The sequence below is a fragment of the Pipra filicauda genome, unplaced genomic scaffold (genome assembly GCF_003945595.2).
Source record: "Pipra filicauda isolate LSUMZ 115617 unplaced genomic scaffold, ASM394559v2 scaffold181_size1560634_pilon, whole genome shotgun sequence".
Taxonomy (NCBI): domain Eukaryota; kingdom Metazoa; phylum Chordata; class Aves; order Passeriformes; family Pipridae; genus Pipra; species Pipra filicauda.
The window spans coordinates 92,181-163,492 of NW_024104289.1; the positions used below are offsets into that span (position 1 = coordinate 92,181).

Consider the following 71,312-nt stretch of genomic DNA (forward strand, 5'->3'; position numbering starts at 1 on the left):
GTGGTGGAATGCAGGACATGAAAAGGGAGGAAATAATAAAACAGAGGGTGCAAACTACATTAAAAGAAACCGCACAAGGAAAGCCTTCCAACACAGGTGACTTATACCAGAAATTGAAAGACAAACTAGGAGAAGATTGGCAACTCACGGGTCATGGAACTAACCTATATATTGATCTAATGGAACATATTACTCAAACCTTAAATTTACCTAAGTGCTGGATTTGTAGTGGACTTTTGATGACAGCCCTTGTTTCATTAGATTGATAGTTTCTGTAGCACAAGGAATGCAAATATCAACAATGCTGATAGATCCAAAGATGGCTCAAAGTGCCAAAGTACTGTTAGTCACCAGAACTCCACCTTCCCGGGATGAAGAAAATGTCAAATTAATATTGTCCAGATCAGAGCAAAAAACTCGAATCAATAATTTTATAGAAAGAGAGGAGGGATTGTGATAAACTGAGAAAATGATTCGAGCTGATTAAGAGAAAACAGTGTAAGGTCAATATGACCTGGAGAGAAAAGAAAAACAAGTCATAAAACTTAATTAGGCCCCTATAAAGAGATAAAACAAGTTACCTCCCTTTTACCTTGTGTAGGATTTATAGTGAGAGAATTTTGTTTAGTTAGCTAGATAATAGCACCTTTCTTAAAATTTATAACTTTGTATAGATAACAAGCGAACATCTGCTGAAAGTCTGATTTAACAATGTGTAATGTTTATACTCATGTACCTAACAATGTGTAATGTTTATACTTATTTATAATGAATATTCATGTAGTAGCTGGAAATAAATGTAGAACAAATGTCTTCTTTGGGTTGACAGGCGTTGGGAGTTGTTGAACCCCTTCCCTGATCACCCAGCGCTGAATTTGCTTTTATCATATAATAAATTCTGATTGGAAATTACCCGATTGGGTTTCTGTTTCTCACACCCTCAAAACATACTTTCCACACCTGGGCTGTCGCTGCCCTTACAAAGAATGAACAGGAGCTGGTAAGACACTAAATGGAGGGAAGTATAGGCGTCAACACTTCTCTTGCCTCTGATTGCTATCAAAAGAATTACCTGGATGTACAGCATTCAGTACTTTTGAATGCATTCCTAAGAGATGTATTGGTCAGAAGCAATAATAAAAGTAGTTTCCTATTCCCCTTCTATGAAAAAATATAAGGAAATGGTGGTGAATTATCAGATGACAGCACCTCCACCCTCCTGAAAATACAGGACTTATTGCTCAGGAATACTAAGTTTCCACCTGCCACCTCATAGAGATTCCTTAAAAGGAAAAGAGAAAAAGGAAAATACTATTTTAATGCCATTCTCAGTGGCTGCTGTTTTGCTTGTTCAGCTCTAGTCAGCTCATCAGTTCATGCTCAGAAGTTGAAACTCAAAGTGATAGTGTGACCTATATCCATGGAGATTTATATACATAAATACAAGCACAAGTTATGTGCTTGTTTTGGACATAAATGATATGAATCTATTCTCCACAGGGAAGAGTTCAAAACCATGAAAAAGCCAAAAGGTTTTCCATAGATTGTCCCCTTTCTACTCTGCCCCAGTGCAGGAATAACAGCATGCTATTTTCTATTTCAGGAAAGGGAAATGCTGGATTTTTTAGCCTAAGCCAAGGGATTTCCTTTAACTAGGAATTTGTAGTGGGGTGACCATGGCTGGATGCCAGGCACCAACCAAAGCTGCTCCATCACTCCCCTCTGCCACTGGGCAGGGGAGAGAAAAATATAACAAAGGGTTCATGGGTTGAAACAAGGGCAGGAAGAGATCCCTCAGTCAGTTCATCACAGGTTGTTCCTGCCGCTGCTTAGGGGAAAAAAGTCCTTCCCCTGCTCCCTGTGGGGCTACTCCCATGGGAGAAAGTTCTCCATGAACTTTTCCAGCGTGAGTCCATCCCTTGCACGGGGTCACTCCTGATGGGCTCAGCCTTGGCCAGCGGCAGATCCGTCCTGGAGCTGTATGGAATTGGCTGTCTTGGACTCGGAGGAAACCTCCAGCAGCTTCTCACAGAAACCACCCCAGAAGCACCCCCGCCATCAAAACCTGGTATCTTCCTTTATCTACCTTTATCTTCCAGGCTTCTTTCTCCTTCACACTCCACTTGTCTCTAACAAGTTACTTTACGCCGCTCATACTCTTTATAAACAATGTACTGTTTGGTGCAGTAGAGACATCTAGTGACTATTTCATGTAATTAAAACGCAAAGGATTGCTGTAGGAGGGAAAAATAAACTTCTTCCAAACCCTTAAAATACCCATCTTTACATGCTCTCCTCAAATCCACTAACAAAATAATTTGCCAGTTCTGGGCTAATTAATACACAGGATGGAAAAAATGATCAAACATCACTGGCTTCTGTGTCTCCAGAGCCTCTTTCCTCCTTTCCCCAGGTGTCTTCAAAAACCTTGGATGCTACAATAAATAAATTTAGCCTAGCTTTGCATTGCTGGCACCGAGGACACCGTTTAGTGTTTAAGTACCAATACAAATCCCTTCCTCATGTTATTTTGCTAAAGAATCTTCCTCAGAGCATCTTGGCTGCAAAGCTGAGCAACAAATGTCTTTTTCAACTGAATTACCACCTACCTGCTAAGGGAAGGGTGGGATGTTGGAATTAGAAGGGGATGGATTTTGCAGCTGGAAGGGGGTTGGAATTAGGTGATCTTTAAGGTCTCTTCCAACCCAAACTGCTCTATGATTCCATGTTCCTTTGAACAGAAATTCTTCAACCCTGAGATATTCTGTCCTTTAGGTGCCGAAATCTAAGCTGTCCATTAACATCTACTTTCCAATTAGTAAAGAGAAATAGCTACCTCCATGGTCCTAGCACGGTCTCCTGAAAGGTCCCTGAATGTCTCCTGAGGGACCAGCTGAAGGAGGCAGCAGGAGCAAGATGTGTCCTCCATTCCTGCAGTGTCCCAGGCTGCTGCTGAAGGACAGGACCTAGCTCCAAGGAAAGAGCTTTGTATGTGACCGCTCCATCAGTTCTCTCAAGTGCATAAAATAATGAAGATCAACCTGATGGTGCTTGTTTGTCTTGCCAGAAACCTCCTCTCTCAAGAGGAAGACTCCTGAATCATGAACATGAACTAGGTCGTTCATGATGGGCAAGAGCTACTAAAAAAGTAAATGTAAAGAATAATAAATGTACATGTAATAATCAAAAAACCTGTTTGGCTTCAGACTGAAAGAGGGGAAATTCAGGTTAGATGTAGGGAAGAAATTCTTCCCTGTGAGGCTGGTGAGGCCCTGGCACAGGTTGCCCAGAGAAGCTGTGGCTGCCCCATCCCTGGAAGTGTCCAAGGCCAGGTTGGATGGGGCTCTGAGCAACCTGGGCTAGTGGAAGGTGTCCCTGCCCATGGCAACGGGTTGGAATGAGATGATCTTTAAGGTCCCTTCCAACCCAAATGATTCTATTACTCTATGATTAATACAGAACTTTTCAGTTACCAGTGTTGTAAAAGCCCATTCTCAACACAGTTCAGTCATTTAAGCTGAAAATGCTGAAGTCATTCTTCTTTCTTTCTTTCATACTTCTTCTATGGCTGGTCCCAAGAGGTCAAAATATTGCATTTCTTGACTTACCATCATGATAATTCCAAAGAACTGTGTTGTCTGTCTTTAATGAGAAAATTTGATGACCAACATAAAGAGGAATAATAGATCAGACTCAGCCCTGGTTTAATTCTGAGTTTAATAATGCCACTGGGATATGAGGACTAGCATGTGGTGTAGAGCTGATTGAAGAGCAGAAATTCCCCTGGGAGAAGAATTCAAAGTTTTGCTATAATTTTAAGTTACCATAAACTCAAAAAAATTAGAAATTTCTATGAGGATGAAAATCCAAAGGAAAAAAAAAAGAAAGTTGGCCTTATAGCAACATTTTCAAACCTGATTTTTAAAATTAATTTTATTCTTCATGAAATAAATTTAAAGAAAATTTAAATGCAGAAAAAAATTTTTTTCCAAACTCTTGCAATTCGTTTTTTCAGCAATAAAAACCTCCCTACATCACTGTTTCCTGGTTTCAGCCCTGAACTACTGAAGTTTAGGAGGAAGTGATCTGATAATCACAAACTGAACAATCTAATCACAAATTGAACAATCTAATCATCACGATCTGAGTTGAAACACATTTTAGTGTCCAGTTGGTTTGAGGAGGATATGAACACACTCAGCATGTTGCCAGCTTGAGTTCCAAACAAAAATTAGATGTGGGCTGAAGGTCCCATTTTATGAGAAAGTTGATCAAAATCACAGCTTTAATAGAACATATGCCATCAGAAGGGAGTAAGAATGAAGAACTGCTTACCAAAAGCTACAAGGTGAGAATTTACATTTGAAAAAAAAGGGTTCTGGTTTCCTTCCGTTTTACAGACATCTAAACACTTGTTTTGACCTCATATGGTATGGTGGAGAGCGGTCAAAAATAGGGGATGGTACTTTTTCAGTGAGTCCATTTTGATTGCAGGTCTGAAAGCAGCTTTTCAAAATGGCAAGTGAGGTGGTTTATGCTGAGGTACTACCCAAGGAAAGAGTACATTTCACTTCAGAAACTTCAGATACAGGTAAAAAAATGCAATAATGTTAATAATATTAATACCATTCATAATTTAATGTTACTTCATTTCCCTCTGCTCGATGCCGCATTTCATTCTTTCTTAGATCATTCAGAAGTCATGTTGAAAGCATTTTGATAACTGTTAATAACCTCCCCTGTTTATTATATATCTCTTTGCTTGGCAAATTCATGTTTATTAATAGAATAAATACTGAATTCTAGCGAAAGTGAAGACTGACCTTTAAAATCTCATTCTGGATTTCAGTAGTATGGCTGAAATGTTCTGTTTCTGAAAAAAGTTAATGTTCAGACATTGAAGATATTTACACGGATTATTGGAAACTCATTGACAGCTGAATGGACTTCTCCCTCCTGCAGTACACTTCTATTTTATATCTTAATTTGATTCCTTTCTTCAACATCAGAAATATTTTTAAATTCTAAAATGATAGTTCTGTTTCTAGTTTTTCTTCTCTTTCTTTCTTCTTTCTTTCTCTCTCTCTCTCTTTTTCTTTCTTTATCTGTCTCTGTCCCCCTTTTTCATTTCTAAAAGTTCTATGGCGAGAAAAATGCAAGTCAAATTTTAATAGAAGTCTCTGTAATTTTGAAAACTGTTAGCCCTCCAATTTGTGTATGACCTACTGATATCTTCAACTGTAAAACTGATTACTCAAAACCTTTATTTTCAAGTAATAAAGTGCAAAATATAGCCATTCATGGATAAAAGCAGGAAATAATTCATGTTTTTAAGACATATATTTTACCAGTATGAGATACTTGGAAATTCAGTATCTAAAAATTTTTTGTGGGCAATTATAAGGCTGAATAAGTAACCAAATTCCATGCAAAATATTTTTCTTATGCTTTAGAGTAGGACAGCATGGTATTTTGAAAAAAATCTTTTCAATTGCAATAGTAAAATATCACCAATTCTTGTCACTTCTCCTAATCTTGCATCCCTTTTGGTGTCCTAATAAATGCTTTATTTTAATATTATCCTAAAACACTGACTTCCACAGGCTGTTTGTAGTATCTTGCATGAAGAAATACTTTAAATTGATCTGGAATATGACATCTATTAACAGCATCGGTGTGTGCTACTGAAATATAGTGAAAAAACCTCACCTATCTTTATAATTAATATTTTTTCACATTCTTATATTTATAAAAATTTCCATTCTTACAACCTCTCTCTTCAATTTCTGTGTGTGTTCCATTGCTTTCATACTTGAGAGCCCGAATGCAGGAAACTAAGCTCTCATCTTCTGCCAAACTCTGTTAAACTGTTCTGACTCCTTGGCAGCTGCACGAGAAAGATTTTTTTAGAAAGTTCTAAAAAAAATGGGTTAGATTCCACATTTTTTGTAAGTCTGAGGTAGATCTCAGCAGCCCTGGCACCCTTAGGACGTTGCTTTTCTTCAGGCCAAAGCTTGGTGTTTGCCATTACAGAGAGTTCAGAGCAGGGATGTTGCCTATCACCCACCTGCCTGAAAACACTCAAGAGACCTTGCGGTCTTAATCCATACATATTTGACATTAAGTCATTGATACAGCAAGGCTAAATTTGCTCCTTTGAGACAAAAATTATAATGTAGACCATAAAAAAAGGGGTGTTCATACTGCCCTACCTGTGAGCATTTTCTTGTTACACACTTCAATGTTTGTGCTGCCTTACCTGATTTTGTGGCTCTAAGTTTGCTTTGCTTTCCCACAACCACTACGCTTGTCCACTAGTTAGCCTGCAACCTGCTTTTCCTCTGCCTTCAGCTTCTGCTTCCTTGACTTTTTACAAGAGGAGGACAGAGTTTTTAAACTGCAGGCCTGGACGTGTCCTACGTTTTGCACTGCTGAAATTTGCATTTGCTCATCTTCCCCGTGGCACTTCAGAGAAAAATCTGTTTGGTTTCTCTCTTAAGATTGAAAAAAAAACCCCAACAACTTATTTCATACACTTTCAGCAAGCAAATTTGATGGAAGAAGCTCCTGGGAAATGAGGCAAAACATGCAAAGCAGGCAACCTCCAAGATGTTGTGTTGCAGTTGATGTAAAAATATAGCTTCTTCCTTCCTTCTGCTGCCACACCTACCAAAAACTGCTGTGAAACATGTCCTGTCGCTCACCTACTCTGATAGTTCATCCTTGGATTTAATATCACCCAATGGAGGATAAACTGTGTCACAGGGCAGTTCCTCATCTCATTACACCTGCAGTTATCTTTCTAGTTGTACCTCTTCCCACAAGCTTTCCTGATTGCACAAAATTGCTGAATTGGGCCAATGGTCCTGTAGACATCCCCTGGGCAGTGAGATACCTTCTGGACACACCTTTAACTATGTGAGTTTGAAAACACTATCTAGGTGATGCAACTCAACTAAATAACAGAAGTCAGGTACCTAAACATCATCTTTGCCTTCCGTGGGCTTTCCATGCAGCACTGGCCACTGAAAGCCAAAGAATGGGTTGTTTTTGCAGGGATAGTGAGAGAGATCTCCGCTGTTCTGCAGTGTAAGCCTCCACACATAAGAACAGACAAGTGTGGGCAAGGCCTCCAAAGATAGGGAAAGCTCCTATGAGACAGGAAATCTTAGTTCTTGTGGTTAAAGCAAAGCAGTTTCAGCAAGCCACATGCCTTCTTGGGAAAATGAATGTCTTGCTGCTGAAAACCCTGCTGCCAATTCCTCTTCCAGCCCACCTTGCATCTTATTGTTAGCTAATCTGGTGATTGAGCTCTTCTGATAGTCCAGCAGACAGGAATTCTCCACTACTGAGGCGAGGAAGGCAGAGAAAGTAATTTGCCAGGCATTTCCAGACTTTTGAGGAAACCCACCCTGACAAGATTTTTTGTGCTGTTGGTTGTAAAAATCTTGTAACACACAGTGAAGCACTTTTTTTACTGGGTGCAACCAGGAGTGTCACAACCATTCCAGTGGTTACTGGGGCATAGGAGGGTTTTCTACTCATTGACCACCAGATAGGGAATGGGAAGATCTCTGTCCTGTCACATTTGAAAGCCTGATGTAAGACTATAGAAAGTTCTGAAATGCCTGCCTCAGGCTCCATGCATGGAAAGCAGTGACTGGAGGAAGATCATGTGATGACCAGCCATTAATAAAAATCTCATTTAAACACATGGAAGGATGAAATTGAGGAAGAAAAATCCGTGGATGAAATGAAAACAGTATGTTTATATTTTACATACATTTTAAAATTATGTTTCATTCATTAGGGATGGGAAAATAGCCTGTCTTTGCTCTATGCACATGCTTTGTTCCAACAGGAATTGTGCTCTTCTTTGTGAAAGAGGAAACAAGACAAAAGGCATATTTTGTAGCCATGTACAGGATCTGAATTCAGTAGGAAGAAGTTTATTGAGAAATAAACAGGAGAAAAAATAAATTCACTGAAAAGAAGTTGTCATTGATTAACTTCTGCTTAGAGGTTGACAGAATGTATATATGCGTGTAAAAGAAGAAAAAATAGAATTATTATTAGAGTAGTTCACTGTGTGACAACCTATGGTCACCTAGAAGGGTTTTTTAAAATTTTCATAGATTTAATAACTGAATAATATTTCCTTATTTTATTTTATTTTATTTTATTTTATTTTATTTTGAAAAACTACACAGCAAGGCAATTATATGCATGAAGTCTCCTAGCAATTTCTTTTTGGCACATTTACTCAGTGACAGAAAAAAAAAGTAATAAAGCAACGTCTCTTGCATGTTGTTGCTCTTCTCACTTTCCCAGAGAGGGTCTGATGCTGCAGGGGATTGAGTGCAATGAGCATGGCAAGGGCTGGCCTTGGGCAGGTTCTAATTGCAACACTTTTTGTTCCTGCAGGTGATCCAATCACATATGCTGAGGTGAAGGTGGAATGGAGATCTGACAGACCTGACAGCACATCCAAAATTACACATTCAGGTACTGCAACACCGCAGGACACTTCACCTTTTCTCATTGCATTTTATCCTCTTTGTATATCTCTTTGTATTACACACAGTGGAGGAGTTGCTTAGGGCTAAGTGCCCAAAGTGATGTTGATATTAGGAAGAAATTCTTCCCTGTGAGGGTGGTGACACCCTAGCACAGGTTGCCCAGAGAAACTGTGGCTGCCTCATCCCTGGAAGTGTTCCAGGCCAGGTTGGATGGGGCTTGGAGCAACCTGAGCTAGTGGAAGGTGTCCCTACCCATGGCAGGGGGTTGGAATGAGATGATCTTTATGGTCCCTTCCAACCCAAACCGTTCTGTATTTAAAACAAAACTGAGCTACTTTTACAAAGTGATAGCCAGGAAGCAAAAATTCTGGACAGTGTTTTGACAAGTGTCAGAAAAAATGTGTCTATCACTTCTTAAGTTAAAATTTTAAGATATATTAAATTTTCTCAAACTGTGTAAGTAAATTTTGTTCTGCAAAGTGAAATCATGTCTTGGATATGAGTTTTAGCTCTTGTGTGTGAGGTGAAAATGAAGTAGAGAATGAAAGAAAATATTCCATTCATGCAATGCAATAAGAGCATTTAAGATATTTATAGAGAAAAGTGGTAGCTGCGGCAAATGCTAGTGAGAACAGGTATTTCCACTGGGGTTTTAATTTGGCCTTACAACAAGGAAAAGAAACTGAAAGCTTCAGATGGTTTTTCTGATTAAAAGTGGTGGTTGGGCAGATGAGAGAGTGGGACAAGTGGAGATCTCAATCTGGCTGTTACAAAGGCAAAACCAATTCACTGCTTTCATTGAAATGCATTTCATTAATAATGACTTTATCCCAGTGAATGCAGGATGGGACTGCAGCATGAAAAGTGTGGTCACTAATACAGTTTTGATATATGGCCATCAACCCATCTGGTTTTTAGCTGCCTTTTTATAGCCCTCAGTCCTCACTTCCTCCCTCTGATTCTGTCTACACTGTCCAGGTTTTCAGAATTTTGTTCAAGGAATATCAATATATGCTATAAATATGGAAAATTATTATAGAAGAGCTCTGTCCCTTCACATTCTTCACTGCAACCTCTTTAAAACCACAGAAGTCAGATGTATGTTCTAATTCTCCATTAGATTGGGGGGTGGTTTACATGGAAAGTATGAAGGAATGGGGATCTAATGAACACAAAGATTCTAGTCAGGATTACAGTTGAAGCAGAAAATGATGGAGACAGGGATTTAAAGACCATAGAAACAAGTGTTTCTTTGTTGTGCTTAAAAATTATGATAATCTGGAAAGAGTCTCTAGAATTTCAAATTACTTATAACACCTTTTTAAAGCCTGAATGTGAACTACAGGATTTCCCTGTGGGTCTTCAGTTTTGTAACCTCAGGAAAATAACAGAACCATTGCAAGGCATTTTCCAAGGAAAAGGCAGGGTATATTTCAGAGTGGGAAGCACTGGCTGTGCTGTGTGCACATGGCAAAATGTTGACATGACAGGGTTGGCAAAGCTGTGCTCTGCCACAGAAGGTAAGAGGTCACATTTTTAGGTGTTTTCTCAACAGCTATGATGATAAAAATTAGGAACGGCCAGGAAAAGGGCTCTTCTGCCCCTGAAAATGTGATTTTATGTATGCACACAGGTTTGTATACATATAAACCTACATACATATACAGGTGTTAGATCTACAGCACCCAGTGTAACACACTCCTGCTGAAGGCCTGGTACAGTGATTTTGCATCCTCCCATAACTCAGAACAAAAGCTGACTTGCTTTCTGCCTGTGGTGAGACTCATCTCCCTTGTCCCTTTGGCAGTGACCTGCTTGGAGAACTCACACTGGTGTTACGTTGTTTTTGCTCTGGTCTCCACTGCAGTGATTCTGTTCATCACTGTCATCCTCTTGGCAGTGAAATGTCCCAGCCTCTCAGGTGGACGCTGACGTCTTGTTGACACACAGGGTAAGCCATTTTTAACCGTGTCCTATTTTCATACAACACATTTGCATTTATCAGATGAGGTGCAAGGAAGCTCCCAAACCAAATGCTGGGTTGTTCAGAGAATCACAGAGGATGCTGAGTTGGAAGGGACCCACAAGTCCAAGTCCTGGCCCTCCTGGCCCATCCCCAAGAGTCACACCATGTGCCCAAGAGTATCATCCAAACACTCCTTGAGCTCTGTCAGCCTTAGTGCTGTGACCACTGCCCTGGGGAGCCTGTTCAGTGCCCAACCACCCTCTGGTGAAAGAGTCTCTTTCTGATATCCAGCCTAAACCTCCCCTGATACAACTTCAGGCCATACCCTCAGGTCCTGTCACTGATCCTCACAGAGAAGAGATCAGTGCCTGCCCCTCCTCTTCCCCTCACAAGGAAGTTCAGTCTGGGATTTGAAGGCAATCAGGATAACGGTTGTTCAATTCAGACTAGGAATGGCAGTGGACAGAGAAATCCTCAGAGAAATCCTTCCCATCCACATGTAGTCCTTACATAGAGACACAAAACATGTTTAATCGCTCTTCCAGGTCGCTCTCCCTGGAAGTTGTCACTGAGTGGCTCCCTTGTGATAGCTACATGACCAGACCTCCATCCCAAAGCATCCCAAGTCTTTCTATGGTTCTCATGGCACAGAGGTGCCCTCTCTTTACTCATAGGACCCTCACAGCAGGTTAATCTTCAGTGAGATTCTCTAATTCTAGTAACTTTTGTCTCTTTTATTTCCAGATAACTCAGCCCGGGAAGGTTCTGCTTGTTCAACAGAACAGGACATAATGCTTGTTTTCTTTTACATGATTTTCTCTGAAGAGACTTGTATGAAAGAAGACCTGCCATCAGTCCGATCACTCTTCAGTTATGTCATCCCAGATCTCTGTTAAACCTCTAACCTCTCCATATCAGGGCAAGACATATATTAATTTTATTTGGAGTTTTCTTAAACCTGTAATACCAGCAACCATCCAATTATATCAATGTGTGTAGCAAGGCCTGGGTTCAAGCTGCTGCATCAAAAGTTGGATTTGGGTCTTGTTTAGACTACAAAAATGACCCGATGGACTGCTTGGAGACCTACATTTAATTCACATCTGATTTGATTCTGCAATACTTTGCAATATAGATAAGCTTTTAGATTGCATTATGTGCAAGTGCAAAAATTCATGGACAAAACAGGGAATGTCAAAGGTTACACTGAACTTTTTTATAAAGCCCAGGTTTGGACTTGATTTTTCTTCCCTTGACAGCCTTCAGTGAGATTTGTATGAGAGGGGTATTGAAGATGCAAGAAACTATATTCATTTAGTAGAGAGGTCTCAGTCTCATCCCTTCATTGGCTTGAATAAAATTATTCTGTTCTATTTGTCCAGTGTGGTGGATGAGAAGACAGAATGGGAGAGATATGCTGCCTGGAAAAACATAAATGGGATCTAAATGGACCTGTTGCTTACTGAATAATTCACCCACCGGACTGAAAGTTTTTCCCCAGTTTATTGTTGTGTGTTTATGAATTCTTATGCACCCCAGTTTATTGTTAAATTTTATGAATTCTGTCATACCTCCATATTGTCTCCCTTTCTCCCTCAGATTTTCCCTCCAAAAGTTGTTTGTCACCCTGTCTCCCCAGTTTTCCCGCTCCTCTGCCGCTGATTGGTCACAGCCTGCCACAGTGCAGGGAGAGCTACCATTGGCCCATTCCCTCAGAGACCCGGGAGTTCCACCCACCTTTCCCCTGTCTCCCTATCACACCTTTCCCTGAGTTGTCAATCTCTTGCGCCTCCCCAGGTTAGAATCCACCCCTCAAACCTACTTTATTTAAACCCTTGTTTCCCCTAAATAAAGTGGCATTGCTGCACGAGACCTCAACTGTGCCAGAACCCTTATTGCAGTGCCCAGTCCCATTTCCCTTCCCCCCACGGACTGTGGCAGTCCAGAAGAGTGTCTCACAATATATTCATTCTGTCTTGGGGCAATAATTAATTTTGTATTCATTTGGGGTTTTTTTCCCCAAATGCTGTAGCTTCAGTTAAAACAGAGTCCTCCTCTGGATGCACCCCAGGTTCAGATATATTTGTTGGTAATTATTATTATATTGTCTGGTTTTATGTTATTTTTAGTTCTTATCCAATTATAACTTCTTTGGGGCAGGCTGATATCAATGATTTGCAGACCCTGAGCAGGAGGAGGCTGCATAGCAAATATTTCTATAATTGTTCCTTGTATCTAAGCTTATCTCTACTTAAGATGTGTTGTTGCTGTTGTTAATGTACCCCATCTCTATAGTGAAATCAATAAAGGGATTTAGTCAAGCACTTGATACGCTGGTGTTTGTTATTATGTTAGTCAGACAGGAAGAAAAATAACATTTAGTATTTGTATGACCTTCGAATTGTTGTCATGAAGGTCCTGGCACCTAAGAGACAACCATTTGCACTGGGGGGACAATGGGGTAAGCACCGACAATGGGGTCTGCGCTGGTTTAAAGGTAAACCAGCAGGGGAAATGAACTCAACTCAAAGGAGAGATTATAAGTCAGAATAACAATTTAATAAAATAATACAATAAGTACAATTATACAGACAAACAATTGGTTTTAACCCACAAAACCCAAATGTATAACCCAGCACCCTGGGCCATGAACAGAGTGGTGTTCTTTGGGCCCCCTGAGTCCAAAGTAAAAGGAGAGGGGAAAACCTGTTGGTGAGAGTGCTGTTGCAGTCTGGTCAAGAGTGGTGATTGCAGTCCAGTCGAGAGTGATGGTTGCAGTCTGGTTGAAAAGTGGTGGTTGCAGTCCAGTCGAAAGTGGTGGTCTGCAGTTTGGTTGAGAGCGGTGATCTGCAGTCTTCCTCTGGATCCCACGAATGGTCCCAAAAGTTCCAAGACTCCAAGATTATATTTTCTCCAGTTCAGGCAGGAACGCTCAGTACTTCCCTCAGGGCGGGGAGTTCCACGAAAGAGTGTGAGGAGAGGGAGGTACCCTCCTATCTTGCAGGCCTCTTAACACCTAGTTTATAGCCTGAGGAGTCAGGCTGCTCTGGGCAGAAGGTGTAAATAGTCTGTTGATACCAGGTTCTGGGAAATGGCATGGAAGGCTATAGAATATACAGTTTTGGGTTACACCCATACAGTGATGAACTGGTCCCAGCTGTTCTAACTAGGACAGGGTCACTGGCCACAGATATGACATTGAGCATATTACACGTGACATCAAAAAATAAACATGTGACTGTAAATCTGCCACTGAGGAGTTGTCTCTCATCTTTGTTTCTTGCCCCTGGAGGTTCCTCATTTCTTATATTGCATTCTCTCTTCCTCTGGCTGCAGGCACAGCCTGGAGCTGTGAATGACGTTGATTGCTGCTGCCCACGCTTGGCTGGGTTTTTTCCTGGCCTCTCAGCCATTCTCTCATCCCCTGGTTGAGAAGCCCCATCCCTTTTATTCCTGAACACAGTAATGAATGTGTTAATTAATTAAATTAATTAATTAATTAATTAAAAGAATGCAAACAAGCCATTAGATGTGTAATCTGCAGGACCAGCAGGAGTGACAAAATCCCTTTGTTTTGTTGGTTTTTGCAGGGAAGCGAGTTTATGGTACACCTGTTTTACAGATCTTGCTACTCATCCTCTTTTTTTTTCAGACTTACCCTTGCCCTTCTCTCTTCAAGAAAAAGATACAGCCCAGAAATCCCAGAAAGCCAGAAGCTGGAGCCAAGACACGGGCAAAAATAAGAGACTTGACATTTAGCAAGTGGAAGGTGAGCAGGTAGAAATATTAGGTGGGCAGTAGAAGAAAGCACAAGGTGAAGGTAACATGAAGCAATCAGTGAGGTGTCAGAAACAAATACTTTTAATAATCCTACATTTTTTTAAATAGTTGAATAAGGCTCTATCACAGAGGAAGACTCCATAAACAGTATGTCCAGAGAGTACCATCTCTTTTACCCTTCTGCTTGCAAATATCTTCATCCAACAGCCTCCCAGTTACCCTGGGTCATGCACTCCTCAGATTTATACAGTCTGGAGAGAGAAGAGGGGAAATTTTATGGTAATTTCCAGGATATTTGCTTCTTAGCCTATCCCTTTGTCAAATATAAAGACAGATAGGACTAAGGGGTTTTATTGTTTCTAGCCTTTTTCATCATCCTAAAAATACTAAAGATTTCATGTCTGGTCTCCTAGTTTAGTCAAAGAATCTCTTGGATGTCTGAGAGATGAGGTAGTGTGCTATATTATGCTGGAGGTTGGAGAAATAGCTAAGCTTTTATCCATTTCCATTCTCCATCTGTAAATATACTATATAAATATACTATGGAAATGAAATAAGCAGAACCCCAGCCCCCTGTTTAACAGTATCCAAATATCCTTCTCATTTGACATATTATTCTTTTTGGCAAGTCAAAGATGAATGGGAATGAAAAGCAACAGCTCTGGTTGATCACCAAGACAGTGCTTCAGCTCCCCAGACGCAGACTAAATATGCTGGGACCCTGAAGAGCATTGCCTGACCTGTCTTCTTCAGTGCCCCATCTCACTTGGTTTTCCAGTGTGACACGTTTTTCTTTGCTATCAGCTCCAAGTTGCTGTCCCAGGCTGAAAGCCGTGTGAGGACAAACAGAATTGTGGGTCTAGATAACAAAAAGGACCAAGAGAAAGCCTTTAGGGCTGTAGGCCGCAAAAGTAGGTGCTTTGAGCTGTAGGAGCATTTCGTGCCCTTTAGGAATGGCAATGGAAGAGGAATGGGTAGGCAGAAGGGGAAGGGAAGATAGTAAAATCTTTCAAGATACCATGATGCTTCTACACTGGTGGCTGTGACTGAAGGTTACCACAGGTTCTGTGACAGATCTGTGGCTTTTTTTCAAATGCGAAAATCACAAAATGTGCCACCTAGATTTGAGAAGAAAGCCCTTCTAAAACTGGGGCTTTCGCGTGTTTCCAAGTTGCCTCTGTTTGGTTTCTTTGGATGACAGCAACCTTTCTATCACCAAAAAACTGCTACAGAATCACCTCCACTGATGAATCCTTTTGACTGATTTCTTTCTGTCACTATTACCTGCTAGTGCCTGCTATCACTGTTATATAGCTTATTTTATATGGTCACCAGAAATACTCTCTTCCTGCAACTACAGGTGTAGGCAGAAAATAATTGATTGTTCCACTCCCTGGTTATCTGCTGTGTGACAGACCACCACCTTCAGTGGTCCCTGAACATCCCAGGCAAGAGGGATCTTCTAAGCCCCCCACTTTTCCTATCTTTGCCTTTCACTGCATCCCATTTCATACACTCTCTAGCAGCTACAAAACCTGACAGAGAAAAGGTAGGTCAGCATCTTACCATTTATCTGCTTTTCCTTCTGCAGGTCTCAGAACTCTTCCCGGATGTGAACCACTTTCTAAGACAATCATTTAAAATGACCCAAATAGTAGCTAAATGTCGAATGAAACTCTCTTTTTTGTAGGCATGGAATTCCACTTGGACTCATGATTCCTCGCTATTCTTTATATTTTATGACCAGAACATGCACCAAGTGTTGATTGCCTTAACGCATCACCACAACCTGCATTAGGTAATGAGTGTAAGCAGAAGATGAGAGCAGAAAGTGTAGTGTACTTAAATATCCATTTGTACAGAGACTGTAAGACTGGGAAGAGATGTGGAATTTATACTTTAATATCAGTGTGCATGAGTTAGTTGAAACATCTGAATTTGTATTACAAATTTTTCTGTTGAACAGAATAATTATTCTGCTCTTGTTCCAAGAGGCTTTACGATTTTAGATTTATGACCCGAACATGCTGCTTTTTAAAGCAATTGAAAACTGGAGTCTTTTTCTTCTGCTGGTTTGGCAATGCTCCACATGTCCCTGGGGGAGAACTTCAATGCTATCAAGGAGAGGGAATGATGGTTTCAACTAAAATTACTACAGAGTGCTTGGACCCTACTTGTTAAGTTGAGGAGCAGACACAGGTCTTGTCACAAGCATAAGAGTGTGCCTTACTTATCACCTGCTTCAGGGGAAACAGGGCTGACTCACATTCCCATATCCCATAATGTGGGATCTGGACTAGATAAACAGACCAAGATCAATGGTATCAGGTTCAACAGGTGCCGGGTCTTGCTCTTGGGTCACAACAACCCCCTGCAGCTCCAGGCTGGGGCAGAGTGGCTGGAAAGTGCCTGTTGGGAAAGGCCCTGGAGTGCTGGTGGCAGCAGCTGGACATGAGCCCAGGTGTGCCCAGGGGGGCAAGAGGCCAATGGCACCTGGTTGGGATCAGCAATAGTGTGGCAGCAGGACCAGGGCAGGCATTGTCCCCCTGTACTGGGCATTGGTGAGGCCACACCTCAAATCCTGTGTCCGGTTCTGGGCCCCTCACTGCTGGAAAGACATTGAGGGGCTAGAGGGTGTCCAGAGGAGGGCAATGGAGCTGGTGAAGGGTCTGGAGCACAAGTACTATAAGGAGCAGCTGAGGGAGTGGGGGGGGGCTCGGTCTGGAGAAAAGGAGGCTCAGGGGGGACCTTCTCACTCTCTACAACTTCCTGACAGCAGGTTGTAGCCGGAGGGGGCAGGCTCCTCTCTGAGGTAACAAGTGACATGATGAGAGGACAAAGTCTTAAGCTTCACCAGAAGAGGTTCAGATTGGACATTAGCAAGAATTTCTTCTCTGAAAGCGTGATTAGACATTGGAACGGGCTGCCCAGGGAGGTGGTAGAGTCACCGTCCCTGAGGTGTTAAAGGGCAAACCAGACGTGGCACTCAGTGCCACGGTCCAGTTGACACGGCGGTGATCGGTCACAGGTTGGACTCGGTGTCCCCAGAGGTCTTTACCAACCTAATCGATTCTGTGAAGGGAGCAGGTGGTTGCTTCTGGGTTTTTTTCTTCCCCCGTCCCCACACTCCCTGTGCCCACCACACACGCACACACCCACCCACCCACCCCACGGGCCGCCTCACACCCGGGCCCGTCTCCGCGGCAACCGGGCGGTGGCGGCGGCGGCGGCGGGCGGGGCAGCACCGCCCCTTCGCGCCAGGGCCGCGGGGCCGCCCTCGCACCGCGGCGGGCGGAGCGTCTCGGCAGCGCCGGCTGCTCGGAGCGTCCCGGCAGTCGCTTCTCCTCCGCCGCTCTCTCCCGCCGCCCGGCCGTCCTCCCGTCCTCCCGCTCTGCCGCCGGCGCCATGTGCGAGCCCAGCAAGCAGGACATCGCCGCCATCTTCAAGCGGCTGCGCTCCGTGCCCACCAACAAGGTAGAGGCGCCGGGCGGGGCGGGCCGGGCTCGGCTCCGCCGCGGTGACACGTCGCACTGCCGGCGGGGCGGGGTCGGCGCGGTGCCCGCAGCCCGGCACTACCGCCGGGCCCCCGGGAGAGCGGCTGGGGGAGTCCCTGCGAGAGGGGGGAAAGGCCAGGCAGCTCCCCGGGAGTGGGGGAGTCCTTCCCTACGCACCCTCCCTCTCCTTAGGGAGGGAGGTGCAGCGCCCGCCGTGTGCCTCAGGTTCGCTGCGAGCGTCAGCTCTGCTGCCCATAAAAACCCCCTTCCTAACCAGCGACAACACAGTGATGAGTGTGTGTTTCTTTTTCCTCTCCTTTTTTTTTTTCTCCTTCTTTTCTCCTTTTTTTTCTCTTTTTTTTCCTCCTTTTTTTTTTCTTTCTTGTTTAATCAGCCCGTTATGGCACAGCCACTTCTGCGGTGATAAAAAAGTTTGTTGTTTTCTCGCCGTGTCCCGTGCTGAGTTGGGTTTTTGCCGTGTTGTGAAGCTGTTCCTCTATCGTCTGTGGCATGTGGAGGTGTGAGCTGGGAAAGGTGCCTCGCTAGGTGTTGGGTGCCTTCAGCACCTCTGTGCTCTGTGCTGCTTGTTGTGTTGGCCCTGTGACGTGCACTGTGAGCTTAATTATAAAATACACCAGGAGAAACACCTTGGGTTTGTTTTCTGGGAACAGGCATCTGGATGTCTGTCTCTGTTTCAAAACCACACTTTGAACACGAATCACGCTAAGACTCTACAGGTAACGGGCACGTGTCTGGTTTCTCAGAGCTTGGAGGTGAACGCTCAGTTGGTTTCTAACACAAGGGTTGCTAAAACTTACCTCTGTAATGGGGTAAAAAGGTTATCAAGGAAAGGTCCTGGTCCCATCAAGGAGGGTGAGAGAGAAGATCTTTTACGAGCTCCTGAAATTCGCTGGCACTATGCCTAAAAGTTGAGTAGTTCTGTATGGTTGTTGTGATGCTTTTTCTCTGTTGGGATCAGAGGAGAGTTGGAAAGTGCTGTCCCTGCCTGGCAAGGATGGAGCGGATCGAGCAGTTCCCTGTACTGGACTCCTTGTTACCATGCTAGATTTAATCAGGTGGATTAAATCAGGGACCTGTGGTTGCTCATGCGGATCTGTCTCTCCTTTGCAGTCATGTCAGATGCTACATAGAAATAATGTAGTGCCAGTGTTGACAAAGTAATGTGGGCACAATGTTGCTGCCACTTATGGTGGGCCAGCGGGAAAGAAGTAGCTCAGGCACAGAAAACTTGTAACACTGCGGTGGTTGTTGACCTGTGAAGTCAGAGTGGGAAACTTCAACAGCTTAGACCTCACAACTCTCCTGTGCCCATCCGTCTGATCGTTCTCTTAAAGTAAAAGTTGTTTATACAATTAGTTTATCCTCTCGTGTTTGATTACATTGCTTTGTTTCCTTTCTTTTGTGTTCTCCTTAAGCAGTCCTCCCCTTTGATTTGTAGGCCTTGTCTGCTGGGGAAGAAACACGTGAGAAAGCGCAAATATTGATACGGTTCTGTATTAAAAGCTTAGTAATTTGCTTTGACTGTAGTTAATGTATAGAGTTTGGGAAGAATTGGTGTCTCTGCAGCATCTGGGCTTTCTGACTGCCTAGTCTATTTAGATATGTGCACATAGACTTTGCTTGCTCTTAGTGTAAGCAAGCTTAGGAAAAGAATTCTCAAATAAATGTGTGGTTTAATTTCTGAATTATAGCGTGTTGAAACTGATACTTGAATAATTGTCTTGAAATAAACATTTGTAATCTGATATTGGTTTCTTTTACTACCAGGAATAACTTTTTGAGTTCTTGGTGTGCCTTTAGTTGTTACATAATATAGAGCTGCCTGGTGACATCAAGCTGGTGATCAGCTGCCTGACAACTTAAGGAACATGTTACAGTTATTAAGTAGGATGTATTTTGTACCCATAAAAATGTTCGTAGTCCTTAAGCTACCTAATACTGTTGACTTGAGTGTTTGAGCTTTATAGCTCTCCTGTTTTGAAGGCTTGCAAGCTCAGGCTTTAATTTGGCATAGATCTATTCCTCTGAAAAGTAGTTTTTCATTCCCTTCTCCCCGGTTCTTTGCTTTGGTTGATGATGGTGTTCATGTCTGTGCTTGGACTCCCAGATCAGGGATCTGAACTGAAAACTAAGTGTGTATGTTGTGCTGGTGGTTTATCAGCTGCTGAGTTTGTTATTGCATTGTGTTTGTGGATGTGTTGGAGGGTGGGTTGGGTTTTGCCCCAGGGTAGACTGGAGTTTATCTTGTCTCCCTTAAGTCATTTTAAGATCATGACACTTCCAAAGTGGGCAGTCTTGTCTTCTTCTCATGGCAAACACTCCTGTTCTATCCCTTATACTCTCTTATGTTGGTATTACTGGTCATGTGACTGTGGTGTGAGTTGGACCTACCTTTGCTCTGAGTCCATATTTCTGGGCAAAGCTTGTTCCCAGTGGGATCAACAGATGTGATTATTATTGCTGATGCAGGAAAAGTAGGAAAACACGTCTGGGTATGTTGGCTGGTAACAAAGAGAGTAACTTATCCATACCCAATAACAATGTATTACATATTTATTTATTAACACAGAGATCTTGTGCCAGGTGGATGTTGTCCGATTTAGTGACTCCTGCTGTGGATTATACCCAGATCTCAGTGTCTGCTCTTCTACAAGCATCTCAGTAAGGTCTTTGGCTCTTTTATCCCAATGTGACTCTTACTGAATCTACACTGTCATGAAATGCTTTAACACAAAATAAGCAAAAAAAATGCAATCATGTTTTAAAAACAATAGATTACTTAAGCATATCCTTCAAATTGATTTTATCGTTATTTTGATATTCTAGTTGTACCTAAATGAGTACAGAAGATACACTTTATCTGCTTTTAAAATGGCAACGATTTCTTGGGCCAGCTCTGAAATTGATTTTAAATTTTTGCCCCCCAATTCTTGTTAGCATTTACATAGCAGGAAACACTTCTAGCACCGAGAAAACTAAACAAAATGAGTCTAAATATTAATGAAACATCTATTTCTGTGGCATAGCATGATGGAAATGACAATTTATACATTATTGTTGTGATAAAATTAGATGTCCCTACTTCCATCCCAGTCTTACAATCTACATTTTTATACACATGAATAATTTCCACAGGTTGACAGGGAGTCCTGTAAGATCCTGAGCTGTGCTGCTTTGTGGCAGCCAACTGCCAAGGTGATGCAATTGCCTTTAAGATGTTGAAATTGTGCTTATAATTGTACCAGGGAAAGGAAGAGAATCTTCAGGGTTGTTTAGAACTGAACTTTTTAATACATGGGCGTTTTTTTAAGCCACCCGCTCAAGAGTCTCGTTTCCCATTTGTACTCCAGGGAATTCCCTGGCTCTAAGTCTCCTGTATAAGAAGCGAGACCAGGGCTCTTCTGTTAACTTTGGTTTCAAACAGAATCTTCTCCTTTTTTGTTGTCCCCATCCTCCTTTTGGCCTTGTAAAAAAAAGCCTAAAATAACCAATTTAAAATGAAGTTGAGGCACTTGTTTTTTAAGGAATTGCTTCAAATAAAGCAGAGAATTGGGAAAAAGAGAATGAGTTCTGACTACTTAGGTATGTGTTTTCTTAGAATATGGTATATGTGAAGTCTTATTCTTCTTTTTTTCCTGACTCTCTGTGTATCATTCTTTCGTCTGAGCTTGTTTCAGGGACTCCCTTCAACCTCTCCTTTTGTCACACATTCTGTGTAGACTGTTATTTCTTTCTGCTCTATGTCAGTGAATGATCCATTTCCACATACATGGGATATGTAAATTACTTACATTATTGTTTATTAAAATTAATTTATTATAAGTTATTAAAATTAATAATATTAATTATCTATTGAGAGGGTTAGGGGGGACTTGGATGTGCAGAAGCTGTGACCTCCATGTTTTCTGTGTTTGCTACCAGTCGTGAGCCAAACTGAAGCTCAGCCTTAAAATGTTCAGATGTTGGAAGAGTTAATGCTGGATCTGCTGGTGAACTGTGCATGTGCCTGATAAATTTGGACTGTACAAGCTAAATGGACCTACACTAAAGCAAGGAGTTTAGCCTCAAACTGCTCCTGGGCGTGTACTTGAAGCTAATTTGGGTGGATGATGTGTGAGCTGACTTGAATGCCGACTCAGGGCTTGACTCTGTGTGTACAAAAAAATAGAGGCAAAAATCTCTATTTAGTTCTATAGATGGAGTTCTTAACTTTTTTTTTCAGCCTGTGCCCTGTGTTTCTGGTGTTCCATACGTTCCCAGCTGACTTGGAATAAATCTTTTTTTTTGTTATTATCTACATAAGCTAGAACTTCCCTTGCTATATGAGGATGCATTAGATATATAGGAGAATATTAAAGGATAAAGCTGCAGATTGGAGCACTGTCAATTTGTGTGTAAAAGCTTCTCTTTGTGGAGTTATTTCTTAATAGATGCCACTGACTGTATCTATAGGTGGATGCTTTTATTGTGGAGGTACTTCTTTGCAGCCTTGACAAATACCACTGTAAAAGCATTGGTCAGATAATGAAGTGATGTCATATAGTAGATGTGTGCACATGGCATTAACTAGGAATAGCTGTTTCCATTTAAACTTGTATTCTTCCCTGCATTTGAAAGCTGATTTGTATCAGATAATTTTTTTGGTTCTTGCTTTCCTGGGCCAGAGAAGCACAGAACTCAGAACAGCTAGAAAAGGACTTGAAAGTCGTGGTGTGCAGACCTGCAAAGTGTGTGAGATGTAGACAGACACACCTCCTGTAGGTTTGGCTGAATCTTGGAGGTCTGCCATGGTGGCAGAGGGTAAGAAGTACGTGGGTTTGTCGTGAAGTAATTGTGGACCTGATTTATTTTCAACCAGCATGTCATGGACAGTCAAAGGCTGATGTGGCAGGACGTGTGTGATGAATCATCCCAATGTCTGACAGAGGGAGGTGGGATAAGCCCTGCACGGAGTGGAGGCTTCCTTCACACAGCTGGATTTGCCTGGCTGGCCCTAAAGGTCAAGGTTTCTCTATAGGAAAGTAGATAATGATGTCATTAGCACTGCTGATAATGATGTCATTAACACTGCTGATACCTGCCCTGGTGTGTCATGAACAGAGCCTGCCCTGGGGAAATGTTTCTGGAACATTTTAGTAGTGGTGAAAGTGCTGAGTTAAACCTGTGTTTGAATTAGACTGTGGGTTCTCTGACCTGATTTCCTAAATTGTGTACACTGGTTGGAATTGGAAATAGGGAAGGCACGCAGTCATGTGGGCAGATTATGGAACTCCTCTTGGTATTTATAAAATTGGGATAGCATGGAGTTGTCATGTCAACAAGATCTGTGAGGGTGAGTTAATTAAGTGCCATCACCGCAGGGGTGTTGGAATGACCTATAATACAACTATAAGACCTGGTTGTGCTCAAGTCCTGTCACTGATCTTTATTTTCTCCAAGGTGTGTTTTGACTGTGGAGCGAAGAACCCGAGCTGGGCCAGCATAACCTATGGAGTGTTTCTGTGCATTGATTGTTCAGGGACCCATCGATCCCTTGGGGTTCATCTGAGTTTCATTAGGTAAGCAGTTTGGATGTTCTTACAGCAAAAATTGCACCTTTTAACGATTTTGTTTGTTCAGGCACATGATCAGAGAGGAAAGCCAGTTCTTCCCTCAGCTTCCTATTCAAACCTTTTTAGTGTTTGCGTTGGCTTTGACGTATCTGATGGGAACTGTGTTAGGTTTTGCCATCTTTGCTTCATTGTGGTGTCACCTGAGTTCTGGGCCCTTCCAACCCAAACTATTCTGTTATTCTGTGATTCTTTACACTTGGTTTAGCTCAGTCAATCCCTTGGTGCAGTAAATCTGCACCCTGAGCTTGTCCTGTTTCAGGCGAGTGTCCTCACTGCTGCTCCTTTGGGCCTTTTTGGTCTGATAAATAACTGCATATTTGAAATGTGAGGTTCTGCTTGATGTGAGTGAGAGCAGTGCATCCAAGAATGGATTGAAGGTAAAACCAGACATTTTCCATCAGCCAAAATTCTTCCTCTGCTGCCTTTTTGCTGTGTACAAGAGTGTTACAGGAGGCCTCTCAAGAATCCATTCCTAATGATCCCAGTATTCTCATACTCACTGAGCCCCAAATTTTTGTTGTGCTGTGACATTCCAATTGTCATTTTGTCATTGCATGTGATTCCTGGAAATGTATCTTGTTGGTGCTTTTAAAAAGGGAAAACCTGTCAGCCAGAGGGTGCATTTTCTTTCAAGCTGTGACAGTTTGAAAAACTTGCAGTTCTACATGGCTTTATTAATTTGTTTTGCACATCACATATTGTCACAGATTTTTTTTTTCTATAAATGCGTGTTTTTCATGTTACAAAAAAAAAGGAGGGGAGAGAAACACTTTGCAAAAAAAATTAGAATTTAAATGGCTTTGGAGATAACATTAAAAAGATTTCCTTCTGTTTAGATCCACAGAACTGGATTCCAATTGGTCTTGGTTCCAGCTGAGGTGCATGCAGGTTGGAGGAAATGCAAATGCTGTATGTACTCCTGAGTATTTGCTTTGCACATTGAAGCTTGGTAGGCTTGGAAGTTGTTGTCTGTCCTTATTGTCTCCCATCCTGGAGAGATTTTTATTTTTCCAGTCTATTTTCTTCCTTACACTCCCCATCCCCTCGTTTTTTAAAAATTCCTTTGAATGCTAATTTCATCCTTGTACTTTTTGCAGCTTTCCCATCTCGGTATAATCTGCAAATGTTTTATTTTTTCTTATGATTCTTTAATGAAAATCACCAGAAAGGCCAGATCAGATTCTTTGTTTTAGTTTTGGCCAATTCATATTGGCTGTCACTTTTTTTTCATGTGCTTACAAATAAATTGGTTACACAACATGTTTATAAAGTGAAGTTATTTTGACAGCTTGTGGCAGTTTGAGCCACATTAAAAATCCAAAATCCAATTTCCAGGCTTCCCCCACCCTTTCCCAGAATTTATCCCAACACCGGAGATAGATCCCAACTTTCAGACCAGAGGCTTCTATAGGGGGAAGGGGAAGTATATACAGTATGTATTTATTTACACAAATAAATACTATACAAACTAAAGGCAACTATATACATATAGTATTACACTTTTATCAGTCCTTTTAAGCCCCTCCCTTTAACTTTAGTCCCGGAAGAGCCTTTCAAGGCTGCTGGGTAACGCAGTCTTTCTCTCATGGGAGTGTTCTGGGCCCTGAACACTCCCTAACCAATCTTCAGCTGTTTGCGGAAGTCCTTCCTTCCTCACGAAGTCCAAGAAAGAAGCTTTGAGTCCTTTCTCCTCAGTCTGTGTCATTTCTGCTGTATGATCTCTCTCTCTCTCAGTCTCATACCTCGGTTTGTAGGCTGCTGCAGTGTAGCTTATCAACGTATGCATCCTGGAATGTTGATTCCTCCTCCGGGTTTTTGGCTGTCCTCCGTTTAGATCACGGCAGAGACATCCTCCGGGCCTCTCTTCGGTCCGTCTCCAGTTTCGCCTGGGATTGCTTTCTGTGGCTCTGAGCTATATTTAGCCCATCCACTTTGGCTCTGCTTCAATGCTGAGCCTCTCCTCCACTTTACAGTGGAGGGAAAAAAAAGGCCCCCCTCCACAGCTTAACTGCAGAAAGGGGGAGCTGGGAAGAGGGCTTGGCTGCAAGGCCTACCTCTCTCATCTTACCTCGGGTGCTGTGAGTCGCGTCCCTCACAAACACTCACTCTAAATGCTGCCTCTAACTCTGTCCTAGGCAGAGTTGGGGGGCCGCAGGGCTCCCCTCTCCCCCCGGAGGGGGAAAGAAGGAGCCCAGCCACCCCCTGGCCTTCTCCACCCACACGCAGCAGACACCAACAGAGAACTGCCAACAGCTTCTGGTGGCTGTGCATATATGATTTTTAGCAGAAGCGAACAACATGGACAGTGACTGGCTCTCCAGGGAACACTGCCCTGGCACCCAGTCACCTCTGAGCCCCCGACTCCTGGGGGGGCCAATTTCAAACTATGACACAGCTGTTCTCAGTCTCCTTTTTAAAAAGGGGTGTTTTCCTTTGTCAACTCTCTGGGATTCTTGTCTGTTTTCCCATGTTTTTTCAAAGGTTGCCCCCAATAACTGAGGTTGCTTCCCTAAGTTGCCCACCCAGTGTGGGAACTTGCAACTTCCGTAAGTGTTCTCTACTTTTCTTCTAATTCCCTGAGTGCTTATCCTTTATCTTCCTTCATTTGTGCTTTGTCTTTAATGTAGTTTCTTTAAAAAACTTTCCTGAAGTCTAACCCTTTAATATTCTGTTGGTTTTGTTTATTTTTTTTCATATTTACATACAAAAAATGATGGGTTCAGGATCATTATTAATTATTTTCCACTTTTGCGTATTTCAGTTAAATATTTTTCTTTGAATTAGGGATTCAGCAGGTCAGTGTCTCTAACTTAGAGCTGTGTGGTGTCTTCTCCCTCTTTTTATTCAGCCCGTCCTTTCTAAGTTATTCCTTTCCATATTAATTATCCTGTTACAGGAATTTACTCGCTGAGTTTCTGTTATGCCACTTAGTACACAAAACCCACAGTTTTAAATGAGAAGAGGGAGATTTTGCATTAAGAATACTTTCTTTTTTAACCAAATACTTAAAAACTTTGGTTAAACTATATAAATTTTACTATGCAGAGGATTTAAGGCAGCTGGAAAAAAAGAGATGGTGAAGTTTGAGAAGTGTTTCGGTTAGCCTTAGAAAGCCTGTGAGCAGAAGAATAACAATAAACAGTTATTATTTAATTTTGGGAGTGTTTGTCTTCCTGATTGGATGTTACTGTTTCCTGCCATTGTATCAAGAGGTGCAATATACCCAGAGCCACCCCTCAAATACCTCACACTCTCCATTGCCTGTTTTGGATTAACTAAGATTAGTATCTGAAACTGGAAAGACCAGATTAGTAAATTGTCTGGACATTTAAAGTAAAATTAACATTTTCTTTTAATTGCACTAAAAATCCTGGTTTTACTAACTATTGGCTAGAAGTACTTATGGAATACAAATTATTTATATATATAATTGCCTCATGAAGCTGAATCCTGGATAAAAGCAGTCCTGGCCTTCCTGCTGTGTATCAGATTGCTAAAAAATCCAAAGTGTCCTTAGTTCCTTTTGTTTTCAGATTAAATCTCTGCAATGGAACTAGGATTTCTAAAAAACCTTTCTGAGTATCAAGTTAATAGGTTCATATAATTAAATGCAGAAATGCACAAGCTTAATTTATTCATTTTATATATAAATACACAAGCCTATAAATATACATATATGTACATATATATGTTAATAAACACACTTTTTTGGAGGAAGACCGTTTTTGTACCTTCATTTTAATGCCACTGAACATACATTGTTCTCTCTAGCCAAGGAATGCCTTTTAAAATATCAGGAATGTCCTGTGAAGCACAGGTATTGGCAATCAATTTTCCCCTCTTCCTTTCACTTTATCACTTAATTTCAGAACTAGGATTCTTCATATATGATATTGTATATACTTTTAAATATATAAATACGTATATACCATGTATTTGGTTTTTTTCTGTTGTTTTATTTATATGTAAAGAGGTTGCCAGAGTAGAGTTTTCTTTGTGTTTTGGAGCTTGTACTTCATAATTTAAAAGATTAAATTTAGGTAGAGGAGCAGAGCATTTTTCCACGTCGTGATACATCTGCATGTTAAATGGTATTAGTTTTAAACCTGTTTCTCCTCACATTCCCTGTGTTCTACTTCCCAGTCTGCCTTTTTCCATCAACATGGCTGCACAACAAATGACACCAATGCCAAGTACAACAGTCGTGGTGCTCAGCTTTACAAGGAGAAGATTAAATCTCTTGCAACACAGGCCACCAGAAAGCACGGCACTGATGTGAGTAGTGTGTGTCCTGTCATTGGGATTTCTCCTGCCAGAGTCACTTTAGGTTTCTAATTCTCTGTGGTCATTTCTCCATTAACTATGTGGTGGTTTTGGTTTTATCCGAAACAGAATTATTAGAGAAGTACAGCTTGTAAAATTCTAATGGAATTGACTACAGAATATTTGTGATTTAAGTGGGAATTTTTTTGAACATGTAAATGTGTATTTTTGGGGGGTTTTCCCCCTACAAAAATAATATTTGAAAAATTAGCAAGTCATTTATGTCCTGAACTGGCTGTTCTCCATTAAAAATGCTGAAAGAGTTCATGGAAGCTGTCAAAACATTGGTAGGTTGCTGAGAGGAAGAAGTTGCTAACAAAGTATCCAGAACTGGTTTGCTGAGGTGTTCAGTAAGTTTGACAACACTTCTCTTCTTCATGCTCAGAAAGCGTGTTTGGATTGTTTAAGTCAGGTTGTTAAAGTTCCTGACTGATTCATTTGAAGTTGATCAGATGAGTGGGAATTAAAAGAAAAGCAAGAAAGCTTGGTTTTTTTCCTCTGTGCATCAAATAACATGAAATTTAATGGATTACAATAATTCTGTATTATTCATGCTCTAGACAACAGAGTTCACATCACTAACTTTGGAGAATGTTTTTTTTTTACTTAATATAACAGCTTTAGATGTAAAATGTTGTCAAGTAAATATAGTATACTTTATGTATTTAAGTGGATGGAAGTGGGTGGTAAGTTCCCCAGATGACACTCTGAGCAACTGTGATTATCTTGCTTCAATTACATATTCCATCCAATTGTTTGATATTAATTATTTGAAAAATATATGTTTTTCATTGTGTACTGCAAACTTAAGTTTACAGTTTATATATAAATTGTAGTTTATAGTCCTGTCCTGTGGCACTGTGGGGCCTCTAGGCTGCCCTGAGGTCAGGCATTGCTCAAAGCTGTGAGTTGATGCACAAGGGACACACAAAATATGGATGAATTGAATAAAAAAAGGAATGCCATCTATTGAATGAATTTGTAAGGAAAAATTATGTACAAAGAAAAAAAAATCAATAAATTTTTAACCTGAAAAGAATTGTTTTAAGATTAATGCATTTGATAAAAAATATATTAGTGCACTTATGCTGTAAAATTCTGTCTCTTCATTTCAGCTGTGGACAGATGGATATGGAATACCACCTGCATCACCGCAAAACAAAGAGGAGGAAGACTTTTTTGCATCCCATGTTACTCCCAAGGTATAGATGACCTGGATTTAATTCTCGTTTGCTTTCTAAACCCTTTGGTTACCTCTGCTCTATGGGGAAGATTAAAACTGAAAGAGAACCTGATAGAGAAAAGGTAGGACGGTGAGGACATTTATCTGCTTTTCCTTCTGTGGGTCTTAGAATTCTTTCTGGATGTGAACCACTTTCTCATACGATAGTTTAGAATGACACAAATAGTAGCTAAATGTGGAATGAAACTCTCTATTTTTTTGTAGGCATGGAACTCCACTTGGACTCAGTATTATTTGCTTGGAAGTGCTCTGATTTCAATATATGGTGTGATACCATATATACCATATTGGTTCTTAATCAGTGAAGTGTAACAGTTCTTTAAACACTTGTTAAGCAGAAGCCTTTTTTCTTCCTCCAGAATAGTTACAGCCTCTTGGAAGATGTTAAAGTAACTTTCTGAAGGCTGTTGCCAGTGTTGGGTTTTGTTTATTTGATCCTATCTCCTTTAGGGTGATAGATTGATGTGTATTTATTTCAGAGATTGATGTTTCAGAGACTCAAAATTGAGTCTGGAATTTAAAAAATACCAGTAAAAACAACCTCAGTGATTTTGATCTTCAGCTTAGAACAATTAAGTTATTAATACCCCTGATATTCCTAAATATTGCAACAACACTAAGTCTTGTAGCGTAATTGCTTTCTAATACAGTGTGTGCACAACTAAAACACAAGTGTGATCATGGAGCTGATATTGTTGTGACCTGGTCATAAACCTGCCTGTTGAGGAGAATGTGTCTCAAGGAAGTGGGAGGACTCCTCAGGAAGATTTGAGAAAACTGCTCACAATCAAAAATTAAGTGTTAGGAAAACTAGAAGGGCAAGAGCTTTGAGTGGGGAGAATGCTTGGTGATATATGTAAATCAGTCATCCAGCATGCAACACATAAAGCACATTTAAAATGCAGATTGTTTTTTGGATGGTAAACATACTGAAATTCCTGAGAGGGGAAATAAACATGCTCAGGACTGGGTTGAAACCTGCTTGCTTTTAATAGAGGTAAACATTTCTTGTCATTTTAATAATTACCCTTCTGACTACAGGTTTAAATCCTAAAAGCTGTAATCATAAGAATCCAATATTAATAAATAAGTGATGCTTACTTAGGCAGTCTTTGAGCTCAGTGCTCCTGTTTATTTGCTATATTCTATTTTCTGTGCACTTTTCATTTTGAGATTTTTTTCAAGGCAAAGAACACAGAGTGGATGTCACCAGAAGCAGTTTCCCTCCAGCAGAAAACTTCAGAAAATACTCCAGAATCCAGTGCAGGTATGACTGATTCTTTGTCAACAATAACTTGCATATTTCTGGTAGTCTCTTGTTTAGACTCTTTTTACCCTGCTTTAATAGTTCAACAACCTAACCATGCTAATAACACAAGGATTTTGGAGAGGAAGGATTTTACAGAAGGGTTATGCTTGATTGTGTGGGATTACATCTTCCTTTAATAATGTTTTCTAGAAATCCAAATCAAAATTTGAGTCAAAAGACTTCAGATGAATCTCTGCTCTCTTAGTAACTGGTAAAGGTGTGATAGAAATAACACTTCATGCTGCGTCTGCCAAGCAGTTCCTTGAGTACAGTGAGTTGTGTTTTGGTACTTTGGGCATTCTGAAGAGCCTTCTGATATTCTTACGAACCTTGTTATTCCTTATGTTTTAGGAGCAGAACATGGACCAAATGTTGATTGCCTTAGCACATCTCCACAACCTGCATTAGGTAATGACTGCAAGCAGCACAAGAGAGCAACAAGTGTAGTGCACTTAAATATCCATTTGTACAGAAAATAAAAATTTAGACTGGAAAAATCTTGTATTGATAATACAGTACCTTTAGTGTCCAGGGTCTTACGCTTAACACCGAAGAGTTTATCATACTGTAAGGACAGTAAAAAAAGCTGATGGAAGTAGAATAGAATAAAATACATAAGTGACTTGACATTTTGAGGATCATCCTGCAGAAGCAGGTTGCTGAGAATGAGTAGCAGCAGAATGATTCTCAGCAACACAGGGGTAGTAGAAAAGTGATGTCTGGGGATAACTCAATATGATCTTCACCACTGTTTTTATATTCACGTGGTTGGGTTTGGGGTTGTTTTTCTTTAGAGCTGAAAACTAGTAAAAACTGCATACACCTCCTGGTTTTCTCATTTGTACCTTTAACACATGTTCTCATAAAACAAGTGCTTTTCTTGGTTGCTTTGAACATCACAAGTTCTGTCTTACGTGAAGAGTCTTTGTCCCATTTCCACCTAAATTTCAGCTCAAACCAGTTTTTCTGCAGTTCTGGAATTAATAAATTAAATAATGTCCATTTAATCCTTGCAGAGAATACCACCTTCATAAAAAAGAAGCCAAATCAAGCTAAGAAAGGGGTAAGTGTTATATTATAAACAATGAGTATTTTTAACTGGATTATACATCTATGGAAACACGTATGTTACAATATATGGCAATGTACCATGTAAGTTAGCACCAAACACTACTTGTGTTGGTAGCAATTTATGAAAGTAAAATGGAATTAGAAGTGGTTTCTCTGTCAAAACAGCCAACTGCCTGTTTGAAAATGGATTATTGTTAAGATAACTTGTCTAACAGGATATTGTTATTATGTGGTAGAGTGCTTCAGCTCTGTGGGTTGTTTCTGACCTCAGATAAATTCTGTTTACATGTATGTATAGCTCAGTGAATGGAGTGACATTTTCTTTGTGGTGTCTCTACCTAAACAGCAGGTGATACTTTAAAAAAAAATAAGGAAAATGAAAAAGTCAAAGTCCGTATCCCGTTTTAGTTCTTTTCACTGCTGTTGTCCCTGCAACTCCTCTGATGCCCTATAACCTTTCTTCTCCCTTGCTGATAGTTGGTTTCAGGGCTGCTTCAGGCTTTCATCTCGGGTAGTTGGCACTGAGATCTTTTTGTAGCAAAGCCTGAGAACAGAGGGAGTTCCAGTAGCATTTTTTAGTGGCTAAATATGCATGGGGTATGATCTGTCAGTGCAAGATGAGCTTGAGACATTCAGGTCTGTATTTCTGGAGGAGTCCTCATCTCACACCACACAACAGTATGGATAAATATAGGAAAGTTATATAAGATATAGATAAAAATTTTATATATATATATATATATAAACTATAAACAAAGTTGTTTATGCAGCTGCATTTAGTTCAATTTTAAAGACAGTTTACAGACTTGTTTCTGGATGGGTCTTAGTTAAGACTTCTGGGTCTTAGCTCTTTCTTAAGCATCCGGTTTCTGTAAAAAGGCATGAAGAGAGTGGAGTGTCTCAAAATGGTGGTTCAAGGAACATGAAAACTGAGGAAGACAGCTCAAGTTAGCCAGGAAAAAGTAGGTTTTGAATGTATGGCTCTTGAGACTGAAGAAAATAGCCTGTTAGGGTGACAGTATGTTACAGGGAGTCACTCCTTTTAAGTCTGGACTATTGTAGGACAAAAGATTTTGAAGGTTTATTGGAGCAGGTTAATTTAGATTGTCCTATGATTTTGTGCTTCCACTAGAGGGCCCTGACACACAAGAGGAATTTTTTATTCCAAGTGGTATCTGCAGGTATGTTCCCCTGTGGGTTCACAGGTTCATGTACAGTCTGTGAACTGTAGTGTCAGAGCCTAACTATGTGGAAATAGGCCAGAGTTTTTCCATGAAGAGTTTAAAGCATTAAAAAGTTAAGATATTTAATTGCACTGTGAAACTTAATATTGCTGCAGTGTTGCAGGTTAGGAATTAAACACACAAGAGACTCAGAACAGCAGTTTGAGCACTGTGCCACCATTTGAATCACCATGATTGTATCCATATTTATAGTATTAAGTGAGTTTTAAATCTTTTCATCAAAAAGAAAGAATATATATATTCCTATATTGAAGGAATATGAACTAAAAATAGAATTATTTTTAAAAATAGTGCAGAATGGAGCCTCTCATCTGATGTGTTTATCTAAAAGAAGTTTGAAATGCTGTCTCACATGTAAAGATTAATCACATATACACCACAAAACTTGTGCATTGCTCTTCTACCACAAATCAGTCAATACCTATGTATGTGTTTAATAAAAATATGAATAAATCAATACTTGAGATTACACACTAGCACTGACCAGTGAGAATTAATTCAGGAATCTTTGCCACTCTAAATGTAAATTGTGATTGAATTGATTTAAACACCAAGTGGTTCCATTGCAACAAATTTTATTATGTCATTCTTATACAACAAAACAAACCTGTCAGAGATAGTAGAAACAGCATGTTTAGGATCAAAACATGGAAAAAAAGTATTTTCTCCCTCCAAATTTTCCTTGCTGTCTGCATATGCTCCCAAACAGAGTGTGGTGTTTGCTGTTAAGTCAGTGATTGTCTGAGTTATAATATTGGGACTTCTGGGTTTTCTTTGTTTTTCAATAATTCCAGCTTGGTGCCAAAAAAGGTGGTTTGGGGGCCCAAAAAGTGAGCAGCCAAAGCTTTAGTGAGATTGAAAAACAAGCACAAGCTGTAGATAAAATGAAGGATCAAGAGGATCCTCGCAGCAGCAAGAAAACTGAGAAGGAAGAGCCACTGTAAGTATGAATTAAATGGTAAAACAATGAAGCCTGATTTGATGAGGTAATTAACAACATTTTAAAGATTAGCTTATGTAAATAAACTTTCTCTTCTTACTTTAAAAAAAAACCAGCAGATGTGGATAACATGAGCAAAACAGTAATTCTCCCATTGCCTTTTTTTGGCCATTAATTATATATTTCTACAGTCGATGATTTACTGTAGATATAGCCCAGTGCTATCCTTAAAAACAACCTTAGTATTCTTCTTACTTAACAAATAAAATAAGGAGACAGTCTACTGATACACATGTGAACTAAGTCTAAAATATGTTAAATTTATGTTTTAGACTGAAACTGCCTTCATTTTCACCAAACCCTTTGAATAATTTTGTCTGAGGCCTCAAACCTGTTAGTCCACCTTAATTAATAAATACTCAGCCCTAAAGCTCAGAAGGTGCTGTTCCTGGTTCTTTCCACATTTCTCTACTACCTGTTTTTGGGTTTTAATATTTTATTAGTTGTCACCAAAATTAGACTACTAAATAGCTGGTTAGTGTACACTTTTAGAGTTAAAAAGCTTAACATGCTCTCTTAAGTGCTAGAGAATCAGTCCTATTATTAAGAAATTATCTGAATTATTACATAATTACACGATCACGTGGAGCTCATGACCAAGGTCTTTGGTCTATCATCTCCTCCCTACTTCTTTTGTTCACTTTTATGTTGTCTTTGCAGAAATGGATGTTTTGTTTTCATCCAAATATATGAGTCACAAGAGAGTAATTTGTTTTTCCTGAAGTATTTTAATGACTGTCATGTTTCTCAGTGATTGCCAAAAACTATCGGAAGAGAGACTCAGCAGTGACTACTAAATAACCAGAAAAAGGATTGTCCACTATTGTTTATTATTATTATTCTTTAAGGATACTGTGTTTAATCATATAATTCAGTTTTATTAGAGGTTATTGCAGCCTTTAGGCAGGGGCCAAAACCCTCTAAAAATGTCCGTAAACACGAGGGATACACATACACTTCAATTTATGGATCCAATCCCAGTGGAGACAAGATAACTGGATTTCCCTTGAGATTAACCCATGGGAATTTTAACTGCAGAGATGAATGGAAGAAAGGGGAATACTTCTAAGAATGCATTTGCTTCCAGCTAATTTGTGTGGTGGTTTTAATTTTAAAAGCTTGAGTAATGAGCTTTATTAAATTAATTTAACGTTACACAGCAGGAATGGAAGTGATGCTTTTGTAGTCTGATGTTTAGGAGAAAGCATTCTGAGACTTGAAACTTTAAATGTGATTTTATAATTGGTACACAGTTTCTTTATTTTCTGTTGTGCACTGACAAAAGAATAGATGAATGACATGGCTTTAAAAAATTTGATTAGTGTCCCTATTTGTTTTAATCAACAGCAAATAAGATTTGGATGTTCTTGGAACAGATTTCTTAAGAAGGGCTGCTAATCTTTCTGCTTGCAGTGCTGGGTAGATTTTACCAGTTGCAGTTTAAAGCTGAATTTTAGAACATTTTCAATTTTCTGTGTAACAGTTGGTCCTAAGCTGTAAGAATTGATTTGAAACATCCTTGAACGTAACTCTGTGCTCTGAAGATATATCTTCCTGATTTTATTGGTTTCAAAAGTTATTCCGCAGGTGCATCCTGGTTTGTAACCAACTTTTATTGGAACATTGTTTTTTTTTCATTCCTGCTCCTACACAAAATGGATGGAAAATGACAAGCAATTTCAGGCTTAAGTACTTCCTTCCTGCTTAGAGCACATCTACCAGGAGCATCCTAAATCTCATTCACCTTTCTTCTGATAGTTCACTTGGACTTCATGCCAGTCAGGACTTAAGAATTAAAATATTGCTGAGTTGCTCATTAAAATCAATAAAATTTGTATCCCTTTTGACCTAAAAAATGAAATGTAAGCAGTATTTCAGCAATTCTGTAATCAAGATTAGAAAGATTTTGTTTAGAGGTGAGGGATGGAGATGTAGCTGTGGCTTAGGGGAAGACATTATTGTCTTACATCATGAATACCACAGGACAGTAATATGTCAGAGTTGGATAATTTTGCCAATTATTTGGTATCATATAGATTTAGGACTGTGGAAAAAAAGACTCTTTCATGTTGACTTAATGGTGATGCAAAACTGTGTCCTGAACTTCAGCAGTTCACATTTGTTCTGAAAAAGACCGCGTCTCTCATACACAGAGTGGGGTGCTGCTTAGACCATCCTCTCTCCTGGCTTTCTTCCATCCTTATAGTTGGAATTTAATTCAAGTAATAATGAATAGCCTGAAAAAGCCTGAATACAAACCATCTTCAAACACAGATGAGGCACAATGAAAATAATATTTTCAGTAACTACAGAGCATAGAAAATACAGTACTACAATATATATGGTTAATTTTCTATCAATATTAGGGGGTTGGTTGTTCAGTGTAGGATTTTACATTTCTATCTTAACTGTGTGTTTTGTTTTAGTGTGTCATCTTTAAGGTTGGCCTACAGAGATCTTGATATTAAAGCAAGAGAAGAAAACTTAAATTTCTCTGGTAAGAAGAAAGCTGAATTGGAAAGGCTTGGCATGGGATTGGGCAGCAACAGAAGGTATGTGAAGGTCAATAAACTGTATTTAAAATTCTCTCTGGCTTTGTGCAATTATCCTTTATTTTACTCAGGAAATGAAAAAAAAGATCTACTGGAGCATGTTGTGGAAACTTAATATCATTAAAGAATGATATTCTTTATATACTATAAAGTATTTGTCAAGGGGAAGCTTCTGGTAGATTTAAGTTCTAACCTGCCCGACAGAGGTTCACCTAAATTGTGTTTCCCAGCTGTCGGAATGGGCGTTGTGTTCAGAAGTTGAGTCACTGCTTCAGAGAGCTACAGTTTTCCAAGGTTTTTCTTTATTTGGTTTAATCCCTCCTTTTTCTTAACTGTTTGTAGAGCTTGGGCTTTATGGGCAACGTTCAGAAACTAGATTTGGGCTTTCATTTCTTTTTTTCTTTTAGGGTGTGAGCTTTGTCATCTCTTGACATACTTGTTTTCTTCCTGTCCCCAGTGGCATTTCTCACTCAGTCACCTCAGATATGCAAACAATAGAGCAGGAGACACCTGTAATTGCAAAGCCCAAGAAAAGGTACACTGATGATGTGGAAGACTCCTATTTCTCTCCTAGTTCAAGGTATTGTATGAGCTTTTTATTTTGAATGGGTGTAGAGGTATAGGCAAGGTACAAAGTCAAATATACACAATATATTGGAAGCCTCAGATCAAAGCAGAAGGCAGTGGAACCTGTGTACACACACAGCATTTTATTAGGGGACATCTGAATCAGAAAAATTGTGAAAAGTTGGCTTTACCTACTGACAGATGTATTTATAAAGAAGAGAAGTTAGTTTTTGTGAGGAGAAGGTAGTCTGAACTTAGTGTTTATAAGTTTTGTCTTGTCCAGGGTCTAGTTTCTACTTGCACACACAATTGACATGTAAGCTTTTATTTGCTGTATTCCAAATCCTATCAGAATGACTTGTGTTTGTTCTCTTTTTGTTATTTATTCATTTCTTGTGGTACTGTCTTCAACTTCCAATTTAAAATGAAACAGGTATTAGAGTGTGATATTAGATATGCTACAGTTGCATTAGTCTTTTGTCTGAACACATGTAAAACGCAAAAACTTCAATATTTTTGAGGTGGTGTGTGTTGGGTGTATTGTCTGCAGTCTTATTTGATAGACTTAAATGCATCTGGACATAAAATGTAAGCAAAAAATAACTGAAAAATATTTTATCAGAGTATGAATGCAGTACCGATTATCAAATACTGCTGTTGGGAGGGAGGAGAGAAATAATTAGTCCTACAGTCACTAGTTGCAATGAAACAGCTGTTTCTGGACTGAGAGATATGAAAAGGTATTGCTTTTATGAACTGCCTTTATTGGATCAGTGACACAGAAGCATGAAAAATTGTACCTAATTACTTGGGGACAGGCAAATAAAAGCACAAAGACTTTTGTTGTCAGTGCTTTGTAGTGTCATCAGTAGCAGCAGAAATGCAAATGTGGTCCTAAGTAAACTGGCAGCAATCTTGTAAAATAAAACGTTGCATTTCAGTGCATCCCTGTTTGTTCCTGGACAACAACTGTCACTGCTCTCAAATTCTTCATAGAAGGCAAAGAATAAATTATAGAAAAGGCTTGTAATGTGTTTTGCTTCAACAATTAGAAGATAAATTTTAACTTAGCTGTTCCCTGCTCTTCTACTATAGCAATAGTAGAATCTAATTGGAGTTGCTATACAAGTTCATTCTCTTTCAAGTATAAAGTCAGATTTGGGCTTGTTAAGGTTATTATTATTTATTTCAAGCTGTGAATTTGAAATAGAGGCACATTAATTTTAATATCATTGTAGCATATGCACAAAAGCAAAATAATCATACTGGATATTAGAGTGCTGAGAAGTATCTGTAAATTAAGCACATTAAATGTCTCAAGGTTTAGGTATGTAATTGGAGCATCTGAAAATACTTAGATTATGTTAATAAAACCTTTATTAATGTAACAATGTAAAATTTTATTTTCTGATAAATGCACTTTTTCTTTCTCTCCCCCACCCCCAATACTGAAGAAATATTTTTGCAACGTTACAAAAATCTGAGAGGGAAGGATAGAGAAAATAAATTATTTTATTGAAAGTTAAGTTAATTTTATTCATCACCTCCTGCCCAATGCCATGTTTTTGATGGCCACTGTGAGACTGGAAAGCTTCACATCCATATAAACACCTTGGCTGTTATTACACCTTGACGTGAAATTTAGAGAGATTGCTGTGGTTCCCTTTTGTCTGTCAGGAGAGGGACTGCTGCTTTTTGTAGAAGTTCATTAGTATCCTGGTCATATCCAAACTTTAAGCAAATTTTTTCAAGCACAAATCTTTGTCATTTTAATATTTTTTGGTGATTTTTTTTCCTCGAGTATTTCCCATATATGCTTAGATGTGTGCAGATAATCAAGAGGAGGAAAGATCAAGATAATGTACTAGAACTGACAAACATGCTTCATTTTTTATCCTTTTTTTCTGTTTGGTGTTTTCCCTGCAGTTCTGATATGCAAGAGAAGATTGTCTTCTTAAATTAAGAAATACATTTTTAGCATTGTTTTAATAGAACATGTTACAAAACTCAAAGATAATTAATATTTGGATTAAAAAAATACACAGAACCAGCAACAAGGTCTTTCCTTACTGTTCTGAGCCACTGGATTCAACTGTCCTAACCAGGATTATGAAATCCATATTATTCGCTGACAACTATCATTTTGCTGAAAACATACCACTTATTATAGCAATATAATTATTATAATAATCAATAAATATAATTCCCACTTTTCAAAAGGTTTTTTCCCCTTCTTTTATTCTAGGTACTATGATTCTTCAGATTTGAGGAGCAGCACTTTCTCTAAATGGGATGACAACTCAGATTCTTTTTGGAAGAAAGAAAACAGTAGAGACACTGATATAATGCTAACTTCAAAAAGCACAGGATTTTCAGACAGGTATACCAATATTTTTGTGCACAAAGCCCAAGTTTGTTAATGTGAGTTAAGTCCTGGTCATATTACTGGGATTTTTGTCAGTTTGTAGCAGGAAGATTTGGCCATAACTTTACTCGAGGGACCCTGAGGCTGAATTTCTTATTGACATTTTAAGCACTGGCTGTTTTGCTCAGTGCCCTACAATGTATATGTACTGGAGATAAATTTCCAAAGCCTTTCAACCAAAAAAAAAAAAAAAAGTAGACAAAAGATGTGGAGAGAAACTCAAATATTTGCCTTGTTCTGAGCACATACTTGCTTTGTTTATTGTGTAATGAACCAAAGAAAACCTAGTTATCAATTGAATGAAACTGTAGGTGCCCAGCTCTGAGGATGGAGGTACTGGAGGCACTTAAAAACAACAGGTCTGATTGTTTTGATGATAAAAAATGTCTTTCTTCTCTGACAACTGTGTTTTTATCTTTAATCAAGTAGAAAATAGAAGAATGTGAGGGGTTGTGTGCTTGGCTGGTGTTTTCTGCATCTATTCTTCTGAATTAAAACCATATTTTTCATTTACCTGTAAAATACAGGGTTTTGTGCACTTAACTAAAAGTTGGTTCTGTTGTTTGATAAAGAGTGGACCAGTGATGCATATTACACAAATAGGTGTTCATGTCCATAATAACACTATTTCTTCCTTATTCGAGTGCCTTTAAAACAACAAAAAAAATGGGCAAGTGCTGAATGTTTGAGGTGGAAGGATGCTTAATCTGTTTTGTGCTATTGCATTTAAATCTGAATTTCACTGACATTGTTTGGGTTTTTTTGAGGTGTTGCAGAAATATTCTGTTCTTGTTCATGTAATTTAGCTTACTTTTGAAATGAACTCTGAAAATAAAGATACAAGATTAATGAATTTGAAACACTGTCTTGTAAAAGTGTCATAAAATTTTGATTTGTTGCATTCTGACATGTTGTAACCAAAGTTACACTCACTAATTCAGTTTATTTTTCTTTTAGACCTGCATCTCGGCGTAAACCTGAATATGAACCACCTTCAAACACAGATGAGGCCCAAAAAAAATTTGGCAATGTAAAAGCAATTTCATCAGACATGTATTTTGGAAGGCAAGATCAGGCTGATGTAAGAAAGCAGGGATAAGTATTTTTGAATGTAATAATATTCTTTGACTATAAAGGGAAGATTCTCTATCAAGTTTCTTTCTTGCATAAAGTTTTATTCTTGTATACAGAGAATATATTTATATTATATATAAGTAGTCAAAATTGGTAGAATTAGTAAGCTTATAGAATTATGTCCATTTTAATATTTTTTTATAGAAATGTACAAATTTCTGTTAACTGATCATTTAGTATTAATTTTAAGGAATTGCAGTTGCTTGTGGGACCAAACCTCCATCATTCTTCTTATCTGATTGAAATTATAGACTATGATTCAGCACTCCTTATTTTTGATAGAATCTGCTTAATTAATTTGGTCTAAATACGCAAAGTGATGTCAACAAACCACTGGTAAAATATCTGCCTGCTCTCTGTTTGTTGCAAGGAACTGTAAATAAATAGATAAGTAAATAAATTGTTCAGCAGTTAAATCAGCCTAGAAATAAAAACCAGATTAATACTATATTGTATTTTGGAGGTGAGAGATCATGTCAAAAGATCTATTTTTAATGAAAAATTAACAGTGTAAAGAGTAATGTAAAAAATAGAATTACCATTCCCAGGGAACTTGGAAAAAGTTGGCTTTAAAGTGATTAGAAGGGTCAGCATGGTGTTAACTGCAGTGCTTTCTCCTTCTCCTACCCACTCACTCCATTTCACATTTTTTAGGTGTTGTTTTTATTAGTTGGATAGTTTTTTTAGAAATTTTAGGGTTACTAACAGTGAGTTGGTATTGCAATGGTAAATGTCACTCTTTGATAACTCAGAAATGAGTTGATGACAAACTCAGTGTGATGTGAAAACCATGAAATAGGAACAACCTGCTGCATGGTCAACTTCAGCTGGATTTGTATGTTCTAAAACTCTGTCTGTAATCTCTTGAATTATCTGAAATGACCTCAGAAGGTGAGAGCATGTGGTTAAAATACCTTTTATTCTCCATTCTTTCCAAGTACGAAGCAAGGGTTCGACTAGAAAGGCTTTCTGGAAGCACATCCATAAGTTCAGCTGACTTGTTTGAAGATCAGAAGAAACAACCAACAGGTACATATTGAACAAATGAAAAGTAATATTTCACTATCAAGTAGGGTTTTTTGATAAGTTACCATAAGTAACTTATTAGTTGTCATGAGAACGTTGGATGTAAGAAAAATCATAACTAGCATGTTATGGCTTTAGAATTCACATGTAATCTGTTGCATGGCACATCCACTCATCAGGATATTTGCTTCTAACACTAGTCTTGCCACATTATTAAGGAAATTTTTCAATTGGCTTGTCTGTTTCAATGATTTGTTGGAACCCCTCACATTAGAGACTATAGTTCATCAAATTAGAAAGGATTCTAATTGCTGTTTTTTCCAACAATAACAATTCCAACAAAGTGCAATAATGTGAAATAGAAAAGGTAGGAAATACTGGAAGATTTTATTGATTTGAGCAGTTGAGTTTCATTCCTTAACTTGTGAGGAAACAGGGGGGGAAAAAGAATTACTGAAGAACTTGAAATCTGTGAGTAATTATTAGAATAGACTGAAAAAACAGTTCACAGCATCTGATTTTACTTTGTAAGAGTTAGAGGGGAAAAAAAAAAACCAAAACGTGACTCTTTAGTTTTGATCCCCTGAAAGCAAGTTTTTTAATACAGTGGCTATTGTATTAAATAGAGAAATAATTCCTGTTACCAGTTACTTAAGCAAAACTGGGGTTTAGTAATTTGAAATGTGAAAAAGAAATTAAGGAGGAAAGGAGATTTAAAGCAGAAATCACAGTAACTTGCTTTACCCACTTGAAAGAGCATTTGCAACATGGGCTTACAAGAGGTGTAGAAGTGAAGAAATGGTGTTTGTGAATTTTTAAACTTGTGGAGAAATGGAGATACCTAAAAGTAGGCTGAAAAACCCCTGCCTGCAAGAGGTTACTTACTCTTTGACTGGCATGTAACCCAAATATTTCATTAAAGTATTTAAATATATATAAATATTTAAAGCAAATGTGAAGTTATATTATAAAGAATAAAATTCTACTGAATTTTGCAGGTTGTTACCTGCTCTTTAATAATAGTGAGAAAAAAATACAGCAGGAATTATTCATTATAAATTCACACTATATTCAATGTACAGAACCTTCCTTTCCTGCATGTCTTTCTGTTACACCCCTCTGCCCCAAAACCTGTCTTTTGACAGTGGAAATTAAAAACCTAACTTACATTTACTGTAATTTCTATAGAATTTTCTAAGCCTCAGATGCAGTAATGCAAAATATATGTGTATACACCGCATGGAAATCATCCCTGTGCATGAACACAAATAGGATTCATCACTTCAGCCACCACTGAATCACATCCATCTTTAGGTTGCAAGGGAATAACAGCTGTTCAGGATACAAGACAACATTGTCACAGTTTGGAAGTGCAGCATAAATCATCTGTTATCCAAACATCAATTGCTCAGCTGGGAATACAAAGTGTAGAAGGTTCCACTGTGGGTGGAATTAAGAAAAACTGGGGAAAAAAAATAAAAAATAATACGGATTTAAGACATTGGAGATCTATGTCTAAGTGCTCCTGGTCATATATTATACTTCAGAAAGAAAAATAAATAATTTATTAATATAAAATTTTGGGGTTTTGTTTGTGTGTGTTTCTTCTTTTAGGAAGCTACAATATTACAAGTGTCTTGCCTTCAGCTCCTGATATAGCTCATTTTAAAGAAGGAGTGAAATCAGTGGCTGGAAAACTTTCTGTACTTGCTAATGGGGTTATGACATCTATACAGGTGAGCAAAAATGGTACAATATATTCACCACCACTACAAAAGTTAAAGGCTTTTTGTAGGGATTTATTATTGTGAATCCTGCTGTTGAATTATTTTCAGGCAGAAAGGAATGAATTTGGTTTTGAGCTTTGTAGACCTCTCATAGTAGACAGCAGATCTTTATTTTTTTAGCAATAAGTTGGATCTGTTAGGTCACCTTCATTAGAATATCTTTCTTGTCTTTCTTCCAGTTAAAACAAAAATTCCATCATGGAAGAGACTTGCCGTCACTTTATTTTTAAAGTAATATTTGTTCCTAACTGGGAATGGAGTAGTTTAGTTGGAAGGGAGCTTCAGTGACCATCCAGCCCAACTCCTGTATTAGCTCGTTAATTGATTTGATTAAAAAGTAATACTTTTGAATGTTTGTGCACAAAACTAAGACATCCTGGCCTCAGGATTGTACAAATTCTTGGTGCTCCCGTCACTTGGCATTTCCTATAGGAGGGCATTGGTTCTTGAAATCAGGCTGAGTATCCTAAGTTTAACCCTAAACTCTAGTTCTTGAAAGCACTGGTGAATTTTCTGTAAGTCTTTAAGAATTAAGCTGCTGTTTGTTTTGCAAATGGAAGTAAAACTGATTTCATTCAGTGGAAAACAAGCTCATGTCTTTTTTTTTTACTTTTCTAGGATCGATATGGTTCATAACCTAAAGATTTCTCTTCAGACCCACAAGTGACCCCATTGCTGATTGAAATGAAGGTGGCCTTAAGACTGATGATGTTTTAACTTGTTTCTTTGTGCAGCTTTCTGGCTCAGCCTCTTCTACTGCTCTTTCATCTTTACAGAGCAGAAATTGTGCAGCAACTTGTTACATTGCATAAGTTTTTTATTTTTTCCCCTCCTTTACAGTCTTTGTTTCTTAACAACCTTATTGTAGATGTTGGAAGCTTTATTTTATTGCTGGTTTTGTCTGTGAGGCAGGAAAGGGGAAGAGGGATGAACTCAAATGCTGAGGTGGTATCTAGTAGACTGTAGCAAAATATACACTTAGGTTAAACCTGTGCTTACCAGGAAGTAGAAGCTTCCATCATAAATTGATGTGCATTAAAATGGTGGGGAATTAGTGTTTTAAAACAATATTCCAGCTAGAAAGTTGTATGCTTGGATATGAAGTATGGAGAAGTCAAAATATTACTGAGTAGTGGATTTCATCTTGTTATGGGAACAATCTATTTATTCCTAGTTTTGAAAGTAAAAAAAAATTGCAATATAAGATCCTTAAGTGCTTTTAAAAAATCTGTATTGTGTACAAAATTGAAAAAAAAACCTTGAAATATATAAAGGGCCTAATAGAGTAGTTAATGAAATACTTGTTTAAAATGTTTAGAACAATCTTAGATTTTTGATAAATTATCAATTATTGTATGAGGAAATAGTGGGGCTGTGTTTTAGACAGTCTAGAATTTATTGCTGATGACATCCTGCATAAAACTTATTATTACCTTTAAAGAAAAAACCCTCAAAAGCAACAATAAATTCAAGGTAATTCTGTTCTGTAATTTTGTTTCTTAATTCAAATTTGTAAACTGCTGATGTCTAATAAAAACAATTGATAAAAATTAAATTAAATTTCTATGTATGGACACCAGTCTCCAGCTTTTTAAGTACTGCCATCTGTATTTTGTCTGTACAATTGTCTGGTAAAATTAGCCTTTAATTTCAGTTAGTGAAAGTAGCTTTCTTATTAAATTGTTTTAGTGATTAAGATATCAAAACACTAAGGCTGGGGCAGAATATAAGCTACTGAACTGAAAAATACTATGTTGAAATCCAGTTAAGAGTGTAGCTGTACTTAGGTTTTAATTTCTAACTGCCTCATATTTAACTCTAAGTTCTGGTAATTTTCTCTTGTACCTATTGGGTTTAGATTTATTAATTAAATTTATTATTCAAAAATTATCTTTCTTTTTTAGAGCAGTATGAGTATTTGTTCTGCTTAACTGTAGAGCTTTACAATAAAAGACTTGCTTTGTTACTTCCTTTCCCACCCTATAGAGATGATTTGGGTAATATAACAAGAAAATATACTCATCTGCTTTGGTTTTCACTAACTATAGGTAATGATTTTTGGGTTTCAGTCTTCCTCATTTAAGTGTACACACAGTAGTAAATCTAAAACAAGTGATAAGTGGTCTGATTTTTGGAGTTGTGATACACCAGCTGCATCCAGTGACTTGCAGAACTGCTCCTCCAGTGACTAAGCTGCATATTTAGATTTTTATTTTATTTATAAATATAGATATTTATTTTATTTTAGATTGATGGATGATATTTGTGGATGGATGCAGATGCTTAAATTAACAGCAGGGAAGTCTAGCAAGGTGTAGTTCTGTTCCTGTTCCCTCTCCTGGTTTCTTGTGTGGCATCACCTACAGGGAAATAATTGTGTGTGGTGTTGCCGTGGGATTTAAGTGCTGAAAAAAATCTCCAGAGCAGTTAATTAGGGGTGAGATAAGAAAGGGTTTATTTTGCCAAGGCTAAGATGTTACAAGACGCCCGCAGCCCTGCCTGAGATGTTACATTTTATAACACCATCCATCCAAACCCAGATGTGTCCACCCTGTGGCCTTTACTCTGGTCAGCCCCGGGGTCCACCCCCTGAGAAATGGGTCTGGGGTGTATTTCGGGACCCTCTGTTCATCCCATCTTCATCTTCATGAGAGCACAAAGGGTACATAGTTACCTCATTCTTGACCGTATTCTGTGGTTTAGGCCCTGATATGCTGTTCTGCCAGCAATCTAGGCCTTGCCTTGACAAAAGACTAAACATTTCTGCTGTATTCAGGGGTATGAGTGATATAGGGAGCATAGAATGGGGTAAGAGGGTTAAGGAATGTGTAAACAAGGGTGCTAGAGAGAAAGGGAAAGGGACAAGGGACAAAGGAGGGAGGGGTTGCTGCTTTTAAAATCCACTTATAAAACTTATAAGGCTTACCAGTATTAGAAAAATAAAAAACCATTAGGGGCTTAAGGCATCAGTGGCCTTTATGCATCACTGCAATTCAGCAAACCACTCACAGATGGAAAAACACAATAAATTTATATTTTCAGTACAAAAGAAGAAGAAATTCTAGGAGGAAAGAACTGTGGGGTTATCTTAAATGCCAAAAAAGCTTGTGCAACACTCTAACTTTTTTCTCTTTGCTGGAGTCTGAAAATTACACCACAGAATGTAATTGTCCACTCTTACAGGTGGATAACAATTCAGTATTTTCAGGAATATTGTGAAGTTCATCAGTTGGAGTTCTTGTTGCAGATTCTCTCTGGCAACCTGTGTTCTGCTAATGCATTCCCTTAGCTGGGTGAACAGCTCTTGACCCCCAACACACCTGTTTTTGTCTTGAAGGAATCCATGAGGTGTTGCTGCATTTCGTCCAGTACAGGTGAGGAGGGGCTGCTGAGAACACTGGAAGAGCTTTTACTCCTCTAGTCTCCTGGGAATTGAGGATTCCATGGCAGGATTTGATTGGACTGGGTCAAAGGGGAAAACACTCTAAACCTAAAAGTAGGTTCGCTTTCCTGCCTTCTTGTGTGGCCTTTTCCTTCCTCTCATCCGTTGCCTTCACACATCTGTCAGTCCCTGGTCAGACGGGCAAAGGACTGACGCTGCTGCAAGGATCACAGGCTCCAGATCTGCTCTGGGGACAGGTTTCCAAGTGAAACTTGGCACTGGTCACCAGTTGTGTTTTGTTGCAGCCCTTTTACCTTAATTCTCTCTTCCTACCTTTCTACACCTTGCTTTTTCCAAGCTGGAGCTGAATGACAGCAGCAGCACCTGTGAACCGTTCAAGTTAAGCTTTCCTCCTTCTTAAAATCCAGTAAGGATACTGCGTATAAGGGGAGAGGGATTATTTAATAATACTTTGTATTTTAGAGATGGCTTTTTTGTTGATTAAATTGAAAGAGTTAAAAAAAATGTTTTAAATCGGTCATTAAAACACCAGAAGAAGCATTAATTTGATGCTCCCAACTTTACAGACACGCAGTACCACTGCCTTTGTCTTCCTGCAAGATCAGCGGGGACTGTCAGAGTGTGTTACTTCTAATTTTAGTGCTTTGAATTTAAATTTGCTCTTGGTGAATTTAAATTTGCTCCCTTCAAAGGGAGCGCAGCCATCAAGTCTCCCACAGAGAGAGTTATGATCTCGTGATTCTCTTCCAGCTTTGATTTATGTGAGACTTTTCCTTTACATGGAAAGCAACACTGGTTTCTTCCCAAGAAGATGTGAAAATAGAGAAGTGTAGCCCTGCTGCAGCATTCCAGGGAGCCTTGTGGTGCTTGGGGTTGTGTCTGTGCTATTTGCAAACTATGCAAGAACAGTCTGGCCTCTGGTTTGCAAACCTCCTAAGGGTGCACCTTCTTCAACAGGCTCCCTGCTTTCAGAGAGAAAAGAAGGAAAGGAGTGATAAAAGGACAAGGATAAGTTTCTACCACTTCTTCATTTGTAGTTTTGGATTTTGTATGGTTGTTCTGGACCTTTCTGTTCTCCTCAGTTTTCTCTAAGAGGGGTTTTGATATTAAAGATAGTCCAAGGGGTGTACCAGGAGTGCTGGAGGTGTGTCCAGCTGCTCTCCAGGTAAGTTCTAGGTTTGTTCTGGATGTGTTCCAGGTGTGCTCTAGATGTGTTTGAGATGTGCTCCAGGTTTGTTCTAGTGTCCAAAATTGGGAAGCTAATAGCTAGGAACCAGAGATGTCTGCATACCTGGAATTCCCAAAGCCCCAGGAGGGCAGGAGGTGTTTCCACTGTTAGTTTTACTTCTTAGCAGAGCATGTAAGTGTGCAAGAAGGCAGCTCTGGACTCAGTGACATCTCAAAGCACTGGCTTCTGCCTCTGACATGCCCCAGCCACCTCAGTGCCCACTGGGAAGCTCCTTTGGAGCTGGCATGGTTCACAGGCTCTTCCAGGTCAGCTCCTGTTTGCTTTAAGACACTTTGGAAAGAGCTGCAGCTGCCTTTATTAGGACCTGTGCCTTCTCTTGTGGACTAGAAGGGCTGGGAAGACTAGAAGGGATGGCTCCAGGTGGGAAATCTCAACTGTCAGTGCTGATTCATTGCGGGGAAGTCCCTGCTGCCACTGCTCCCAGAGTGGGACAATCCCTGCCCTCGACCTGCTGGCAATTCCTTCTCTTTTTGTTGTCATACCAAGGGCTTAAGCCAGACCTGGCTGCTGTCACCAGTAAATACACAAGTTACCCACTGGCCAGGACTAAGAGCCACACAGTCCTGCTGTGTTTGCTGACTCTATGACAACTATGTAAAACCATTCTGGATTTCATCCCGCTCCTTCCTTATCAATCCCGAGGTGCCTGGGATGAATAATTAGAGGTAACAGCAAATATTATGCTTGTGCTACCCACTCTGCTTTTCAAAGAAAAACCAAACAAAATTAGGCCTGACACAAAGCCCAGGAAGGATGTTGGGGCTGTTGAAAGATCATTAAAGTTCAAGGAGAGGATGATTTGCAGAAAATGTTCTGTAATTAATATCAGCTACCCCCAGCCCGCTGGAGACCGGGAAAACCTCAGTAAACATCAGCAGCAATGTGCGTGAACAAAAGGACTTTATTTCGCTTGTTAAATACTTACCCTAAAACTTGGTAAGTGCTATGTTGGCACTGGTTGCCTCAGGGGGAGTGAAAATCTGCGGCCCTGTTTTCCCCTGGCACTTTGGTGGGTCTATTAACCCTGCCCCATCCTAAAGATGGTTAAATTTCACTGGGGATGAGTAATTTCTGCTTTGTGTAGGTGGTGTGGGATTTTTGGCTTATTCAGCAGCTCTAGCACGTGGCAAGGTCAGTGCTTAAGCATCTACTTCAACAGGAAACTTTTAAATGAAAATGTCCAGCTCCCCAGAGCTCCAGCCCTCAACTAGACCATCCTGTTTCTGGAAGGTGCATTAAGACCATGAAAGAACAACCCCAGGTCAATAAGTAGCCAGGCCCTTCTGCATCTATGGTTGTAATCCTAAATGTGTTTTACTTCCAAAAAGCCTCTGAGTGAAGAGTAATTCACATCTGAAGTGTAATGAAGCCTTGTAGTTCAACAAATATCCTCAAGGACCATACTGAACAAAGGAGGAACAGAGGACATATAATGACCTGTATTTATGTAGGAACACAGATCAGTGGGTTTTAGGGTGTCCTCACCATCCTATTTACCTCTACACCCTAAGGCAGGTTAAGGTGTGAAGCACAGGAGCATTTTATTTCCTGCTGCACTGGAGCTGGGAAATGCTGCAGCTGCTTTCCTTACTTCAGGAAAACTCCACTTTATGAGGCTGAGTGGTAACATTAGTCTGATAAGAAACAAATGTTTATAAATATATGTAAACACAAGGACGGGGGAGTCAAACACTAGGCATTTGTAACTTAATCCCGGTGCCCAAATCAGAATCACCTGATTTATGGGACCTGGCACCTCTTACTGACTGCAGCTTTACAGATTTGGGCCCTTATTATTAGCTGAAAAATTTATCCTAGAAAGTCATTGCTATAATAGATGGAGTTAGTTTGGGATTTTCCAGTGATTTAGGACTTTCTGACGTTTCTTTCAAATTGGCCTTCTGGCAGGAAGGAGTGAATATGTAAAGGGAAATGTGGTGAGGGGAATTAAAGGTCCACACAAATTTTCCATATTTGACATTTTCTAAGCAAACATTTTCCAAGCAAACATTTTCCATCCAACTCAAAACAGTAATTCCTTTTGAAACAGTATTTGAATTTTGAATATAGTTAAATTTATTTAAATATGATGGAAACTGGAATGATTTGATGCAACCAGCACAAAACTTCACACTATGATCCAACCCAGTTTGGTGATGGTGATTAATTCAATGCTCTCTTACTTTGGCCTTGGACCAGGGAAAGCTTTTGCAATCTCAGGCTCCTAAAAGGAGCAATGAACAGCCTTGATTTCCACATGCTCAAATGTTTCCAGGTCTCCCTGCAGCCAGCTGTAGATACACAGGTCTATAGGTAACAGTGTCTGCTAGCAAAGCCATTCATTCACAGAAATTTGATCAAGAAAGCCCAGCAATGGGGAACACACTCTGGTTTCAATCCCACTGTGACTGATTGGGAATACCATCCCCTTGGTATAATAGCACAAAAAAGGCAGGTGGTTTAAGGTCTCAGTCTGCAACCTGGCTCCTGTCAGGAGACCAGACAAGAGCTGGTGGTTGCTGTCAGAGACTGAAATGATTGATGATTTATGCATTCTGGGAGACTTGCAGGCTTTTGACTTTTGCATTGTATCTTGGATGGACAGTTGGGCCCATCCCTCCCTCCAGTGAGGAGCCAAGTTTGCAGACTTTTGCCTCCAGTGCTGAAGGTGTCAAGCCCTGAAAAGGCAGGACCTCTGATGGCCCATCAAAGCCCATCCCCCCCTCTGCCAATCTTGAAGGCGAGAACCAGGCCAGACACATAAACTCTGCGCAGGCCCAGGAGAGGTCGGAGGCTTGAGGCGTGGCCCGGAACACTAACCATGGATATAATAACTCATAACTTCTTGGCATGTGGGGGCTTCCCTCCTTCACCCCCAGCAGATCAAGGCCACCACTTCAACTGACAGACATGGAAGCGGCAACTGCCAAGTGTCATCGCTGGACCCCGTGGGCGGTGACTATATACGTTTTTTCCACTCTCATCTTTTCTTTTTCCTTACTCTCCCTTACTCTTATCGTGTCTTTCTCTCCCCTATGCATTTTCTCCCCCCCCCCCCCCAAAGGTTATCTCTATGTCACATTGTTATATGACAACACCCAAAATGCTAGCATACCTGTTGATACAGAATTGTTAAAGTAAACCTTACCAATATATGTTTTCAGACACCAATTATTCAGTGTCTTTTCACATCCTTTGGATGTGGTGGAGTAATCGGTGTACCGAGGGCGAGTCAAATGGTGACTATCCCCTCGCTGTAAAATTATAGTAAGAATTTTTCTCCTCTTGGTGTGACCCGGGCACATCAGACCTGTTGAAAGATTTCCTGGTGTGGCCTGGACCTGTTGAAAGGTTTTCCAGGGGAGAGTCAAGCCAACCCTCAGAGGGTTAAGGGGAAGAAAGACATTAACCCGAGCTGGGTTAATGATTGAGTCAAAAGGAATGACACCCCAGGTTGAGTTATATGGGGATTATTCCCTCCTGATGTTTGTCTTTGGTTTAGGACTGCTTTTTGTAGGTGCTGTTTTAGGCGTTGTCCTTAGAACTGTGCGAAAAGAAAGATCTGCTATTCAGAGATCTACAGGTGAGGTGATAAGATCTCTTCAGGAATCAATGAAGGCATTACAGGAGCAATTAGAAAAAGAACGCTTGCAGTTAACTGCTAAGTGTAAGGCAGTTCGGGGAAGAGAGAGATTAACTTGTTGCTTCGGTCAGCCCTGCAAGATGAGGAAGAAAAAAATGAAAGGCTTAAAAAGATAATGGAAATGAAAAATTGGGACATCAATTTAAAATACCCTAGACCGGTATGTTAACAAATCCCTGTACCCCTCTGGGGAACTGGAAGAACTTAAGCAAAGTTATCTAGAGGACGAGGTAATACATCTGCGTCCCCTCATTAAAACCGAAACCACTGGCCAAGGAGCAGATCGGCAAACTACCACATGGACTGCCCCATACACAGGGGAAGCACTGGCCAAAATTCAGGAGAAATACAGCCGTAAGGCCAGCGAATCAGAGACTGAATATGTGTGGAGGGTGTCCCTTACCGGAGGGGATCGGATTTTGTTGAGTGAAGATGAAGCCAGAGAATTTTGGGGCCCAGGGGTCTTCCTGACCACAAATGATAACCGAGCACCGTGGTCCCTGACCCAAAGAGCTGCCTACTGGGCAGGCGGGTTAGACCTTATAGAAAGGGGAGATCCTCACACGATTAAAACGCCCACAATTGGCCACATTGTAAAAAGTGTACAAAAAACCGCATGCCTCCAATTAATGCATAAAAAATTATTAGACCCACAATGAAATTCCCCAGTGGAACTCGAGGTGGATCCACAGAGATTTCCGGTCTTAATTCGAGGCCTGCCTGATGCACTAAAAGTTTATGCTAAACAATTACAGGAGCGCATAAAGGCAACCCCCAGACCTAGAAGAAGGGGTGCTCCACTAGAGATAACCTGGTTGAAGATAGCCCAAGAATTAATAGCTACTGGTCAGCAGCTGGGGCTCTCTGGTACGAGTGGCCAGAGAATACACAGCAGGAGGGCAGGGAAGGTCCAAAAACCTGCCTCACCAGGTATTTTTCATCAAAATGTGTCATCTAGCAGGAGAAAGAGATACAGTTTGTGGGTGGAAGGTATTGCAAAAGGAATTCCTCGAGAAGTGATGGACAAATTACCCACTGCTAATTTGGAATACTTGATAAAGCACTGGGATAAGATCAAAGAGCAGGAGTCACCCCCTAGGGGCAGCCCCCCTAAGGAGTCCAACACTGTGATCCCCTCAGCCTCTCCAGAAACCGGACTAACCAGTTTGACCAGTTCTGAGTCAAGAAACTGGACTTACTGCTCTCAAGTAAATAAGCCAAAAAATGGCCAGTGGGTTTATGAGAGAAGACTTACAGAAAAAAAACCAGAGAGATTTGGTAATCACTTTTCCTCTCGGCCCTTTTAAATCTTTGGTTACATTCGTAGTAGACACAGGTGCACAGGTCTCAGCACTCCAAACTGAAGCTGCTACTCATTGTGGCATTAAGCCAGACAAAAACGGCGCACCCTTTGTACTCTTGGCCACCTAAGATGTTGAATATTCAGCAGGTAACAGGTATTTTACCTTAAAAGGTAATTTTTCAAACTCAGGAGGGGGGGTGTCGCCCTCCTGCCTGATTGATTGATGACGTATCCCCCTGTACAGCATAGGGGGGTCTTTTTGCATACAAAGACCTACCACGCGGCCAGAGTAAATTTTTCATTTTTATATATTGTACCCTACCTCAACCGCGAAATTCCCTTGGTGTCAAGCCCTGATGGGGCTTTTTCACCTTACAGTCTTCACGAGGCACCTAAAATTCCTGAAATTAAATGAAAGATGCAAAAAAATTCCAACACCCCCTGCTTTCCACTTAAATCAATTTACTTATAATAAAACCGGATTATTTTATTTCTCATAGGCAGGCAACCCAAAACCCTTGGCATGTGCTTCCTCTGCTCCAGCCTGTGTCCCTTCTCTTCTACCTTCTCCTCCCACCTCACTCCTGACGTAGGACATCACAATCTAATCACCACATCACCTTCCACAAGCCATTTATGTATGTTCCAGGCTAAGAGACCAGTGGCGTGATTATGCTGCTTTCATAGGAATAATTCTTGTGGAAGCTCTTTCCAGCACCAGCACCTGACACGCAGACCTTTCCAGCAGCAGGACTGCCCAGGGCTGAGTCTCTGAGCAGCTCACTGGCTTAGTTTAAGCAGAGATAAGGATGAGCCACCTGTAGCGTCATAGCAACCCTCCCCGGGGCTCTCCTCTCCCAGTTCAAACTGAAACCACCTCCTTGACTGAGAGATGTCATAAGAAACCACTTACCAAACCAAAACCAGGCGAAAAGCACTTGAAAACTGTTTACTCGGGTGACTCGCAGCTCTGAAATTAGCTCACAGATGATGCTGCTGCTGTTCTGCCGGTGCTTTGGAGTGTGATTTGCATGTTGCTGTCTCTGTAGGGTGGCTGGGGGGGAGGTCATTTGCCTCCCACCTCCTGTCTAGGCGCTCTGAGACCTCCCAGCTTTGATCCGTGAGAGGGGCTGGCTGGCATCTTTGGGGTTGCCCCTGCAAGCTTCAGGAAAGAATGATAAAACAGCCCAGAGGTACACGTGTGATCTGAATTTCACTGCTTAGTTACATCTCCGTGTCCAGAGATTGACTTTACAATCCCTGCTGTAGCCGTCCCATAGGAGATAAATCCTGGCTCTGGCAACCTTCTGGAGCGATCTCTGGGCTTCAGACACTCCCCCACTTTATTACCGTTCCACAGTAACAAAGAAGTGCAGGTTCTGTGCCTGCGCCACCAGCTCTCACAATCCATCTGCTTGTCCCTGAATGCACCAGCCCAGTTTCACAAATCCCAGTCCTGTCTCCCTCTTCATCCAGTGACTGCTCTGACCCAGGGACCAGGTGAAGAACAGCATCCCTGGGCTCAGCACAACGGGCTGCTGAGGGTGCTGCCCGCGCAGCTCAGAAATGCAGAAAGATTGGGATGGGAGGGGATCTCAGGAGATCATCTCGTCCAAACGCTCGCTCCAAGGAGAGTGAGCAGTGACACCTTCAGTAGCAACTTTGTCTCATTAATTTAAATTCCACTCAGCTGGGCAGACAAAAACATCTTGAAATCCATTTTAACTTCAAATTTGATTAAGAGCTGTTCTTACAAAAGAAATAGTTTAACGTTATTGGGGGAGGCAATTTCAGATCACTAGACTGCGGGGAAAACGTATTTTTTGTTTTGGTTTTTTTTTAAGTGACTCACGTCAGCTTTGTAAATCATGTCCCCACCTCGCCAACCGCTGTGAGAAGTTGCCACCCTCCCCAGCCGCTCCTCCTGCCCGTAGTTTAGCAGCCCCTCAGGTAGGGAGGTCTCTGACCACGGTATGTTTCACCCCCGTGCCCGTCCCACCAGCCACCGGCAGGTGCACCACCCACGACGACAAGTGCAATTGCAATAAGCCGCGTTGGTCCGAGGACAAATTCCTTGAGGTGGGAAGGAGACAGCGAGGGGGGAGGGGAAAGCCTTACGGCAATTTTAAGTGATACGTCGTGAATTAAAAACGCCGAAAGCGGCAGTGTCCGGGGAGAGGCTGCCCCTCGGTGCCGTCGCGGGGGTGACGCCGGGGCAGGGGGCGGCTCAGGCGGGTACCGGGGACATTCTCGCCGGCTCTCTCCGATCAGACTCGGCGGGGCGGTCCCGGGAGGGGCCCGTCCGGAGGCGGGATCGGGGGGCAAGGGCGGAGGAGGGTGGAAGAGGGTGGGTGCTGTGATGCTCGGGCGGTGGATGAAGCCGCTCGTCTCGGCAAGCACGGAGGTGAGCCCGGGGCTGCGGCAGGGACGCGGGTCTCGGGTTGCCCGTGAGCCGGGGCTGGGCGGCTTCTCCCTCCCGTCGCGCTCGGGAAAAGATGTATTTTTCCACGGGGAACTTTTCCAGGAGCAGAGTGTGTCTTCGGCCCCCGGTCGGAGCCGCCTTGCCCGCCGGAGGGGGCAGCGGGAACCCCGGGCTGAGAGACTCCCGGGCAGCCCTGAGCTGGCTCTGTGTTGACAGTCAGGGCTCTGCGGACAGGGAGGGCTCCCTCCTGGAGAGGGCGAGGCATTTGGGCCGAGGCATGTGATGGGGAGCCCCTCTCGGGTCCCTGCGCAGCTCTGTGAGGGTTGTGGTTGAAGGGCTCCATCCTGCTCGGAAGGACTGGTTGGACGCTGGAGCTGTGGGTCCAGGAGAGTGGCAGCAGCACAGTGCGAGGACGAGGAGAAAAGGGTGAGATGAGACGGAGAAATGTGGGATTCTGCTCTGCCAGCACTGACGGGCTGGCTTGGCTGGGAGGGTGGAAAGGCAGAACTGGTGAGCGGGGAGGTGCCGTTGGCCGTCGTGTCCCCAGTCAGACGTGCCCTGGAAAATGATGGAGTCCGAGCAAGAAAGATCAAAATCGAGCTGTAGAAATGCTCGCTGTTGTGCTAAACAAAGTCTCGAGTTTCTATAAGTTTTTGAATAATAGTTTATTATATGGAAAAAGCAAGCAGCCGGCTGGGTGACAGAGATGGGGACCAGTTTCCCAAATCTGCACACATACTACAGGGTACATTTAGTATTTATCTTAGCTCCTTCATGCATATTAATTATATACATATACATTCTACAGGTTTTTGCTAAGTATTTAATATATGGGTTTTCTTACAGCTAAAGCTAAAAGTGTTATCTCTACAACCGGTCATAATTCATGCATTCTTGGACGAACAGGCGCCTAAAGATTTAAAGTTCTACTGTATTTTATTCTTAGGATAGTAAGGAGGTTTTAGGCCTCTTGACCTTGTAAGGGTCTGTTTTATTTCTTTAGGGGGGTATAATTAAGTTTTACAATCCGTTTGTTTTATTTTGATGTAATCACCCACATTTGTTTCATGAATCACAATTATTTATTTATCACAATTCCCTCCCTTTTTTTTATTATTAACTTACTGATTCGTGACTTTTTGATTTTTATAATATTAACTTTGTATATTTTGTCTTAGTTATTGTATGCAGTAATAGAGTCAAAAGTTTCAAAAATGTCTTTAAGTTTCCATTCGTCGGTTTATGTCAATTTTATTTTAAATTTTCTGTTGGCGATGTTGTCTTTGCAGATCTTGGCGTTTTCTTGACTTTGGTGTAATGTATTTAAGGAAGTTGCTTTTTTTAATTTTGATTGCAGTTTGTGTAATTAGCATCACTTGATATAGATTTTTCACTTCGGCTCCAGGGGTTCACCTGTAAAAGATCTTACATATGTATAATCTCTAGGTATAACGACAAATTGGCCTCTCGAGGTTACAAGCTTGTTTCGAGGATTAGCTCTTTAATATTTTAAGTTGTTTTTATAAATGTACAATGTAATTTTTAATAGTACTTTTATTATGTTTCTGGCTAGATTAGTTTGACAAGGATACGCCAAGGATACCCTGAAAAAGTGTCAGTGAGAACAAACAAATATCTATACCCCTCTTTTTCTGGGTAGTTCTAAAAATCAATTTGCCATTTCTGTCTTGGATAATTATTTTTTCTATTTGTCTTAGTTGAATTTTGCTATGCGTCTCCTGTCTCACAATGGTATAGAGATTTCGTGTTACTATATTTTGGCTTAGATATTTGTATAGAGCTTCTACTCCTAATGTGTTTTCTTGTGTCCTGTTATGATAAGTGCTCATAAAATAGAAGAGGATATTACTAACTTACCCGGTGGTGTCTTGGCCCATTTGTTTTTCTTCTATTTTTCCTCTTAAATTCTGGATTAACTTTCAGTCTTCTTTAGAGTATCTAGGCTCTGTATTTGACTACTGAATTTTAATTTTACCATCAGGGATCAAATATTGGACTTTGCTTTCTTCTGCTTTTACTGCCCTTTTTGCCTCCGATCATCCATGGCATTTCTTCTTTCATGGCCAGTAACACCCTTTTTTTGGTGAGCTTTTCAATGCATAATAGCAACTTTTCTGGCAACTGAAGTGTTATAATCTTTGTTTTTCGAGTTAAGGTATTGACAGGGAGGGCTCTTGCCTTTATTACTTCATTTATCGTGGTTATTGCATATCTAGCTTTACATCCTCTTTTCTAGACAAAATTTTTCTGTGAACCAGAAGTCTTTAGCATCTTTCAGGGGTTCTTCTTTCAAGTCTGGTTGGCTGGAGTACGTTGCTCTTATTGTCTCTAAGCAGTCATGTGCAACTGTATTTTTGGTGGCTTCTTGAAGAAAAAGCTGGATTGATTTATTTTGTGGCTTGGTATTTCAGAAAGCGCTGAGGTGAAAGCCAGTGATTTAAATCAAGGGCTGGAGCCCTCATCAGTGTTGTTTTAGCTTATGAAAAACTTTATCAGTTTCTTTACCCCAGGTGAGTATGTTGGACTCACCTTTATGAGTTCACATAGGAGCTTTAGTAGAAGTCCATAGCTGTAGATCTATACATGACATTATTTGGTTCTTCTGAGTAATGTTTGGAGCTCTTCCTTTTTCTGTGGCCAAGGAGTCTGGCAGATAGATTCTTTCTTTGCTGTTTTTAGGGTTCGTTGTCTTGCAGCGATTTCGATTTCGTAATCGAGGTAGGAGACTTGTTGTATAGCTCTTAGTACTCAATTAATCTGAGACAGTTTAGTATGTTAACAGTTCATTCAATACATATTATTTTGGATTTTCTTTCTTGTGCGAGGATTTTCTCATTTAAAAGCGAATAGTGATTAACTTTCAGGGCTCCAGGGCAGGCAGAAGAAAGCATCCTTTAGATCCAGGACAGTAAACTATTTTAGCTCTGGTGTTAATTTAGTCAGCAGTGTATATGGATTTGCTACTATGGGGTGCAAGCCTTTAGTTATCTTATTTATTGCTCTAAGATCTTGCACTATCTTATACTTCCCATCAGGTTCTTTTACTGGTAAGATGGGAGTATTATATTTTTATTTATATTTTTTAATAATAACTCATGTTTAATAAACTTTTCTATATTGTGTTGAATCCTTTCCTGATTCTCTGTTTTAGGGGATATTGTTTAATCTTTATTGGCTGTGCCCCTAATTTAACTTTTACTTCAATTGACAATGTTATTTTTGCTCTTCTTGGAGTTCCCGAAGCTCATACTTTGATCTGTTACTTCTTCATGTATGCTGCTTGAACTTTGAGTCTCTATTAGGGCAAGATTTAAAATCTCAATCAACTGCTCCTTTTTACTTTGAATTTTATGTTGTTCTGTTAAATTTAATTTCAACTTTCAATGGCTCTCATAAGTCTCTTCTCAGTAAACAAACTGGTGAGTTTGGCATGTATAAGAACCTGTGGATTTCAAATTGCTTTCCTAATTTGTATTTGAAAGGTTTCAAGAAATGAGCTTTTTCTGTTTGACCCATAGCTCCTCTTATCGATACAAAACTTACAGCAGTGGGTACTAAAGTTTGATTAATACCTAAAATGCAGCTCTTGTATTGATTAGAATTATGCTTCCTGATTTTTGTTCTTTTAGCCTTTTTGTATCGGGGATCTTGGGGCTATTTATAGCCTTTTAGGACTCAGCACAGCCCCTTAGGATTCAGTCTAGCCCCCCCTTCCCCACCCCCGGGTACAAAGGAGTTAATAAATTCTCTCCCTGCTCCCCTTTTCCCAGGATAGCTATAGTAATCAGGAAGTATAAAAGGTTGTTAAACTGCCAGGACAGAATATTTACAAATCAGAAGATAACAAAAGACAAATATAATAGTCTTGGTATTATCTAGTGTTCTGACAGTATTATTCAAAATTGCACTTCAATTTTGTATATGCATCGCTTTTTGGAGACTGGTATTGGTCATTTTCGCACAAAAATCTTTTTCATCCATACCACCTCCAGTCCGAGTTTTGGTGTCTTTGCTTGGTTACCAGGTCTGTCTGCTGAAATGAACTTTTTATAAATAGTTAATTTCCAACCCATATCGAGAGTAAAGCAGTGGTTCCCCTTCTTATTTCACTACAGCATCCCCCCCCCCTTCTCATGTTAGCTTGTTTAATGAGTGAGGATCTCTAAAAGTGAGACACAGGTAAGCAAAATAATCCATTTTATCACTTGCGAACACATACCAGCTCCTCTAAAATCAAATTTTTAACAGTAAAAAAAACCTCACACGCTTTCTCCTACTACATTGACAAACACAACCACAGACCCACTACAGCAGGGCTTCCAACACAGCATAAATAACTCACTTTCTCTCTTCCTCCTCCTTTCTCTTTATCACTGTTCAAAACCTTCTCCAAATTTAACTGCAAATATGGGTGAAGACATTCAACTGCATACATATACATACTTTTAGGACCTGGTGTTTGTTGTTCTAAAGGACAAAATATATTACAGAAATAACTTTCCTCTTCTCAAGTCACCAAAATTAAAGTTATAGACTCCCTCGTCCTGCTCCTGCAGGACACCTCTTCAGTTTCCCCCCTTCCTCCCTCCTCCTGCTCGGGGAAGACAGAGAAAAAGCAGCCAAGAGCTGAAGCTGGCAGTTCACTCCGCGGTGTCTCCGAGGTGTGTGTCGGGAGGGGACGCCGACTCTGCGATGGCACACGGTGCCCCCAGTTCGTGTGCCAGGGCAGGGGAGATGACTCAGCACGGGCCGGCCGCCGGCAGCCGGGCTGAGAGGGGGTCTGGCGTTGGTGAGCGCGGGGGGGCACTGGCAGTGTGAGCCCGCTCCCTACAGAGATCTGTCTGTTTATCACAGGGTTTGGGGCACTGCTCGGACGGGTTGCTAGGCTGATCCCAGCGTGTTTCGTGTGGGCTGGTAGTGCAAAAGGGAAGGTCTAGTTGTTCTCTCCAGTGCTTGAAATAAACTGCTAAATTTAAACTTGTTTTTCGAGAGGTATTGTGAATTTTTTCTCTTTGTTCTGATCACTTTGATTGTAGTTTTACTAGCTTTATAATTTTGGGGAACTTTGGTTATATCTTTTCGATTAGATTCAGTCTTTACTATGAATTTATATTTTTCACCTTGAGGTTTTAATTCAGTTTTGTCAAGAGCTGGTTACAGTGTGTTATTCTTGGAAAATAGAGCTCTTGACACTTTTAATCTCATTTATTTTATTCAAATAGTTTCAAGTCTCTCTGTCTTTTCAGACAATTTCTTTTTAGATGACCTTTTCTTTTACAATAAAAACATTTTACTGCCTGGTCTCTTGAAACAATTTGTTGGGGTCTGCTTATATATACTTTTTGGGCTTCTCTCAGTAAGTCTTTGAGCTCCCCTTTCTCCCATCCATCTAATTTCTTTAGTTCTCTTTTAATATAACTCCAGGCATAATTTATAAAGTGGACTTTCAACAATATTAGGCCAGCTGGTGTATCAGGACTGATGCCTAAATATTGCTGTAAATTTTTCTTTAGTCTTTCTAACCAGGTAATAGGGGTTTTATTTTTTTCTTGCTGATCTTTAAATGCCTTTTTGACATTTTTCTCATGGGGAACAGCCTTTTTGGTTCTTTGGGTCAAGGAAGTACAGTACTCAGTCAGGGCTGAGTTACATTCCCAATCGAGTCCTAAGAATTTGTTTAATTGTTCAGCTACTCCCAAGAGGTCTTCTATCAGGTTTCCCTATTTCTTTCATTGTTTTTAAACTTTTGTCTTCTTCACCAGAGCTTTCTTTATCTACTAAAAAGGCTCTGACGTTTCTTACGGTTGTCTGGTTTTTTCTTTGGGCTTTAGTTCTTTTGGGACTTCCATACCCCTGATTTAATAGGGCCATGAGGTTTAAGCCGAGGGAAGTTGTGGAGAGGGAGGGGGAGTATTTCTTGGGGCTGTGGGAACTACAACTGAGGGAGTTTGTAAAAGATAAGAAGGGTTATAGGGGAGAGGTAAGCTACCTAATAGTTCCCATTTCGCTTCTCTTGATCTCTTTTCTATTGGCCTTCTTTGGTTAACTTACTAATATTCTCAATATCTTCCCAATTTGATATCATTACCCCCAAAGGACTGGTAGTGGTAATATCCAGCAATGCCTGCTTGGGCAATGCCTGCTTGCTCCCTTTTCTCTTGAGGCTACCTTTCTTACTGAATCCTTGCCCCATAGTTTTCCGAGGTCCCTTCTAGAATCTCTCCACCGACTCTCTGGGATCCCTTCTAAATTCTCCCCACTGACACAAAGGTCTCTCCTTAAGACTTTTCCACCAACCCCAGAGGTCCAATCACCAATTCTCTCACTCCGCCCGGTCACTGGCTGTTCCGTTCGCACGGAGACAGAAACGCAGTTAAAAGGGCTACCGCAATCACTTCGCAGCAAAGCTGCGTCTCATCCACTCATTCACTCTGACCTCTTATCCGCCCGACCAGGGAATACTCACAGTCCGTCATTCTTCCCTAGGTCTTTGTGCACGAGAATTATGGGCCCTTTTTGCTGCAGCAATCTGGGAGCAATCCTTGCTTTTACCATATAACCATATAACGTGTTATTCCAGTCCTGTGGAAAATTAGACTCGAAATATGCTGCTGAATTCAGCGGGGGCCCCCCCATTTTGAGTACTAATTAACCCAGCAGGGCTTGGAGAACATCACGTCGGGAAAGTCACCAATTGTGATAAAGTCTCGAGTTTCTATAAGTTTTTGAATAATAGTTTATTATATGGAAAAAGCAAGCAGCCGGCTGGGTGACAGAGATGGGGACCAGTTTCCCAAATCTGCACACATACTACAGGGTACATTTAGTATTTATCTTAGCTCCTTCATGCATATTAATTATATACATATACATTCTACAGGTTTTTGCTAAGTATTTAATATATGGGTTTTCTTACAGCTAAAGCTAAAAGTGTTATCTCTACAACCGGTCATAATTCATGCATTCTTGGACGAACAGGCGCCTAAAGATTTAAAGTTCTATAATGGCGGAGGGGGACGGACAGAATGCTCTTAGGTCAATGTGATCAGGCAAAATGTCCGTTTTATTAGAGGGAAGACAACTTATATGCTGTTTGTGACACAGAGACATGTGATTCTTTTCCAGGTTACATTGGATACATAAGGAAAACACACTGAGCTGTACAGTACCAATTGGACCACAGCAGGTGTCCATAAAACTTGTTTTTCTGCCAAAAAAACTCCTCTTTCACCTTGGCACAAGACCTGCAGCCATATTAGTGGCGCAGTATTTTTTACTGTCTGCACCCAGCCATGCCAAGGCAAAAGGTCGCAGAAATGCAATAGAAATTGTTCACACAATTTCTGTCCTCCGACAGTTCTACTATATTTTATTCTTAGGATAGTAAGGAGGTTTTAGGCCTCTTGACCTTGTAAGGGTCTGTTTTATTTCTTTAGGGGGGGTGTAATCAAGTTTTACAATCCGTTTGTTTTATTTTGATGTAATCACCCATTTGTTTCACGAATCACTATTATTTATTTATCACACTGTGGTGAGAGGGGGAAGAAAGCACCTACCGAAGAGCCATAAGAAAATACCAAAGAGGCATAAGAAAAAACTCTTGTAACTGTAGTAACCTAAAACTAGTAATGCTGCTAAAAGAAGGGGAGTTTGGAAGCTTTGGCTAAAAATGAACTATCCTAGGTAAGTGAATGTGTTGTTTTCTAATGCATGAGAGGTTTCTTGGAATAGACTGGATGCTTCTTAACCCTGAGGGAATGCTCTCTAGCTTCTGCTGAACTCAGAGCGGTTTGCCCTGTTATTCATGGGGTTCATTGCAGTGGAAGTCAGAGGAGGGAATATTAAGAAACACAAATTCCCCTGTTTTGGGTTCTTGTAGCAATTCCATCAATGTCTTGAGTCACTGGCACTGTAGGAGGAAGCACTGACTAGTGAGTTGTATGTGAATGCCCTTTTCTTGTTCATATGCCCTGCTTGGCCACACAAAAATGGCAGGACAGCATGATGGTAACCGAGCAACAGTCTACCTGCCAGGAATTAGTTTTACGTGTGTAGTTCAGGGAGCAGCTGGTACCTGTGCCCCAAGTTTTCTTTCTCACTTGATTTCTACTGACTCTCAAGGCATTTGCTCCATCCATCCAAGAGTGGCTCCAATGAAATTTTTCCTGTTCAGGGCCTTCACAGGGCCAAGTTCTGCAGTGAAGGCCTTGGTGTCCAGTTTGGTGTTACCATGGAGCTAAGTTGGGTGACACTAGAATGATGCAGCCTCCTGGATGCCTGTTCTAGAATCTCTCTCTGTGCCAATATTTGTACCTGTGTCACCAGTTTGAGGAGCTAAACAAGGAAGAACATCAAAACCTTCAGCAGAACTGGCCTTTTGGTGCAAGGCCAGTTACAGCAGGTTCAGAGGAGCATTAAGAGCCTGAGGAGGAAGCGACTGGGGCCACTTGCTTAACAACAATTAGCCATCACCTTGCCTTTGTCATGACATCAGCAGATATATTGGCACAAAGTGCTTAGGAGTAATTCTACTTCCGTCTTGATTTGTTTGGTCACTGGTACAGGGAGAAGCCTCTGTGCCAGTCACAGTTACCATATAAAACCATACAGATGTTCCATATGTAGAGGTGAGGCCAGATGGGCAGTGCCTAGTGCTGGGTGTGCCTTGCTGGCAGTGCCCTTGTGGTTTGGATCAAGGTCTAGTGTGTGATGGCAGGAGAGACTAGAGACTTTACCCTCAGTAAATCAGTGTAGCTGTACTGTCATTTAACTTCCTAAGGATTGTGCTTCCCATGCTTGTCAATAGCTTGGACTGTGTCTTCTGGCTTTGTGATTCCTCCCTCTACTCTCATCTTGAGGTTGTGTTCTGTTTTTTTTTCTCTCACAGACACTCCTGACCAAATAAATACTTTAAACCCCCTGAAATCTGAACAACCCAGCAACACAGGAACAGACTCACAATTCTTATTTTCGGTGGTGCTTTCACTGGGGAACAGGTGATATGCTACCAACTCACTTCTTTGCTGTCTCTACTGGCTTTTAAAATTATCTTCGGCTGGGGCTGGGAACTCTGCCCAACACTTTAAATGCTGTCTGGTGGAACTTCAGATTCCACCACTGCCCTGCCAGCAAAGAATTAAGTATAATCATCTTTATTCAGATTTGTCTGTTAAAAAGCAAAATGTTCACATTCTTATTTTTTTGTACAATTGCATAAAACCTCCCATCTGTGCAAAGTGCATGGGTTAATGTCATCCAATCTTCAATATGTTGCTCTATCAGATAGGAAACTACTTCTTCAACATTAACAGGAGAAAGATTGTGTTAGAGACAGAAAAACAACCCCTGAAATCCTTGAAGAAATTCAGACATTGACTTCACTATCATTTCAAATCAGAGGTGAGACTACACATCAGTTTTAAGTGACCTGTTCCTTGGTCTGTAAGAAACTTGTTCCACAACAGCAAAATAATCAGAAATCCCCTGAATCCATGTGTAACCTGCTGTTGGACCATCTTTCCTTTCTGGCATGTCTCTTGATTTTAAAAACAGAGAAAAAAAGAATCATTCAGATTAGACAAAGTAAAAAAATTTCAAGCCTAATAGGTTTGAAGTGTTTAATCACGAATATGCTCTACTGCACTCTATCTCTTCATTTATTAATGCTGCTGGATGCCATGGGTGACTGACTCCCTGGAAAAGAGGACAGCATCTTCAGTGCAGGACCTGCTGTGAAACTCTTGCACAAATTTGTAGTTAACTGTGGGGTAGCAAGATTTGCTCCCTTTGTGACCAGAGGTAATTCTGACGTCTTTATTCTCACAGTCTCCTCGGATGTGCATCTCCTTCCAAAGAGATGCTCCTCTTCTAGCCATGTGCCAGTATTCTCTCTTGAGCTGTGAGGGTTAAATAATGTTTAGACTTAAATTTTATGCATATGCACACAAGGAGTGTGCATGGCGTTCTACAGACATGCAGTAATAGGAAACTACTATTTGGTGGCACAAAACTGTATCAGTTTCCTGGCTGACCCACAGATAACATCTCCCTTTTGTCTGGTTGCCCTTTCCAGAAGCTTTCTGCAGCCAAATTCTGCCTTCCCTTCCATCTTAAGTATTCATAAGGGGGTTATGTGGTCTGCTTCCCAAAAAGCTAAAAGCTGTGAGGTGCAAAACTGCTCCTTTCAGGTAAATAAGACCCAAAAGAGATTACAAAAAAACCATTGGGAAACTTTTCTTGACCCGGTGCTGAATATGATTCTCCTGTATTAGAGTGGAAAGAATCTGACTGCAGACTGTACTGGGTTCCTCGTTTTGGCAGCCTTTCTCTACCCAGGTCTGTGTGTAAGTGCTCCTGCTCCCCTTTGTGCCTTGCAGTGCATCTTTCCTCCCTCCACTGCGCTCACCGCGTTGCTTGGTGTTCCCACCAGGATGAAACCCTTCACAGCTCCATTCCCAGGGACCTTGGTTTGGCACAGTGAAGCCCCAGCATCCTGACACTACATGGAAGACATCAGGTTGTAGTGTTTTATTTGTGCTTATGGAGCTTCACTAAGAAATACTCAGGATCATTTGAGATCCTTGCAAGTTGGTAAATGATGAGATGGCACTTAGAGTCACCCATTTTTCTTCTTTAAAGAATTTGACAGGTAACTTTTGGAAAGAGATATTAGCACAAAGGGAAGGGTGTTGCTAGAGGACCAGGTGATGTGTTATTGCCTAGAGGAAGTGTAGAAACACTCCAAAGTTGCCAATCTGAGAGACTGGAGGTGTGTTGGAAAAATCATAGAACAAGGCTTTTGTTCAACAGAGATTAAAAAAAATGACTGAGGAAAAAAAATCTCACCAGAGATTTTTCCTTCCCCCCCCCCCCCCTCCCCATCTGAGGAGTGATTAATCTGAAATGGAAAATTCTGTTCCGTTACCAAACTGGCCTATAGCTCTCTATAGCAAGCATAATATAGTTCTCTGTTACATTTTGCACATTTTTGGTTTGTCTCACGGAACTTCTGCTTTTACTATTGCATTGTATTTATTTTATTTCTTTTAAATTATGCAACCTTTTACCAAAACGTAAACATAGATTAAAGCAGAGAAGACACTTAAATGTTTTGCACCTTTCAGACAGAAATTTCTTTAAAGAACATATTCCTTGTGAAAAGTTACTGCTTTTTAACTTTGTTAAGAACCTGGCACCACTTTCACTACATGGAGTTTGAGGGAGACATTGGCACATTGGTGACAGAGCCCTTCAATTAAACTTTGTGCATTTGCACAGCTTATTTCACAATGTTAAAAGCTGTTGGACTTTTTGGAAGATAAACTCAGCTCTACTCTTTCGTCTACTGTAATATATCTCATTAAATCTACACTTTGAGCTTCAGAGATCTACACCTGGGGAGTGACCAGGACAGTCACACTAGGTTTGTAAAAGCAGAAATTAAACACCTTAGAAGCAACTCTCATCTTGCCTCAAATATTCACATGTGCTTGGTCTGCCGTTCCCTGCAAGGTCAGAAGGAGGAGCTCTAACGTTGTTGGTAAAACGCTAAAAACTAATTCCCCTAAATACCCCTGTTTGGCACCACTCTGTTTCTATTTGCCTGACTGATTAGTCGCCTACTGAATGCTAGTATTGCCAAATCTTACCTCTTCTACTCTTGTTAATAATGTAAATCAGGAGAAAATGGAGATCTTCAGCTGTTTTCTCCTGCTGCTTGTGATCAGTGATATTTATTGTCCCAAACCCCTACCTGGGTGCAGCAGCACTTTGCTGGACCTTTTCCTCCTCTCTGGTTTTGTTACTGAATTTGTAGCAAATTTACACACCTACCACTGTGTTTGTCACTTCAGACTTCATCTCCCACCTTTTCTTTCCAGAAGAAGGAAGTGCCAGACCACAGAGTTGTAGGTGCTCTAAGAGACGCTGACCTGTTAAAAATCTTGTCCAGCTGAGCAGTGAATTCTCTGGTGTCTTGAAAGCAGAGGCAGGTGAGTCTCTTGCTTTCTTTGGGTCCAACCCCAAGCCTTGCTCTGCCAAGTCCACCACTTAACCAAGTCCCTAAGTGCCAGACCTACATGTCTGTTAATACCTCCAGGGATGGTGACCACTTTCCTGGGCAACCTGTGCCAATGCTTGATAACTCAGTGAGTAAATATCTCCTAATGTCCTCCCTAAACTTTCCCTGGCCCAACTTGAGACCATTTCTTCTGGTCCTAAAATGCCACAATCTTCCCTTGCTGCTTCTTCATGTGCTTTTGTGCATTGACCTTTGGGGCCTCAATGGTGGGTCCAGAGGGTGCTGGTTATGCTTTAACTTCATTTTATGGGGAGGAAAGGGCAGAAATGCTGATGCAAATGCTGAGAATGCAGCTAGAATAATTTAACTGTTTGTTGCTGCATCATTAATAATCTATTCCTCTCCATCCCTCCCTTTTGCCAGAAGAAGAGAGAGAGTAAGGGCAGGAGGGTAGGGGAACTGTATATCCATCACCAGGATCCACTGGAAGAGCTGAGCAGGTCATATCCGGCATGGCCTTTGTAGGGTTGGGAAGCAGCCTTGAAACTCGCTTTACCAAGGCAGTTCTTGTCCTTAATTTTCTGCATCTGCCTCCAGAGTTGCCTTGTATCCGTTCCCCTCCCACTATCCGTCCATTCCACTAGGCTGCTGTACCATGAAAAATGACCTAGGCTCTCTGTAGGGGTGGGTGGTTGGTTTCAAAAGGCAGCAACTGCTGGTTCAACAGCCTGAGAGACTGTTTGGTTTGGGGGGAAGGACACGTTGTGGATCAGGAGAAAAAACTCATCATGGGAGACAGCTGTCAGGGCAGCAGCTCCACACGAAGTCTGTTGACAGAGCTCTAGGAATGTTCATAAGGAGCATTCCTATTTCAGTAGCCCCAGGTCATTTTGCATATATATCTCATGTCCAGAATGGCCTGAAATTCTGGAAGATGATAGATAAGGCTTCTAATGCTCTTCCCAGAGTTTGTTGTGCACCTATAAAGATGGCACCGGACCGTGAAGCAAGGCTTGTGGTCTGCTGCCGCATCTGTCAGAGTCTGTTTATTCTTTCCTTCCATTCAGGTCCCGACAGCAGTCTCAGGAGAGCAGGCTCTGGCCGGAGAGATGATGCTCAGGATGCCCAACTCCCTGCTAAAGCTGCCCAGGGTGCTGCTGAGCCACAAGCACAGGGCTCTGTTTATCCTCACCCTCATGTTGGTGTCCTTTGCCTACCTCACGTTGTACTGGAGAATCGCGGAGGACTCCTATGGCAGTGGCCTCTACGACCTGCCTGGGGAATTCAACTGTGCTCACTCTGTGCCTTTTTCCCTTCCAAATGCTGGGGAGCCCTCTCCTTCCAGAGGGAACGTGTTTTTCGTGGAGACCTCGGAGCGGACTAACCCAGGTTACCTGTTCTCGTGCTCTGTGGAGTCAGCAGCCAGGACACACCCCGGGACAAGTGTTGTAGTGCTCATGAAAGGCTTGGCAAAAGGAAATGCCTCCTTACCCAAACACTGGGTTTTCTCCTTGCTGAGCTGCTTCCCCAACGTGGAAATCCGGCCCCTGGACTTGCCAGAGCTCTTTTCTGGAACGCCTCTGAAGAAGTGGTACTTGTGGCCTCTGCGGCACTGGGAGCCTTATTTCCTACCCATCCTGTCTGATGCCTGCAGAATTGTCCTCATGTGGAAATTTGGTGGCATCTACCTCGATACAGACTTCATTGTGCTTAGGAACTTACAGAACCTCACCAATTCCCTCGGGATACAGAGTGAGGATGAACTGAACGGGGCCTTTTTGTCCTTTAAGCCCAAGCACAGGTTCATGGCGCTTTGCATGAAAGACTTTGTGAAGAACTACAATACCTGGATCTGGGGACACCAGGGCCCACATCTCCTAACACGTGTCTTCAAGAAGTGGTGCCCCATCAGGACTATTCAGAGCATGAGTTGCAAAGGGGTGAGGGCTCTTGACCCAGAAGCAGTTTATCCTATTCCCTGGCAGGACTGGAAGAAGTTATTTGAGGCAATCAGTGCCTCGGAGCTTCACAAACTCCTTAAGAACACCTATGCAGTGCACATATGGAATCAAATGAACCACAGGACCAGGCTAGAGATCCCGTCCCAGGCTCTGCTGGCTCAGCTCTATTCTCAGTTCTGCCCTGCCACCTATGCAAAGATGAAACAGGACTCTCAGGAGCGGTCAAGGCCTGCAATGTGACCTGTGGGCCCTTGGTGGCAGAGAAGTTCCCCAACCTGAAGCAAACTGAGTGCCTTTGACCTTCCAAAGAGTTGTTTTCTAGACCAGGGAGCAGATGTTCCATGTGACAGCTCTATGATTTTGTACCATTTCCAATATCTGCCTCAGACCCTGAGGTGTTTCAAATATTCACCAGAGCCTGAGTTCAGCCTCTCTTGTTGTCCTTCAGGACACTTGGTGCTGCAGGGAAGGTTGTACCCATTCATCAGTGTCTCTCAGTTGGTCCTCTGTTGCTGTTCTCTCAGCTGTTCCTCCTGTGTATCAAGGCCTGAGCAGTCTCTCGTGCAGTTTCAAGAGCTTTAGGAACCCTTGGCTTGGTCTCTGCAGCATTTACAGAATATCACAGAATATTCCGAGTTGGAAGGGATCCACAAGGAACATCGAGTCCAACTCCTGGCCCTGCACAGGACCATCCCCAAGAGTCACACCCTATGCCTGAGAGTATCATGCAAACACACCTTGAGCTCTGCCAGCCTTCGTGCTTTTCCCACTGCCCTGGGGAGCCTGTTCAGTGCCCAACCACCCTTGGGGGAAGAACCTTTTCCTAATATCCAACCTGAACCTCCTCTGACACAACTTCAGGCCATTCCCAGGGGTCCTGTCACTGGTCCCTACAGAGCAGAGCTTAGTCCCTGCCCCTCCTCTTCCCCTCCCAAGGAACTGCAGTGAGGTCTCCCCTCAGTCTCCTCTTCTCCAGCTGAACACACCAAGTGCCCTCAGTGTCCTCACATGCATTCAAATCAAGGCCCTTCACCATCTTCATTGTCCTCCTTTGGACACTCTCTAATGGCTTAATGTCTTTCTTATATTATGGTGCCCCAATATTGCAGGTGAGGCTGCCCCAGGGCAGAGCAGAGCGGGACAATCCCCTCCCTGGCCTGGCAGGTGATGCTGGGCCTGATGTCCCCCAGGACAGGGTTGGCCCTCCTGGCTGCCAGGGCACTGCTGACTCATGTCTCACTGGCCATTGACCAGGACCCCCAGGACCCTTTCCTGGCACTGCTTACCAGTATCTCATTCCCCAGTCTGTTCCTACATCTGTGGTCGCCCCATCCCAGGTGCAGAATCTGGCACTTATCTTTGTTAAACTTCAGAGGATTGGTGATTGCCCAATCCTCTAACTTATCAAGGTCTCTCTGAATGGCCTTTCTGTCTTCAAGGGAGTCAACAGCCCCTCCCAGTTTTGTATCATCTTCAGACTTGCTCAGTATCCCTTCCAGTCCTGTGTCCAAGTCATTTATGAAGATGTAGAAGAGCACTGGGCCTAAGACGGAGCCCTGTGGAACCCCACCAGTGACAGGTCCCCAGTCCGATGTCACCCCAGTCACTGTCACCCTCTGTACAGGACTCGTGAGCCAATTGCTCACCCACCACATGATGAGTTTATCCATCTGTGGAATGGACATTTTGTCCAGAAGGGTACTGGGAGAGACAGTATCCAAAGCTTTATTGAAATCCAAAGGATTACATCAACTGGCTTCCCTTGATCAACCAAGTGGGTTACCTTGTCCTAAAAGGAAATCAGGTTTGATCAGCAGGACTTTCCCCTCGTGAAGCTATGCTGGCTGTGACCAATGACTGCATTGCCCTTCAGTTGTTTTTCAATATCTCCCAGAATAATCTTCTTCATAACTTTACCAAGCACTGAAGTGAGACTGACAGGCCTGTAGTTTCCAGGGTCATCCTTCTTGTCTTTTTTGAAAATTGGAACAACATTAGCCAGTTTCCAGTCAACTGGGACCTCTCCAGATTTCCAAGACAGTGCAAAAATCATCGAGAGAGGCCTCGCGGTGGCATCAGCAGCTCTTTGAGCTTTCTCAGATGAATCCCACCAGGCCCCAGAGATTTATAGGGACCCAGCTAGAGCAGCAGAGAAGGCTGATGTAAATTTAAAGTAAATCTGATTCAGCCTTTAATGTGAGCAGCAGTATGTTTCATG

The 71,312-nt window shown here is 41.0% G+C and overlaps 2 protein-coding genes across 4 annotated transcripts; both read left to right on the forward strand.

Moving 5' to 3' along the window:
• The first annotated feature begins 14,231 nt into the window (after window positions 1–14,231).
• ARFGAP3 (ADP ribosylation factor GTPase activating protein 3) lies at window positions 14,232–44,628 on the forward strand. 3 transcript variants are annotated; one of them, XM_039379978.1, is made up of 16 exons: window positions 14,232–14,254; window positions 23,220–23,338; window positions 24,229–24,301; window positions 27,536–27,667; window positions 28,831–28,917; window positions 30,132–30,225; window positions 30,619–30,675; window positions 31,284–31,330; window positions 33,377–33,522; window positions 36,009–36,134; window positions 36,592–36,714; window positions 38,947–39,081; window positions 40,084–40,207; window positions 41,199–41,289; window positions 42,901–43,022; window positions 43,692–44,628. In XM_039379978.1, the coding sequence occupies exons 3-16, from the start codon at window positions 24,275–24,277 to the stop codon at window positions 43,707–43,709; spliced, it is 1,329 nt and encodes a 442-aa protein (XP_039235912.1). In that variant the 5' UTR covers window positions 14,232–14,254; window positions 23,220–23,338; window positions 24,229–24,274; the 3' UTR covers window positions 43,710–44,628. The 3 variants fall into 3 exon arrangements, with proteins under 3 accessions (XP_039235912.1, XP_039235911.1, XP_027567524.1); XM_039379977.1 differs by lacking the exon at window positions 14,232–14,254 and adding an exon at window positions 17,523–17,739; XM_027711723.2 differs by lacking the exon at window positions 14,232–14,254 and adding an exon at window positions 17,525–17,739 and having other exon boundaries at window positions 30,144–30,225.
• Window positions 44,629–67,073: 22,445 nt separating this feature from the next.
• Window positions 67,074–69,693, forward strand: A4GALT (alpha 1,4-galactosyltransferase (P blood group)). Its single transcript, XM_027711646.2, has 2 exons — window positions 67,074–67,104; window positions 68,201–69,693. The coding sequence occupies exon 2, from the start codon at window positions 68,243–68,245 to the stop codon at window positions 69,332–69,334; it is 1,092 nt and encodes a 363-aa protein (XP_027567447.1). The 5' UTR covers window positions 67,074–67,104; window positions 68,201–68,242; the 3' UTR covers window positions 69,335–69,693.
• The last annotated feature ends 1,619 nt before the right edge of the window (window positions 69,694–71,312 follow it).

What these genes read in the sequence shown, in the direction of transcription:
- ARFGAP3 (XM_039379977.1), top strand. Translation starts at nt 17,671, where the DNA reads ATGTGCGAGCCCAGCAAGCAGGACATCGCCGCCATCTTCAAGCGGCTG. An exon ending in CATCCCATGTTACTCCCAAG is followed by an intron (nt 28,918 to 30,131) that starts GTATAGATGACC and finishes TTTCATTTTGAG; the next exon opens with ATTTTTTTCAAGGCAAAGAA. An exon ending in ATCTCCACAACCTGCATTAG is followed by an intron (nt 30,676 to 31,283) that starts GTAATGACTGCA and finishes TAATCCTTGCAG; the next exon opens with AGAATACCACCTTCATAAAA.
- A4GALT (XM_027711646.2), top strand. Translation starts at nt 68,243, where the DNA reads ATGATGCTCAGGATGCCCAACTCCCTGCTAAAGCTGCCCAGGGTGCTG.